This window comes from Pseudochaenichthys georgianus, chromosome 21 (assembly GCF_902827115.2).
Source record: "Pseudochaenichthys georgianus chromosome 21, fPseGeo1.2, whole genome shotgun sequence".
NCBI lineage: Eukaryota > Metazoa > Chordata > Actinopteri > Perciformes > Channichthyidae > Pseudochaenichthys > Pseudochaenichthys georgianus.
In genome coordinates this window covers 23,512,440-23,584,528 of record NC_047523.1, presented here as the reverse complement: position 1 = coordinate 23,584,528, position 72,089 = coordinate 23,512,440, and the positions used below count along the sequence as shown (strand labels likewise).

Below are 72,089 nucleotides of genomic sequence, written 5' to 3'. Positions count from 1 at the left end.
CGACATTATACGATTTAAAATAAAAACAAATAAATAAAAGATAAAACACTGGCATGTAATTTACGTTAGAATAAATAGAATGGTTTTGAATAATAGTTTTGGGGAAACCAGCGCTGTCATTTGAACGGCGATCAAGCCTGAAGTCACAGAGCTCTTCTGTTACTGTCCTTTCTTCTTAGAGGAAGTACAGAAACACGTAACTCTGGATTTGTTTTAATGTTTGAGGTGCAATAAACGACACAGCAGCTTTTTGGCATGTTAAAACTATTATGTTCTGCCTCGCACATGAGAGTAACAGCTGGCGAAATTACAGCCTCGCCTACTGATTTTAATTTAACCATATATCGAGCCCGATTGTCGATTTCAAAGGTGTGCTCTAAAATGATATTTATAAATAACTAATTATCATTATTATAAGCAAGACAATAAATGGCAAAGATATGTAGAAAATAAACGTATTTAAGTTACATTCATAACTAACGTAACGTGGAAGAAAATATGCTTCTAGAAGATATGTAGAAAATAAACGTATTTGAGATACGTTCATAACTAACGTAACGTGGGAGAAAATACGTTTCTAGCTAAACGTAATTGAGAATGCAGTTTAGTTCTGTGGGAACGTAATTTTTAGGAGACAGGGTTGATCTCTTGGGTAAGTTCCTGTGCAACACACATGAATGACAGACTGGTGACATAAATGAGATGATACGCCAGCCTTTACCTAAGATGCATGTTTTGTTGTTGCTCTATGCTGTTGACCGTGCATGCTATTGCTAACACTATCGTAAAGGTACTGCGATAACGCATTACCGTGAGAGCATGCGCAATGGCATGATTTTAGCTTGTGACCTCAACGCCCCCTGCTGGCCGTATTCAAGTTGTCACTGAACTGACACGTTTACTGTAGTGTATTGTGCAGGTAAAACTAGTGCAGTTGAGTATATTGGCCATCAAAGAGTAGTAATATGAAGAGTTTTACCTTTGCCCTTAGAAAGACATTTACACAACCCTACATCTACTGTGTGCGAACAAGCAAGAAGGCCGACAGCCAGTTCTAGAGTTTGGCCTGCTAACGGAAATAGTGTTATAATAATAATAATAATAATAATACATAATATTTGTATAGCGTGCAAAGATGCTTTACTGCACATCAAATCCGAACAGAACCACAAAAACAAAAGTTCATGATTTAGAGATTGAAAGCTGGGATTTAGAGATTGAAAGCTGGGTTCCAGAGGGAGGGGGAGGCTGCAACGAAGGAATTGATGAACAAAATCTACTGACCTCACTATGTTGACCTTCTGGAGACCCACACTGAATTTGAATTCACACTGAGTACAGTAAGGATGGGACGTTGTTGACTTCAACTGATGGAGTGTTAGGGCGTTGGAAGGAACACTTTGAGGAACTCCTGAACCCGACAACTCCGCCCTCTATGTTAGAGGCAGAGCTGGAGTATGACGGAGGATCAACACCAATCTCTCGGGGGGAGGTCACTGAGGTCGTCAAACAACTCCACAGTGGCAAAGCCCCGGGGGTGGATGAGATCTGCCCAGAAATGCTGAAGGCTCTGGGTGTTGAGGGACTGTCATGGTTGACACGTCTCATCAACATTGCGTGGAAGTCGGAAACAGTACCGAAGGAGTGACGGACCGGGGTGGTGGTTCCCCTTTTTAAAAAAGGGGATCAGAGGGTGTGTGCCAATTACAGAGGTATCACACTACTCAGCCTCCCCGGGAAAGTTTACTCTAAGGTACTCGAAAGGAGGGTCAGGCCGATTGTCGAACCTCAGATTGAGGAGGAACAATGCGGATTCCGTCCTGGTCGTGGAACGACGGCTCAGCTTTTTACTCTCGCAAGGATCCTGGAGGGGGCCTGGGAGTACGCTTATCTGGTCTACATGTGTTTTGTAGACTTGGAGAAGGCGTATGACCGAGTTCCCAGGGAGTTAGTGTGGGAGGTGCTGCGGGAGTATGGGGTGAGGGGGTCTCTACTCAGGGCCATCCAATCTCTGTACTCCCAAAGCGAGAGCTGTGTCCGGGTCCTCGGCAGTAAGTCGGACCCATTTCCGGTGAGGGTTGGCCTCCGCCAGGGCTGTGCTTTGTCACCAATCCTGTTTGTAATATACATGGATCGGATTTTGAGGCGTAGTCGTGGGGGAGGGGGTCTGCAGTTCGGTGGACTAAGGATTGCACCACTGCTTTTTGAAGATGATGTGGTTCTGATGGCTTCATCGGTCTGCGACCTTCAGCACTCACTGGATCGGTTCGCAACCGAGTGTGAAGCGGCTGGGATGAGGATCAGCACCTCCAAAGGCCATGATTCTCAGCAGGAAACCGATGGACTGTCCACTGCAAGTAGGGAATGAGTCCTTACCCAAAGTGAAGGAGTTCAAGTATCTCGGGGTCTTGTTCTCGAGTGAGGGAACAATGGAGCGTGATATGGGCCGGAGAATCGGAGCAGCGGGAGAGGTACTGCAGTTGCTTTACCGCACCGTTGTGACGAAAAGGGAGCTGAGCCAGAAGGCAAAGCTCTCTGTCTACCGGGCCATTTTCGTTCCTACCCTCACCTATGGTCATGAAGGATGGGTCATGACCGAAAGAACGAGATCACGGATACATGCGTCCAAAATGGGTTTTCTCCGCAGGGTGGCTGGTGTCTCCCTTAGGGATAAGGTGAGAAGTTCGGTCATCCGGGAGGGACTCGGAGTTGAGCCGCTCGGAGTTGAGCCGCTCCTCCTTCGCGTCGAAAGGAGCCAGTTGAGGTGGTTCGGGCACCTAGTTAGGATGCCACCTGGGCGCCTCCCTAGGGAGGTGTTCCAGGCACGTCCAGCTGGGAAGAGACCAAGGGGTAGACCTAGGACCAGGTGGAGGGATTATATCTCTTCGCTGGCCTGGGAGCGCCTTGGGATCGTCCAGTCAGAGCTGGTTGATGTCGCCAGGGAAAAGAACGTTTGGGGGTCTCTGCTGGAACTGCTACCCCCGCGACCCGACCACGGATAAGCGGGAGAAGATGGATGGATGGACTGAGTAGTGTGGTTAAACTAGGGGTAAACAAGGTCATAATAAGCTGACTTTAAAGCACTCCTCTTGTAAACATGTTGGGCAAATGTGGTTTGGAAATACTTAAGATTTATTTGTATACAAGCCTATTATATATATTATACATTTGATCTGAATTAATTTGTACAGAACCACTGTGTAGCAAAAAACACATTAATAGATAAAACATTATGGTTGTGTAATTTTCATCGTGATGCTATTTTTTTTTAAATGTTATTTATTAACCCTTTTATTTGTGGGGAAAAAGAGGTACAGTTGCCATGCAATGAGTTATGTTTGAATGTGTGTTATAAACATACTTAATTTCCTACCAAATAGAACACTGAGAACAATAGTAAAACATAAAATTCCTACATTATTGCAACTGATGGGCAATAAATAAATGCCTCATAACAAATGAATGTCATGGTTTATGGACAGTTTATCTACTGACATTAAATTAGATGTTTATACTTTTCTCCTTTTTTCTTTAAGCCATTTCTCTGTCATACAGTATGTTGGTTATTAGGAGTTGATGTCGTTTTTTGAGAAGAGATTGAATAAATCTTCTTTTACCATTATTAATTGTCATCGGCATGTTTTATTAACAGACAATGTTGGGAAGTCATGACGCATCTACCAAAAAAACAAACTTTGATATAAACTGCAATGACATCTGATATGCCAACCTTTATGTGCTATTATAACAAATTATCTTTATAGAAAATAAAGAACACAAACAAGACTACAATCATACACATTTTATTTAAAAGAATAAGCTCAAATAATTTGAGTACAGCTGTGTATATATTGTATGTTTATACTGGCATGTGCATGTCAGACTAACAGAAGAGGGCAGTGTTGACCAAGAAATAACTCCAACAGGAAGACGGAGGAGAAAACCAGCCAACCTGTTTTATTTGTTTTATTGTTGAAATGCTTGGTTGTATATTATAGGAATTGGAAAATGTCCAAACCCGAAATAAACAATTTGTTTCAAATGTGAGATCCCTTACTGTGATGCATTTTCATATAACCTACAAACTACAGCATGACATTTGCACCAGGCTTCAAAAGTTATGCATGGAAGAGGATACAGATCATGATGCATGCAAACAATCTTTTAACTGTAACTCTTATATCAAGCTTACGGTTATATTACTGGATAACTTCAGACTGAAGCTCATTGAGTGACCTGACTGGAGACACCAAACCTGTGGCGCAGTGTGTGTTGGATTACCACACTGGGAATTAACAGAGGAAGGTTATAAGCCTGTCTAGGCTTGCCAGAGGCAGGGTGAGAACTACAGAGAGAGCCAGAGACAAATCCTGACAAAAGATGTGTCGACTAAGACAGTAGAGATGGATAGAAAGACACAGACAAATAGACAAATAGACAAATAGATAGATAGATAGATAGATAGATGAACTGCATGTAATTAAATAGGATTAAAACTTGTGAACAATCGTGTCGATTTCATGTAAATCCCTCCTAGTTGGGTGTATTCTTAGTGAGTAAGTACACTTTGAAGTTGCTTCTCCAATGAAGAAAGGTGGCCAGTGTTAAAAGTCATTCTTAAGTGTGGCACTGATGATGGAAAGTTGTACTTGTGAGGGGGGAAATGGTCCCATACCTATGTAACATTCATATCATTTGAATTATGAATCAGAGTAAGAAGAACTCTATGTTCTCAGCTAATGAATATTTAAAGGATTGAGTGTACAGATCATCATATTGACAAAGAGAGAATACTAATGTCCTCTTCTCTGAGTCTGATTCGAGGTTAAGCAGAATACAAACTGCATAATTTATTTTCATTCTTGCAATTTTTGTACCTTTTGATTTGGCCCCTTCTTTTTAGGTTTGATAACTTTTTTGTGAAGACTTTTTTAACTGAAATCCGGTAAGGTACAGAATGCAAATAGGGGGTAATTGGTGTCCTTTGTTTTTAGAATGTCAAAGAAAGTTAAAAGTATTTCTACTTTTATGGTGCAAATGTTTTATGTGCAAAAATACCTCCTTTGTAATGATAAGTACAATATGAGCCTTACATTTTTAAGGCCCATGCTCCAGTAGTTGACATACACAGAGTGCCCACTGTCCCCACTGACACAGACATTGTCCCCAATCTATTAAATTGAATGTTGTATTTAAGTGGTTTGGAGACAGGGCAAAGTTACATGCTTTTGTATCGTTCTAACTCCTCTCTCTGGTGGAATGTACTTATTTCAGGGAGAGAGAAGCAGAGAGAGAAAAAGTGGAAGTGAGAGCCCATGCAGGTGAGAGTGGCTAACAGTGAGGAAATCAATATGATGTAAATTATTAAGAGCTCAGGAATGCGTCTGACCCCTACTGTCTTGCAGCAGGCTGGGCTCTGAAGGCTGGCAGGTGGACGCGAGCTTGGACTCTCCCTCTAACACTCATTAGTGGCTGGGAGCCGGGGCTCCTTGTGAGTGGGAAGGCAGGGATCACAGCGGGGAAGTGATGGCCCAGGCCTCTCACATCCCGGCTCAGCCTTCGCTCCGGCTCTGCCAGCCTCTCCCTGGAAGCTCATTAGTAAGTGCACTGATGCATAAGAGCTAGTCATTAGCTGGGCTTTTTTTCCGTCTTCATCTCTCTTTCCCCCGACACCATGTCTGATCCTGAAGACCGGTGGCAGTGCTGGTTTAAAAGAAGAGAAAAGTCCACATTACCGCAGGTATTCCAGACATATGGATATGAGACAGTGGTAGCCATCAGATTTCCTTCCTTTTTCTTTTTTTGTAAAGGGGGTGCAGGGTGTGGGTGTCAATTTGGAGCTCTTCAAATGGAGTCCATCCATAGCACTTCGAACCAAAGAGTAAACATTAATGCTTGACCAAGACTTTGGCTGAGCGCCCCTTTCTTCCTCCATGGTTGGTTTTGATCTGGGGTATTTGCTTTTGCTGCTGGCCAGATCCCCTCAGCACCTGATGGTTGCCTAGGCTCTGAGTAAATAAGATCTGGGGCCCAGGCCTCTTTGGGGCTGCTGGGTAAATAAGGTCTCTGGTGTGTGTAGCGTGCCTGGCAGCAGGGTGAGCACTGGTGTGGGGGCCTCCAGAGACACACCATCCCCCTTTTCTGTATCTCACTGTTTAATTCTGCTATTCTCTCTCTCTTTAACTAACTCAATTCTCCCTCCCGATCCACCGACGCACACACAAACTCACACACAAACTCACACACAAACTCACACATGCACAGACCTCCCTCTCAGCAGGCGTACGGATTAATGTTAGCCAATTGTACTTATGAACATTTATGGCTTCTTAAGCACTTGCTACCGGACCCATGTGAGTCCAATTTCATGGGATTAACTTGATCACTTGTTCAGGCAGATTGCCTAAATAAAAAGGAAACAAAACATTTCCCATTTACAGCGTTTGAACTCTTTTGTAAAGACCATACCAAGGTTATTCACATGCTTCGTCGTAAGCTTCCCTTTGCGATTGAGTTTGCAGATGGACTCTATTAGAATTTAAAGATCCTGTAATTAAAAATGTTTGAACAGCACATATGATCAAGCTCCCGGTCTCTGAGGAATAGTCTGGCATTTAGTGAGTCTTTAAATGTCAGAAAGATAAATGATGATGATGGCACCTGTTATAATGTAATTACTTTCTCAATGATAATCTTCCAAGCCCACAAACAAATGGATTTCATATAGCACTGAAAGATTAAACAATTTAACACCTGATGTCTCCATGGTTTATTAAAACAAAAAGTAGACATAGGGGACCGGCAAAATATTAAAGTCATTATATAGCTCAGCCTATACTTTACCTTTAGTCTCAAGCTAATGGTGCCCTTTTGTAAAAGACACAACTGTCTTCCAAGTTTTCCCTGTAAATGCATATTGTGCAGCAGCTCATACAGTATGACACTGTATTTGAATTTATTTTCACAAGTGGATTTACAGAAAAAAGCTATGTTTAATGCTGTAGTGCCATTCAGCCTGTGTAACGAGGGCTTTGCCTTTGTGAAAGTTTACTGAGTCAAATCTCATCAGCTTAATGTGATCTGGCGCTAGCCATGCTGGATCCCCTTGTGCCAATTAATCCAGGTTGTAACTCACAGACTCCTGCTGACCAATTTACATCCACTGTTGATAGTTTTTGGCTGCAGGAGCCTCAAAACCTCCTTGTTAGAGCCAAAAACCACAAGAAACCCACCACCTCTTCTAGCCCCATCATATTGTCTGTTGATTGCCAGCAATTAGTAAAGCCAGGCAGGCTGAGAAATGACAAGATGGGGCATGGCTATTGCAATGCATGGGCGTTGTTGGCTCACACGCCAGCTGAAAGCCTCGACAATGTTTGTTAACCCGAGGGGTCACGACTGATTCACTAGCGCAGACGGAAAACAAGATTTATGTTGCACAAATCAATACGCAGTCAGACTTTTACAATTGCGGAGAGCCAATCCAGCCACTTCTCTCTATCAGTCTAACATGACACTAATGTGTTTTATTCCTGTTTAACCCAGCCAGTGATGAATCCGTTGGCAGGCCAAGACGGACACAGTTAGAAGCGGGTTGCCCTTGATTAGTTGGGGAGCACATGGCAACATGCAGAGGCTGATGCAACAGCCTATATATCAGTCTTCAGGTTTCCTGCTGGGGGTTGTTTATCCACAGTTTATGTATTGTGAGAGAAATCAGCACTTTACAACACAGTGCCTGACAATGTATCAAATGGACTAATGACAGTGTCCATTGGGTGTTGATCCCACTCAGTGCTGTCTTAGGTAAATTAGAATTAATGCAGACTCCAGTTCTCCTCGTGAGAGTGTTCACTGACAAACCTAACGGGTCCTCTTTATTCTCCCTGCCATCATCTCTGATTTCATTAACATTGCCTGTCAACCGGACACAAAAGGACACACACCTGGCAGAACACTTGCTGCAAACAACTCCAGAGTAAATTATGGTACAGTAGGAGTCCTCGTCTTACAAGCTGGCAGGCCAATAATGTAAAATGTGTTTAATGTCCTCTCTGCTTACCCTCTTGAAGGGGGGAATTGGGAAGTGACATGGGTGACGGGCGGTATTCTCTGAGCATTGACCAGCACGCACAAAAGAGAAGTGGAGTCTGGTGCCAAGTTCTATTTCAGGGGCTGCATTCCAATTGATTAGGAAGCTTGTGAAACAAACGCTGGTGACAGAAAGAAGAGTACGGCCCTGGCAACTGTTGGGCACCGTGCCAAGTGTACAGTCTTCCCTTGCAAAAATCTCCCTCTCTCTCTCCCTTTCTCCCCCTGCCTCACACACACATTAGTGACACATTAACGACATCCACAATGTGACCACTGGGATAACTTAGCAGCATTATCTCTGCATGTGATTATGTATTGGACCAGTGTTTGCTTATTCCAGTGAATTCCAGTGATACAATGGTTGTGAGCCAAGACTCTTCAAATGTATAACCTTTATTTTAAAGCAATTTTTATAGGATAGCCGGTATACAAAAAATATTCCTACATTTGCATTAAACTTGGTCCTTGACAATGAGTCCTGAATGGTGCTTCAGTCAAGTATAGTTTTGAAGTACTTTGAGTACTTTTAGCCTGATCTTCAAACTATATTAATCTATGTGTGTGTGAGTGTGTGGCATGGTGATAATAACCCTGAATGTGTGCATGTGTGTGTGTGTGTGTGTGTGTGTGTGTGTGTGTGTGTGTGTGTGTGTGTGTGTGTGTGTGTGTGTGTGTGTGTGTGTGTGTGTGTGTGTGTGTGTGTGTGTGTGTGTGTTTAAGGGCAAGTGGGTGCATGTGTCGGTGCATACGCCTGGTCTTAGCAGCACATTGTAAACCCTAGCTTGTCTTTATAGTGTAGTTAAAGATTGGATAAACACTCTGAGTCTGGATTATTGCACTGGAAAGTGAAAGCATATGCACAATTTGCATTTTAATGAGCAAGCGAGCATTATAGCGCACATTGTCCAGGTAACAGCATCTCTTACAATGAAGCTGTGGCTTAATTCAGTCCAATATCTTATAAACATATTAGTATATGTGTTATCATTAATATTCCCCTGTAAAAAATAATTTGAGAATATACAATGGTTTTCTTGTTTTGTTTTATCTTTAATGTATATTCAATATACACAAAGCCATGTGTGCTTGTGCTTTCCAAATCTGCTTTGATTGTGACACATATGAGGAAGCCATGCATATAATTTATGCATGGCTGACGCAAAGTTCAGTAGGCCTGTGCCAAACAAAACGCTGTTCAATTAAAAGGGAAGTAATGGCATCCCATAATAAAGGATATCTGTGCATACATCAACTGACAGAAAAGCATGATGGCTCATTCACGTCATGCTATGTAATTTAGTTAATGCATTTCTCCTTGCTCTTTAAAACACTTACACATTCAAATTTGCCATCATAATCTCTATGACAGAGGACATTAATTATGTTCGTTGGCTGATCGCTGTTTCTTCACAACATCTCTGATTACAATTTCACACATTGTAATGATGTGCTTCAGAGCTAGAAGCTGTGAAATGTACTAAGCAGTCAGCAGGCTTGAATTCCTTATTCTTCTGAGGTTTGTCCAGCACAAAAAAAAACACATCATCCAAATCAAAACTGTTAAGTGCTTGAAGAAAAGCTTTATTTACATGCAAATGGAGATATATCTTAGCAAGTGGTTCATTACAATAGTGGGCAAATGAGGGAAAAACAAAGCAGTAACTTGTCTCCAGATATGTGGGTTCAAATTTCATATTTGGGAAGTTTAATTAAGCAATAGATTATATTTTGAAAGGAATGTTCACTTTAATGAATCCCCAGAGACTGCAGATACACACTGCAATGGTATCAAAGCATTCATCTCTTAAATGGATGTGAAAATTAGGGATGTAAATGGATTTGAGCATTTATTTTCATTGCTCGTGGGAATATTTACTGCATAAAGACGACACTTATGTAACCTACATTATACATTAACCATTTACATTATACATATACTTTCATTTTTGGAAACCACATGAATATTGCTCGACAATTTTCAAGGACAAACACTAAACACTTATTTAAAGCAGGCTTTTATCTTCAAAAGAAAGGAAGCAAATAGCCTTTACTGTTTTATTTAACCTAATTCCATGTAGCATGTAGCATTGCACAACCACTAAATGATCTGATTCTCACTCTTCTGTTTGAGGGAGCTCTTGTTACACCGAGGAGCATGTATTGGGAGAACTGTCGTCGTTTTAGCTTTTTCAATAAGATGTTTGCCTGAGTGTGGCTCTATAGTCTGCAATCCTGAAACAGTGCAGAGTCAGTGAACCCTGGTACATTGTGTGATGGAAGAGTGCTACGTGCCCAACATTCACCTCTGTGAGGCCGGCTGTTGTTTTTCCCTGTAATGTCCATTTTATTGGGAATCTCAGCGAGCCTTCACACTACCTGCTGTGCTCAGCAGTGTGGAGAAGCCAGGGCCAGTAGAGTTGTGGTCAGTGCCTGTCAATCACAATCACAGGGATCAGTTAGCAGCCATCAGTCTGAGAAGCCGTATCCAGATGTTGCCTGTCTTCCATCTCCTCATGTTCTGCCTCCATACATAGGCTGTCCTTTTTCCATTACTCGTTGTCAAACTTTCCATCTTTTCACATCATAGACTTATATTGTTGAATACTTTTGATTATTCTATTCTGTGTTTGTTTTGTATAATTTATTATTAAGCAATATATAGAGAAATGTATATAAAAAATTGTTATTTTCAACGTCAGGGGAGGCTATTTGCTTTTGTTTGTGTTGAAGTCTATAAAGGGGAGGGAAGAGAGCAGTCAGAGGTGACAAGAAGGGAAAACCACAATATACTCTAGCTGCTGGAAAACAAACACAAAACATTGATTATATCATCTTTACAGACACCCAACGCTCACTGTGGTTGCTGTTTACCTGACACGGAGTAAACAGCACGTTGGACTGTAGACTTCTGCTCTGCATTTCATTTTGCTGCCTTGCCCCCGGTATACGTACGTCTCTGACCTGTTCCCGCCCCTAATTTCCCCCATCACATTCAGAGCAGACCTTCCAGCAGTCAGCTTCATTACACCCAATATCTTAAATCATCTCTCATGTATTTCCTACCAGTTTGCAGCTTGGTCTCCTCTGAATCGCAGTCATTTAAATGTTCCTGTGCTGATTGCGGGTGCAGGTGGTAATACATTAAGGGACTGAGACAGCCAGTGGCAGAGTGCTGAAAGACCTTTATCCATTTGCACTAAGTTTCCCTTCACATTCGGAGGCATGTCGGTCTAATTAGGCCAATGGGTTTGACTGTGGCCATATTCATATGGGACAGCTCACTTTAAGTTGTACAACAAGGTGATTCTACATCGTATATACTCCACCAGGCCAATAGATTATGCCATGGTCTAGGGAATTTTTACAAGAAATTGTACATTAATGAAAGCAGAGAATGGCTGCGGAGGAGAATTGCGACAGGGTTATTGCTCTTTTCCTACAGTATCCATCTTTAAAGTATAGCCTCATATCTCATGAGAGCTTATGCTGTATGGGGTGTTAAATACTTCTGATGATTTTCTTTCCGTAGCAGTGCAAGTGAAATGTGTTTTAAATTACTTACACAGTAGGTCTATTTACAGGTTTGTGTATGACATTTATTGTAAGTACCTTAATTTGAAGAAACGGGTGTTTTTCAGTGCCGCATGTCAAATCAAAGGCTTTGGTTCCATTTTATAAAAATAACTTGTATCTCTGTTTGAACCTTGGTGAGTTCCCAGTGCGTCTCTGTCTCTCAATGATGAGCTCGTCTAGCGGGTAAAAGCCTCAGAAAGCCCTCGGTCCATTTCCATTCTAGCTTCCAGCAGTGTGAGTGGTGTGACAGCCTCTTGGGGGCAAAGGGATTATTGAGATCAGGCCTCCCCCAGCTCTATGCCTCTGGCCCAGCCAGCCAAGCCAGCCAAGCCAGCCCAGTCAGTTCCTCAAGCCCCCCGGTGCCTTGCTGAGCAGCCCACCAGGCGCACAGAGAGCAAAGAGGCACCAGGGACCCCTCTAATTGTCCATGCTTTGGGCGGCTCTCTGGCAAGCCAGCATAAAGGAGGCCCCCAGTCCCAAGGCTGTCCCACTGCTCCCCACTCAGCCCTCACTCAGAGATTCTGAGGACGATATATATCTGCTTTGAGGCTTTATGTTTCTGAGGCCTTCATATAGTAAAGCTTTAAATTGTAAATGTCTCTGAAAGTCTGCTTTCAACATGGTCAGCGCTAGTGGTACAGCAGGGTCATATACTTAACTGCTCAAATGATTCAAATGATTTATGGCTTACAGATGTTCGGAATTTAATTCAGAGTTTCTCTAGTGGCTTTTGATGCTCATTTTTTACTCAAATTGTAAAATGTAAAGTGTGGATAATTCAGATTGGTAAAGATACAATTATCATGAGAGAGACATTTGAGTGCATGTGTGCATGTGTGCATGTGTTATTGCCAACATTTATTTCATAAATCATTACAAAAATACTTTTATTTGTGTGTGTGTGTTAGTGTACAGTGCTGATAGAAATATATAATCCCTGGCCCCTTTCGTACACAACAAAATGCAATCCATTTCATCAGATTAAAAACACCTCTCAACATAATGCAGTAAATCTCCCATCTCTGACAGTCTCAATCAAATATAAAAAGAATGAATGGCTGAGCTGTTGCGTTGTATTGCATTAGATTTTACATAATCGACCACTAAGTGCATGGTATGGCATCTATACTATATACAATTAAATATTTTGTTTAGAAATCTGTACAAGTTTTCTGCTTGTCTGGTTAGGGTTTTTGCAAAAAACATTAGTTATCAGTCTTTGAATGCTGCAGTGAAGTAATATAACTGTTGTAATTTGAACAAATTCACTAGATCATGTAAATAAAAAGGCTATACACAATAACACATATTTAGTTGTTTGATATTTTTATGTTTGTGTCTTGAAAATAATATTTCAAGAGGATCTGATGTTAACCGAGGGCTTGAGGTTTTGGGGAGACAGTGGCTGCTGGGAACTGGATGAGGACTGACAAGGCCACCCATACAAAGGAAGGGGCAGCCTCTAGTCATCAGGGGGGGGGGGGGCAATGAACAAGCCGAAATAATAAACACACACTTACTTTGACACTTGCTGCTTGTCTCTTTCCTGTTTGTATGTTTTGTGGTCATTTATTACATTTTAATATAATCTATTTCCATTTCATGTAACATTGTCTGAACAGAAAATATCTTATTTGATCATCAGAACATTTTAAAAGGAACTTAAAATGAAAACGTTGAATCAGGAGATTGTTGAGTGTCCTGACAAGGCTGCAGTCAAAATATGGTTTAAAATCTGTAACTGCTAATGTGTTGCTCTCTCACTCCATGACCAACCAAATGGAACTAAAAGCAATTATGAGCCACAATAACATTTAGGTAAGCATGCCATTTATGAGATTGCCAAAACATCACAATTATTGTGTATGTATTAGCAACTCATTAGCAACATACATATTTACACCATTTAATTAACCGTGATTTTGACACTTATAATCAGAGACACTTTTTTTAATACATAAGCAGAAAAACACTTTTCACATTACACACCTAAAACAGTTACTGCATATATCAATACTATGATGGTACATTTTTATATATATAATATTCATTACCTCGTAAAAATCTCTGGCTTGCCAAAACACTTTTTACAAAATGATTGTATTTGAGCCAAGCTTTGGCTGCTATTTCTGACTCGTTCTTCCTGACTTCCTCTTTAAAATATCTGGCACGAAGGTGCACGTGTTTTACATATTGTGCAACTATTGAAAAAGTTATGAGCTCAGTAAATAGGTAGTTAGGCATGCAGGTCATGCCAGTAGCAGCTATGCAAAGGATAGCCAGACAATAGCCCCTAACTGGACTGTGACAAGGTAATTACTGTGCGCACATAATAAAATTCTCTTTACATAGGTCACCCGGAAAGTGTAATTAAAAAAGCGTTATAGATTATTTTTATTGAAGCAATTAAACCAAAAAGCTAAAAGTAATTACGTGTGGAGGTAATAATAGTGTTGGTCAACAGCATTTGTTTTGAGAGAGGGATTTGCCAGCCTCACCCCTCGAATGCAGCCCAGACATCATTTAATTTACACTCTGCGATTTTATTATGTTAAACTGTTTTTGACTGTGTAACAATTATGTTTATAATGCCAAAACCTGAGCAGGATTTAATGAAATCATTATCATGTGTGATAATTGTGAGTAAATGCTACATTTGAATTATCATCTTCCTCTGTGCACTGAATTAATGAATCGTTACTATTCATACTACTGGTTTATAATGATGTTAAATTGGCCGTCTTATCAGCAGTCAAAGACTTGGGATTATCAGCGTCTTGACTATGTGGACTGTGCCAAATTCCTTGTGGATATGCGCCTGTTCCCTGCACAAAGAAAAAAGGAGAGATAATATTGCGAGGTTAAACTCCACAATTTTCTCTTAAAAGATGTAAGGACAGCTATTGCACAAATGTGCTCTTGCTTTATGAGGGAAATCAGACAGACGGGTCTGTGGGGCATTAACATCCACTTGACTTTGAGTGCAGCCGATTTTACAAGCCAACACATACATGTAGCTGACACATCAACTGTGTTGATCTCTGCAATTGTGTCAGGTAACTGAATTCTGATGATATGTTAATGTGAAGGGGAAATATGTTGCCCTAGTTAGCATATGGGCCACTTGCATTTCAGAAACGTATTATCATTCAGCCCGCACATTTCTGAAAATCACAGCAATAATCTAATTGTCAGGTACGAAGAAAAAATTGCATCGCTTCATACATTGGGGTTAAAGATAATTTAGTAAGAAAAAAATGAGGGAGAATACATTTATTTCTAAATCAAATACATGTGATTGAGGTAATTATGGTCGTTTTCTTCTGTGTGCATGCCAATGATTGACATTTTTAAACAGATTACAAAGGAACTTGTGAATAGAATGAATACATATAATTAAAAATGAATTAAAATTAAAACTTCTGCAGCTTCTTTGCTGGAACGTTTGGAAAACCAGTATCGAGCATCTCCCTGTAGACATCTGTCTGTGTCAAACATGAAGCAAGGATCTGAATGAAATGACACACAAAGCTTTATCCATAGGTACCTAATCAACTATATATACTACTGTCTTCAACTCAATGCACCCCCGCCTATCACCATTATCACTTTCATCTGCATCCTTCGTATGACTCATGTGTTAGAAAAAGCAGTGATAATAACCCTTAACATATGTCCTTTGATTGCTCTATAAATACCCTCATAATAAAATCACATCCTGGAAGAACATGTGCCATGAAAAAAAAACCACACATATACCAGCAAGGATTTTTAAAGGAGAGGGTTGTGAATGAAAGCGCAGGGTTGTGTTACTAATTTCACACGTTGACTTTGAGCACAGTATTTAACGGTACATCTTGGTGTATTTCTTTTGTTACATCTCCTGTCATTGGGAATGCGAACAGCAGAGGGCAGCTTGAATACATAAATACAAACTAGAAGGATGCATCTCTCTGTCATCAAAGGCATGCACTCGTTTACATCCCAGCTCTGCTCCTGTCTCACAGCCGGCTGGACCAAAGAGCGCCGGGGCCTGTGATCAGCATCAACTCTATCACAATACCACACAGGGGACACCCTGAAGGAAGTGGGGAATAAAAGAATGGTGGAGTGACATGTAATTGACCAACATTGGCCAAGTAGCAGGTTATGTTTTGAAAGCCCTTTGTCAATTTGTAAGTCACATAAAATCTTGAGCTGTCTTTTGTTGTCTCTCTGCCTCACTCTTACCTGCGGGTTGCAAAGAGAGTACAGCGCCGTGCTGCTGCAGAACAAACCTCAAAGACAACTCTATGCAGTTTTTATTGTTAAACCTGTGTTCTGCCATTGTCTGCCCTACCCCCATGAGCCCCTCTCTCTCTCTCTCTCTCTCTCTCTCTCTCTCTCTCTCTCTCTCTCTCTCTCTCTCTCTCTCTCTCTGTGGCTCAAGATGAATCTGCCAGCATGTGCCCATGCTCTTCATCACTGTCAGGCACCCCATGGTGGTCCTCCTCCTCCCTCTCAAACTGGGCACCAACCGCTGGCTGGAATTATTCCTCACCTCCAAAACTCTCCCCACTGTTTCTAAATAAATGTGGCTGTAGTAACCGAGGAGTGTTGCTCATCCATCTTTACCGAGCGCTGTGTGCGGAGTGTGCAGTGTTTACGGAACTAGACAGAGAGCCTAATAAGCCGCACAGTCGGTGTAAAGACACAAAGGGTATAATGTAGAAAGTGTATGACATTTCTGGCATTGCATTGTATTTCCCCTCTATTTAGTGTCAATTAGAGTTTTCATTCAATACATGAAATCATCCATATATGATTTTGTAACTCCATGTTGTAGCAGCTCATTAGTACTAACTTAAGACTGGTTATAAGGAAACTGTTTTTATTGAACTCGACACAAGAATTACTGCTGTATTTAATTTGTATTTAAAGAACAAAAGGAAGCTTCAATATCTGTTGACAGATTGGTGTCTGTCAGATTGGTGTCTGTGTTGTTTTGGGGTTAACAATGAAAATGTGTTAAATATATAACACTATCTTAACGCTCAAGCACACCTACACATGTTGTATCATGCTGCATACTCCCGCCGTGGAACAAGGTGTGCAGCGTTTCCACTCCTATGCGTTGGTTATCAGCAGACAATTACAGAGGTTGCACTCCTTTGTTTTTGTTTGAGGTAATTAAGCTCTTCCGTACGAGTGATGTTGTCCTTATTGTCCCCTGCTCCATGCAGATGTGATTATCTTTAAATCCTTTGTTGTGTTTACTAAAACACCACATCAGGAGGATACACACAACACAAAGTTAAATAGTTTTATTTTGGATAACACGTGAAGAGCAGGTTGTAAGTGTCACTTAAATAAAGAAAAGCACCTGCAATACAGCTTGATTAGCAGTTAAATCAAATGACCTGCAATGCCGGACCCCTGCCTGATCTCTTGTGCAAAATGTCAGCCAGGATTCTTTCCCTTTTCAGAGGGAATCTCATTCCTCAACACAAATATCCACTTATTAAGTTCCCCAAGTTCAATTTTAAATGGTTTTGCAATTAACAAGTAAGCCAAGCTTTAAAATGTCACATTTATTGTATTTTCATATCTCTGAATTTCAGTCCTGAAGCAGAATGATGTGTGTTTTATAGCAGTTACGATAAGAGGCTTACACAGTCAAAATCTCAATATAGATCATTTGACAAACGTCTTTGGTGGCCACTCGTTAAATTGGTTTCACCCGCATATTTGGGCCTTATTTAAAAGATATCTTTGAATAATGGTAAGCAGTTTAGCTCCTCTGAAAAGAGGAGGCCGATGCAAATGAACTCCATTTCACTCTACTTTGTTTAATCTATAACATTGTAGGTTTTCTGCAGTCTTTTCTAAGAGAGTTTAGTTTCTATATTCTTGCATAGATTAATACAGTTTAGGCATACCTATCTTGAATTTAAGTCACTCTAATGCTCCTCATTGCATATCAAGGACACAAGAACATATTATCTGATCATTCCTTGCATTCATTACATTAATGAATCGAATATAAATAAGTGTCCCTCTTCAAAAAGAGTTCATTACCATAAACATTAATATTAATGTCATTAGCTGGTGATGCAGAGCTGCAATACCTAATGATGTGTTTCATTATAATAGTGTTTGCAAAAGCAAAGCCTGTTCCGCTTATCATCATTTAAATGCTTATAATTTGCAGTCTGCCACTTTGGAGTTTCAGGCAGGTACTGTAAGATGTATAAGGAATGCTCCTCTCTATGTCTTTGCTTCTCTCAGACACATCTGTTTGGAATAACAATGACATCTGCTGAACATCACTGGATTTAAAACAGATCATTTTGCTCTGTAAACGGGAGGTTTTTTTTTGGCAAACAAGATAACACTATTTATTATCAACAATTACATTTCCTGGAATTAGATGTAAAAACAGCATTACATAGAGTCACGTTGAACATCTACTATTACAAATCATGCTGCATGCAAGAAACGCATAGGGCATATACTCATAGTAAAAAAAACACATACAGTAATGGCACACGTCCCAACTATGTGCCCTGAATATTCTGAAAAGCTGTTGCAGTTGGTCACTTTTGGTACCAAATTCATCAACAAGCTGGTTGTATTTTACCCCCACTGAAACGTTGGCTGTCAACAGAGCTCCCATCAAAAAGCAGCAGTACCATCCAGCGCCTAGAGCGCCTGGCTCTGTCCTCTTTTTCAGCCGGACTGGTCTCTGGCAGCTGCACGCATGCACACTGGCCGAGGTCAAAGCTGTCACTTCAGAGGGCACTGTCAAATCTCAGCCAGCGCTGGATGATGTGGGAGTGCTCCCTACAATCACCCAGATGTTTCCAATCAGCTGGGCTTCTCCTATCCTACTCACCCATTTGCACCACCGGTTGCATTTGGAGTGCTACTGTACCATCAACCACATGAAACATTTTATAAAAGTGAATGATAAAATCTGATTAAGTGAAATCAGTGCTGACATTTCCAATGATAATTTGCCATTTACTTATTTTTTGTCGACCTTTACATTCCTATTTTGATATAAAATATTGATAAACAAAATACAGTGCAGATAACTAATTATCTTGATTAATCCCTTATGTAATTGTACTGGTAGTACGATTTATTTATTGGTTACGTTTTTTTAATTTATTTTTTGCAGCTTTTAGATTGTGGGCAGTGTTGCAATACTATGGATTGCTTTTGCCTGTGTGTAAAACATGGCAGTAATACTGGACTGTCAAACCACAACAGTACAAATCATTTATTAAATGAGCAAATAGTGGGAATAATGTTGTTAGATTGTACGCTTTTTATTAAACCACAATTCAGTTGGTGCATACAAATACTTTCAGTAATAAATAACATCTTCACCTACAATACCCTTCTACTTATATCACTTGCCTTAAGTAAAAACGCATATTCTAATACCTGTAATGAGTAGGCAAATATTGCAGGGAAAATCTAAAAAATGTGCCCTTAACTTTTCTAATAAGTTGTCGGTCACTGTTTTGGTAACAAATGCATCAACACGCTGGCAGTATTTTACCCCACCTCAGGAATGGGCAATCAACAAAAGTGCAGTGCTTAAAGCGCATGGCTGTATCCTTATTTGGATCTACTTATTCCAAACCTAAAGTGTTAATATTAAAGATAACACAACTGATTACAAGAAAGCCTGGTATTATTCCAGCAGAGTAGCAGTAGATATTTCTGGGTGTAATGAAGCTGCCATGTTGCTATTTAACTGTATTTTATTACGGTGTAAAATATTTTGTGTTTTATATTAGATTTCTTGTTTTTTATATTTGATGTATGCACCATGACATCAAGTCAAATTCCTAGTATGTGCGAACCTACCTGGCAATAAACCTGTTTCTGATTCTGATGTATGCAGGAAGCAACAGAGAACAAACACCATGCACAGAGGGCGGCAGGTAGGAGGGTCAAGAGTGGTCAACAGGTTAATCCAGACATGCAGGGCAGGCATCAATATTACTCCAAAGAAGGGCAACATTTTCTGCTACAATTGATGGTGAATTGCTCTGTAACTTAAAACAAATCCTAATGATGTTCTCTCTTAAGTCATTCTCGGCATTACTGCCCCGCTCAAAGCACGTGCATTAAATGTGACGGAGGGTATTATTAAATTCTGGATACTTGTACCTCAAGGAGCAAAAATGAATCATCCTTGACTGTACAGCGGCACAACAGTGCGAGACAAGGCGTGCCTCAACCATCGAATGCAAATTACCACAATTTAGAGTCTTGTATTCAGCGGGAGACCATCGCTAAATGGTCAGACAAGCTAGTCACAGATATTAAAATAAATTATGTCTAATTTGAATTTTAGTCACGCTACATTAACTAATAGAAAGTTATTAACATTTCAAAAGACAGGGGAAAAAAAGCTTTTGCCTGCAAAATTAACAGTGGCTGGGCTGACCTGTAAGCCATGCAGTCTGATCACTGTAATGACAGCATAATGGCATATTTACATTAAAATCTGGGCAGCTAATATGTGATTCAGAATGGGAGGCTCAGTCAAGGATTATTTGGTCTGGCCTGCTGGCCTCTTGCTGAATGTTTCTTTCTTAACTTCAATACAAAGCAGAAGTTCTCATTTCATGACTATTTATGTGGCTGCTCTCTGTGGCTTGCTTTCCCTCTCACCACCCTAATGTTCTCTTTAGTTCCAACCTTTTATCTTTCATCTCCTCTCTCTTTTCCCTCCTTGGTCTTTAAAGGCAATTATCATTTCACTTCAGAAATGTCAGAATCCTACACTTCACTTGTATCTTGAGGAGCCTTGTTGGGATGAATGGAATTCTTCACCGACAAAGATGAGTGGCTCTCTCCCACAAACCCCGAACCCTCTGATATTGCTAGTCTTTGAAACAAGAGAAGAATTTCTTTGCATTTTAAAGTATTCCTAATTCATTTCTCCATACTTTGATATTCTGCAAGAAACTGCCGTGTTATTTCAAGATATAGGATGTGAGTAAGGAAGTGATAGGATCACACTGGTGGAGAAGTTTTAGGCTTCAGGTTTAATTGGTGTGAAAGCACAGATGGAATTAAATTGTCATAATATAGAATACATTTTGCCTCTGTATTATCGGATTGTGAGGACATGGCTTTACAATGAAGTTATGTCTGCAACAGTGATTCATGTCTGGACTATTTAACAATCAATCATTTAGTCCAAAAAACTCAGATCATAAGTTCAAACAACCTGAGGTGACTTCTGAAAAAGCTTTTCTGTTATTATGTAAAAGGAAATGCAAACAGCCTTAACTTAACCTTAACCTTAACATCTTTTATTAAAAATCACTAAAATGATAAAAGTAGAAAACGCCAACTGTCTGAAAGTGGAATTTGCAAATGTTTAGAGTTTTATCTTAATAAATGACAACAAATTTCACAATTCACACTTCGAGTGATAGAATTACTAACAAAGAACTGCTAACTGAGCACTTATATACTAATAAAGGACTGGCTTATCTAAAGCCAGTTGAGTAGCACTTGAAATGTTTGGCTCTATGAAACCTCATGTCCTTATATGATTCTATTTTCTTCAAGGTTGTGTCTTCCTGGTCGAATGTACTTATTGTAAGTCGCTTTGGATAAAAGCGTCAGCTAAATGCAATGCAATGTAATGTAATGTAATGTAATGTAACAATGTGTCCTATATCAAATTCAGTCAGTCAACAGAGTTGTAGGACTTGATGGATAAATATCAAATACATATATCTAATTCTAATCTAATCTTATCAATACACCAATCACTTTGGCCTTTTATTTTATTGTTTGGTTATTTCATCAAAATTACATGAAGATATTACGTTTTTTAATGTATAAAGCTAAACTGATTTTTGTACAGCAGTGTTTATGTTAACTTGGTAATTTGTTTTTATTTGGATTCACCCTACTGTATGTAGTAAAACCAATTAAAAACATGTCACATTCAAATGTAGTTTAGAGCAGATATAAGGGCAGTTTCAGTGTTTATCGATTATATCTAAACTTATTTATCTAAACTCTTAGTGTCAAATAAATGTTTGATAAGAAGGTATAGTGGTAATAAAATATCCTAAGCTTGGAAATACATTATAGTTATAACAAACCATTCATTAAACATTATTTTTATAATTTTATACTGAATAAGGGGGGGGGGGGAGTTAAGTCTTTAAAGGTGTTAAAAATCATCATTAGGTAAAGTTGGAGCAGAGTCACTGCTCCAACTTTACCTAATGATGATTTTTTTTGCAAGTGTCTTTTAGAAACACATATAATATTGCCACATGCACTCCCCATGACTGCTGGCTGTGAATATTGGACTCTGACATCCTGCAGGTGGGATGAGGTGATGTGTATTTAAAAATGCAAAATGACATCTAATGTTTAGCGTTGCTGCTTGTTTCCCAGACCCGGAGTGGACCTGACCATCTGCTCCCCTGGTCAGATGGAGCTACACTTTTGGCAGAGCTCAGAGCTGTTCCTTTGGCCTCTATCTCAAAGGACACCCAGTATTATCAGATTTCTCTTTGCTAGAAAACTGAGACGGTGGCGCTATAAGAATAACAATATGCTTAGAGAATGAAGCGGGTGGGGGATAAAACGGGTGGAATGGAGGGAGTGGGACAACAATAACAACAAGTTGTCTTGCTAGCAGCCAGATACTGTCACATTATGGATGGAATCACTTCAGAAACGTGGAGAATTAATATCCTAATGAAGCTTCGAGTGGCCATTAGGTGTGTGTAATGTGGCTCCAGGGGGCTCGGATAGATGTCCAGCAGCTTTAGGCCCTTATTTGTGCACAGTTACCTCAGCGGTAGCTTTTATTAGGGAAACATTAGAGGAGGAGGGAAGAAGCCACAGAAAGATAGCGTTTTATTACTCTGGCTCCCAGGGCGCCATGCTCTACCTGTCACAGGCACACAAAGCATGCTGTTTTAGTTTTAGTTTTAGTTTAGTTTTTACAGCTAAATATCTCTTTTACAAATGCCCCTGTCTGCGGAGCAACATTTGGGCTATTATCACCAAAGTGTTTCAGCATTGTCTGGAGATGAGTTATTTGGTATAATGTTTCAAACTGTGTGAAACGATTTCTGTGCAGACAGCCCTGAATATAAATGTCGTTCACATTAATATACTCCATTTCTCTCTTTTATCCACACCTCTCTCTCTCTCTCTCTTTTTCTATTTTGACAGGACTATTGCTTGCCTCTGCTTTTTATCTCCTTACATTTTCAGGGGAATGAATTGCTCTCCACTGTCACATGGTTTCTGGCCAATAATTCATTTTTGGTGGGTCAAATGTTTCAGAATGTCATCTTTGACAGGAACCAACCAGCAGGATGAATACAAGGAAAGACACGGCCTGCTGATTTTTTTGTTTTGTTCGATCACTGCATACACTTAAAGCATGGTAACCATGCAGTACACAACGCACAGGCACATGTCTATGTAGAAATCAATACTGAATTAAAACTCACTCCCCACTCATGAATAAAAAACAAAAATGAAAAATGGTAAGGGTGCTGTCGGAGCTGCAGGACTCTACAGTCAGCTAATGAAGGTTATGTTGCATGGCAGAATTCAGTAATTGCACCGCACAAGTGAGGTATTAGACAGGATGTAGCTAATGGAAAACAATCACATTTAACATGGCTCCTTGGTTCTAGCTGTTCAATAAGTGAGCAGCAGGCTGGCTCACAGCAAACAGGAGGCAAGGGGGGTTCGCGCAGCACGGGGTTTTAATGTGATCGGACTATAACAGACAATCTATTTACAGGGTGCTCTGGGGAGCTAATAAACAAATGTTGAGTAATTTCAGCCAGCAGTAATTACCCTTGCAGCTGACAAGGAGAGTGTGATACTCTCTCCTTCACCTCCGGCTCGGTCCAGGAGGTGTGGGCTCTTCGTAGCGGTCCTCCTCTGCTCTTATAGTTGTGGCTGCTGGCCAGCAGTCAACCGCACAGGATCATTTACAGTACGCTGCCTCTCTCTGAGCACCAGGGTGTCAGATTCTACACCATTGTTCTGTTTTGCCTTGGCAATAGCCAGACACAAATGAGTATGATGAAACCGGAGCATGTACTGCAACAATTTGGTGAGTTTCAAAACTTGGTAGAAATGGTGTTTGGATGTGTTGGGATAGTTTCCACATAATCATCTTAAAAAGAAACTCTAGCAGCAGGTTACCAACTTGAGTGGTAATTACCATTTGTACATGATTTCAGTGACACTCCTCACTTTCTTTAGCCACATGATATTGCCCTCTAACCCACCAGTAGAGGAAGAGAACAAATATTAAATTTAGGAAGCAAACAAATTACTTTGCAGGTTAGACAGGCGAGAAGGCCAAAGTCATCTTTATCCAGGGAGCTCAGGCTTGATCCCTCAGTTACAGGGAAATAGATTTTTATGCAAATACTGTATGTCTCTATTGATCGCTCTGCCTTTCTCTGATGGAACTGGATGTAGAAAACCGCATGTAATTAGATAGAGATAATCATTACTGAATAATCATGAACTGAACATGTTTACATCAGCATAGCAAACAATCTCATTTAAAAGTTTCTAATACTCAATGTGTCCGTAGATTATCAAATAAACTGTCACAAATGAAATATAAGAAGATTTTCCAGTGACAATGTTCTAATAAGGGTTTTTTGTTGTAAGCAGCTTGTGCCAACCGGCGATATTTTCTGTTGCTGATCATGCCTATAGTGCATTGGCCTCAGTCCCCTCTCTCTTTCTGACCAGTATGGCACAAACAATGCCTCATATCAGATCCCTGTGTTCTCTCCCGAATAACAAGGAGGGAGTGGAGCGGTGACGTGAGGGGTCCAGTCTGAGGGGCTGACAGACGGATAGTGAGCCAGCCTGTCCCTTATCCTCAGACAGGCAGATGTCCCCTCTCCCTGCGTGGCCGGCTGCTGACCAGGGGAGAGCCAGGCGGCTGCTGAAATGAGGAAACTTGAGAGCTCCTCAGGGGGTGAGCTGGTCATTTGATGTCCAGCACAAGGGCAGGGCGTGATGCTGAATGAGCTGAGGGAGAGAGGCAGCCTCTGCAGTCTGTTACAAAGGCCCGGCCTGACGGGTTGGGAAGGAGGAAAAATACTGAGCACGGACAGACCATTGCTTTATTTCATCTATTTTGCCATACAGAAAATGGTCGTGAAGCACATGGAGGATTTTGGTGTGGGGAAAATCTGAGGACCTTTCTGTAAAACACACATTGATAAAATCACATCCAATAAAGTCAGAATCAGAATTATTGCTGTTAAATATATGCCCTGTTTACTTTATCTACAAACTGTAATCAGCTTTGTGATGACCAAGAGCTGTCCATGATACTACACTGTACAATCCCATTGAAATATGTGAAGTACAGTCACAATGGAGCCATGGCATCTTTCTTACCTGGCCTAGGTTCAGTCTTGCAGGCAGTGGAGAGCCCTTTGAAGGCTACAGAGAGGCTGAGATGAGAGGAAGCCCTGCCTGCAGAGGGATCAACCATGTCCAAGTGCCAGCACCACAGTGCTGTAATTAATCGCCAGCGATGGCAGCCTCAGTCCTGCACTTCTCCCTCACGACAAAACCTGCAGTCAGGAGACGTTAGGCAACATTAACTGCTCGTACCATTTTCATTTTCTGAAAGGGGGTGGTGTGTGTGTGAGGGTGGAATCGTCCCGGGGTGGGTCTGTAGATATAGGACTACCGAGGGGGCTCAGGCGCAGAGAGCGACGGTGCATAAGCCATGGCTATGTACCTTTCATCTTGGAGGAGATTTGGAGAGGTTTCAGACCACAGAGACTTCTTAATTCTCACTAATTCATTTGCGTTCCAGATTCACTGGGCCTGGGATAACCTGAGAATGATAATGAACTCACAAGGGGAGTGCTTGGTCCCTTGCCTTTGAATGTGCTCAGAATAGATTCAGATAATCTTTCCTTGTGAATCTTTCTGGAGGAGAAGAATCCCATTAAGAGTGATTGCTTGTCGTGAGATGTCCTCCAAATTGGGGTGGTTTTAACTTGTGGACACACATATCCCGCTGCTGTCTGTGGACCAAACGCCAACATCGTGGTTCTTTTAAAAACACAAACATGCAATATGGATGCATCCACACAAAAAAGGAATATATTTTTGCAAGTTTTCGATTTCAAAATCATACTTTATAATGAATATTTATTTGCAAGCTTCATGAATCTTCAATCAATATATTCTACCCACCAGCTTATATAAAAACTAGGTTTTTTTTCTCCTTGGAAATCAAGCTTCATCCAAACAATATATTATCATCACAAATGAGGGAGCCAGCTATTTACATTTATGGATTGAAATGCCACATTTTCAATACACAAGCAAGAAGACCATGTTTACTGTATATCTGACAGGCAAGCAATGTTTTCAGTTTAAAACTTGGTACCTTTATTTTTTTGGCAACATCACCATTGGGATATGTCCACAGTACGCTTTCATTACTATAAACAAACCTTTTTTTTAAATACAATTTTTTGCAATTGCAGTCTTGACATTCATAACCAAACCGTGTTTACTGTCACATCAGGACTGAAATTTAGACTGAAAGAATGTTCCATGTGCTTCTTTATAGCTGGCTGACAATGACTTGAGAGATTTTGAAGAGATTTATAGGTCTGCGGAGTTCTAAGGGATAGATTGCAAACTCCGGTGAGAAAAAGGGAGGGAAAGCTGCCTTACTTCAGGGCCCGGTCTCATCTTTGGTCAAACAGAAGTGAGCTTAATTTGTGGGTCTGCCTGGGGAATTTCAAAGGAAAAAAGCTTTGAGTGACGCCAAGCTTGAGCTCCCTGATGTTAGTGAGATGAATGAAAGCAGGGTCTATAGGCTACAGGCCTTCTCACACTCCCACATTAACAGAGGTCTTTCAAGTTCTCATCAGGATAATTGTATGGGATGCAGTAAAATGCAAGACAGTGCTTTAGAGGAGCCATGCAGCACTTGTCATCAGTCTGATTAAGACGCATGCATTTGTTTGATGATATGACCACACTTTTAGGTGATTATAAAAGTAATAACACATTCCTGGTGCAGAGTACCTTGTTTTTATCAAGAGATGAAAACAAAGTCTCCAGTTGTAACATTACTTCATAATTGTTATGTTTATTTATGGATTAAAAACACTATAATGTAGTTAGCAGAAATATGGATACAATGTCTATAAAGTTATAGTTAATATAAAGTATTGGTCACTTATAACCTCCTCTCTGAAGACATATCTTATTTCATTTTATTGTAATTTACTGTCTTTGAAATACAATTTGTTTAACGTATGGTACCAACAATAGGAGTTTGGCAATTAATAAATGTATATCTGAGTACACCTACATTTTAGTTTACATCACTGTTTTTATCAGATGCTTTTATATTGCTGGTGAATGGTTAATAGTGAGACTTAAAGTGACAAGTTGCACCCAAAATCACAGTCATACTAATGTTAAAAAAGATGATTCTTGCCCACTTTATTTTGAGAAATTATTTGGGTAGAAATCTGACAGAAATGGCTATTTACTGACAGTACTATAAGCGATAATATCGCATTTACAGAGTACAGATAGCAGGTTGCTGTGGCAGAAATGTTTTCCAACAGAAGACTTACTGTGCTATTGTATGGAACAGGCTGGCCTTGATAGAATGACCTAAACATTTTGACAGGACAAAATATAAAGCTGCTCTTATTCTGTGGACAGTTCACCAGTGGCAGGCCGCCGTGCTGCTGCAGAACAAACCTCAAAGACAACTCTATGCAGTTTTTTATTGTTAAACCTGTGTTCTGCCATTGTCTGCCCTACCCCCATGAGCCCCTCTCTCTCTCTCTCTCCTCTCTCTCTCTCTCTCTCTCTCTCTCTCTCTCTCTCTCTCTCTCTCTGTGGCTCAAGATGAATCTGCCAGCATGTGCCCATGCTCTTCATCACGTCAGGCACCCATGGTGGTCCTCCTCCTCCCTCTCAAACTGGGCACCAACCGCTGGCTGGAATTATTCCTCACCTCCAAAACTCTCCCACTGTTTCTAAATAAATGTGGCTAGTAACCGAGGAGTGTTGCTCATCCATCTTTACCGAGCGCTGTGTGCGGAGTGTGCAGTGTTTACGGAACTAGACAGAGAGCCTAATAAGCCGACACAGTCGGTGTAAAGACACAAAGGGTATAATGTAGAAAGTGTATGACATTTCTGGCATTGCATTGTATTTCCCCTCTATTTAGTGTCAATTAGAGTTTTCATTCAATACATGAAATCATCCATATGATTTTGTAACTCCATGTTGTAGCAGCTCATTAGTACTAACTTAAGACTGGTTATAAGGAAACTGTTTTTATTGAACTCGACACAAGAATTACTGCTGTATTTAATTTGTATTTAAAGAACAAAAGGAAGCTTCAATATCTGTTGACAGATTGGTGTCTGTCAGATTGGTGTCTGTGTTGTTTTGGGGTTAACAATGAAAATGTGTTAAATATATAACACTATCTTAACGCTCAAGCACACCTACACATGTTGTATCATGCTGCATACTCCCGCCGTGGAACAAGGTGTGCAGCGTTTCCACTCCTATGCGTTGGTTATCAGCAGACAATTAAAGAGGTTGCACTCCTTTGTTTTTGTTTGAGGTAATTAAGCTCTTCCGTACGAGTGATGTTGTCCTTATTGTCCCCTGCTCCATGCAGATGTGATTATCTTTAAATCCTTTGTTGTGTTTACTAAAACACCACATCAGGAGGATACACACAACACAAGTTTAAATAGTTTTATTTTGGATAACACGTGAAGAGAGGCAGGTTGTTAAGTGTCACTTAAATAAAGAAAAGCACCTGCATACAGCTTGATTAGCAGTTAAATCAAATGACCTGCAATGCCGGACCCCTGCCTGATCTCTTGTGCAAAATGTCAGCCAGGATTCTTTCCCTTTTCAGAGGGAATCTCATTCCTCAACACAAATATCCACTTATTAAGTTCCCCAAGTTCAATTTTTAAATGGTTTTTGCATATTAACAAGTAAGCCAAGCTTTAAAATGTCACATTTATTGTATTTTCATATCTCTGAATTTCAGTCCTGAAGCAGAATGATGTGTGTTTTTATAGCAGTTACGATAAGAGGCTTACACAGTCAAAATCTCAATATAGATCATTTGACAAACGTCTTTGGTGGCCACTCGTTAAATTGGTTTCACCCGCATATTTGGGCCTTATTAAAAGATATCTTTGAATAATGGTAAGCAGTTTTAGCTCCTCTGAAAAGAGGAGGCCGATGCAAATGAACTCCATTTCACTCTACTTTGTTTAATCTATAACATTGTAGGTTTTCTGCAGTCTTTCTAAGAGAGTTTAGTTTCTATATTCTTGCATAGATTAATACAGTTTAGGCATACCTATCTTGAATTTAAGTCACTCTAATGACTCCTCATTGCATATCAAGGACACAAGAACATATTATCTGATCATTCCTTGCATTCATTACATTAATGAATCGAATATAAATAAGTGTCCCCTCTTCAAAAAGAGTTCATTACCATAAACATTAATATTAATGTCATTAGCTGGTGATGCAGAGCTGCAATACCTAATGATGTGTTTCATTATAATAGTGTTTGCAAAAGCAAAGCCTGTTCCGCTTATCATCATTTAAATGCTTATAATTTGCAGTCTGCCACTTTGGAGTTTCAGGCAGGTACTGTAAGATGTATAAGGAATGCTCCTCTCTATGTCTTTGCTTCTCTCAGACACATCTGTTTGGAATAACAATGACATCTGCTGAACATCACTGGATTTAAAACAGATCATTTTGCTCTGTAAACGGAGGTTTTTTTTTGGCAACACAAGGATAACACTATTTATTATCAACAATTACATTTCCTGGAATTAGATGTAAAAACAGCATTACATAGAGTCACGTTGAACATCTACTATTACAAATCATGCTGCATGCAAGAAACGCATAGGGCCTATACTCATAGTAAAAAAAAACACATACAGTAATGGCACACGTCCCAACTATTGCCCTGAATATTCTGAAAAGCTGTTGCAGTTGGTCACTTTTGGTACCAAATTCATCAACAAGCTGGTTGTATTTTACCCCCACTGAAACGTTGGCTGTCAACAGAGCTCCCATCAAAAAGCAGCAGTACCATCCAGCGCCTAGAGCGCCTGGCTCTGTCCTCTTTTTCAGCCGGACTGGTCTCTGGCAGCTGCACGCATGCACACTGGCCGAGGTCAAAGCTGTCACTTCAGAGGGCACTGTCAAATCTCAGCCAGCGCTGGATGATGTGGGAGTGCTCCCTACAATCACCCAGATGTTTCCAATCAGCTGGGCTTTCTCCTATCCTACTCACCCATTTGCACCACCGGTTGCATTTGGAGTGCTACTGTACCATCAACCACATGAAACATTTTATAAACAGTGAATGATAAAATCTGATTAGTGAAATCAGTGCTGACATTTCCAATGATAATTTGCCATTTACCTTATTTTTTGTCGACCCTTTACATTCCTATTTTGATATAAAATATTGATAACAAAATACAGTGCAGATAACTAATTATCTTGATTAATCCCTTATGTAATTGTACTGGTAGTACGATTTATTATTGGTTACGTTTTTTATTTATTTTTTTTTGCAGCTTTTAGATTGTGGGCAGTGTTGCAATACTATGGATTGCTTTTGCCTGTGTGTAAACATGGCCTAGTAATACTGGACTGTCAAACCACACAGTACAAATCATTTATTAAATGAGCCAAATAGTGGGAATAATGTTGTTAGATTGTACGCTTTTTATTAAACCACAATTCAGTTGGTGCATACAAATACTTTCAGTAATAAATAACATCTTCACCTACAATACCCTTCTACTTATATCACCTTGCCTTAAGTAAAAACGCATATTCTAATACCTGTAATGAGTAGGCAAATATTGCAGGGAAAATATAAAAAATGTGCCCTTACTTTTCTAATACGTTGGTCGGTCACTGTTTTTGGTAACAAATGCATCAACACGCTGGCAGATTATTTTACCCACCTCAGGAATGGGCAATCACAAAAGTGCAGTGCTTAAAGCGCATGGCTGTATCCTTATTTGGATCTACTTATTCCAAACCTAAAGTGTTAATATTAAGATAACACAACTGATTACAAGAAAGCCTGGTATTATTCCAGCAGAGTAGCAGTAGATATTTCTGGGTGTAATGAAGCTGCCATGTTGCTATTTAACTGTATTTTATTACGGTGTTAAAATATTTTGTGTTTTATATTAGATTCTTGTTTTTTATATTTGATGTATGCACCATGACATCAAGTCAAATTCCTAGTATGTGCGAACCTACCTGGCAATAAACCTGTTTCTGATTCTGATGTATGCAGGAAGCAACAGAGAACAACACCATGCACAGAGGGCGGCAGGTAGGAGGGTCAAGAGTGGTCAAAAGGTTAATCCAGACATGCAGGGCACAGGCAATCAATATTTACTCCAAAGACGGGCAACATTTTCTGCTACAATTGATGGTGAATTGCTCTGTAACTTAAAACAAATCCTAATGTTGTCTCTCTTAAGTCCATTCTGCGGCATTACTGCCCCGCTCAAAGCACGTGCATTAAATGTGACGGAGGGTATTATTAAATTCTGGATACTTGTACCTCAAGGAGCAAAAATGAATCATCCTTGACTGTACAGCGGGCACAACAGTGCGAGACAAGGCTTGCCTCAAACCATCGAATGCAAATTACCACAATTTAGAGTCTTGTATTCAGCGGGAGACCATCGCTAAATGGTCAGACAAGCTAGTCACAGATATTAAAATAAATTATGTCTAATTTGAATTTTAGTCACGCTACATTAACTAATAGAAAGTTATTAACATTTCAAAAGACAGGGGAAAAAAAGCTTTTGCCTGCAAAATTAACAGTGGCTGGGCTGACCTGTAAGCCATGCAGTCTGATCACTGTAATGACAGCATAATGGCATATTTACATTAAAATCTGGGCAGCTAATATGTGATTCAGAATGGGAGGCTCAGTCAAGGATTATTTGGTCTGGCCTGCTGGCCTCTTGCTGAATGTTTCTTCTTAACTTCAATACAAAGCAGAAGTTCTCATTTCCATGACTATTTATGTGGCTGCTCTCTGTGGCTTGCTTTCCCTCTCACCCACCCTAATGTTCTCTTTAGTTCCAACCTTTTATCTTTCATCTCCTCTCTCTTTTCCCTCCTTGGTCTTAAAGGCAATTATCATTTCACTTCAGAAATGTCAGAATCCTACTACTTCACTTGTATCTTGAGGAGCCTTGTTGGGATGAATGGAATTCTTCACCGACAAAGATGAGTGGCTCTCTCCCCACAACCCCGAACCCTCTGATATTGCTAGTCTTTGAAACAAGAGAAGAATTTCTTTGCATTTTAAAGTATTCCTAATTCATTTCTCCATACTTTGATATTCTGCAAGAAACTGCCGTGTTATTTCAAGATATAGGATGTGAGTAAGGAAGTGATAGGATCACACTGGTGGAGAAGTTTAGGCTTCAGGTTTAATTGGTGTGAAAGCACAGATGGAATTAAATTGTCATAATATAGAATACATTTTGCCTCTGTATTATCGGATTGTGAGGACATGGCTTTACAATGAAGTTATGTCTGCAACAGTGATTCATGTCTGGACTATTTAACAATCAATCATTTAGTCCAAAAAACTCAGATCATAAGTTCAAACAACCTGAGGTGACTTCTGAAAAAGCTTTTCTGTTATTATGTAAAAGGAAATGCAAACAGCCTTAACTTAACCTTAACCTTAACATCTTTTATTAAAAATCACTAAAATGATAAAAGTAGAAAACGCCAACTGTCTGAAAGTGGAATTTGCAAATGTTTAGAGTTTTATCTTAATAAATGACAACAAATTTCACAATTCACACTTCGAGTGATAGAATTACTAACAAAGAACTGCTAACTGAGCACTTATATACTAATAAAGGACTGGCTTATCTAAAGCCAGTTGAGTAGCACTTGAAATGTTTGGCTCTATGAAACCTCATGTCCTTATATGATTCTATTTTCTTCAAGGTTGTGTCTTCCTGGTCGAATGTACTTATTGTAAGTCGCTTTGGATAAAAGCGTCAGCTAAATGCAATGCAATGTAATGTAATGTAATGTAATGTAACAATGTGTCCTATATCAAATTCAGTCAGTCAACAGAGTTGTAGGACTTGATGGATAAATATCAAATACATATATCTAATTCTAATCTAATCTTATCAATACACCAATCACTTTGGCCTTTTATTTATTGTTTGGTTATTTCATCAAAATTACATGAAGATATTACGTTTTTTAATGTATAAAGCTAAACCTGATTTTTGTACAGCAGTGTTTATGTTAACTTGGTAATTTGTTTTTATTTGGATTCACCCTACTGTATGTAGTAAAACCAATTAAAAACATGTCACATTCAAATGTAGTTTAGAGCAGATATAAGGGCAGTTTCAGTGTTTATCGATTATATCTAAACTTATTTATCTAAACTCTTAGTGTCAAATAAATGTTTGATAAGAAGGTATAGTGGTAATAAAATATCCTAAGCTTGGAAATACATTATAGTTATAACAAACCATTCATTAAACATTATTTTTATAATTTTATACTGAATAAGGGGGGGGGGGGAGTTAAGTCTTTAAAGGTGTTAAAAATCATCATTAGGTAAAGTTGGAGCAGAGTCACTGCTCCAACTTTACCTAATGATGATTTTTTTTGCAAGTGTCTTTTAGAAACACATATAATATTGCCACATGCACTCCCCATGACTGCTGGCTGTGAATATTGGACTCTGACATCCTGCAGGTGGGATGAGGTGATGTGTATTTAAAAATGCAAATGACATCTAATGTTTAGCGTTGCTGCTTGTTTCCCAGACCCGGAGTGGACCTGACCATCTGCTCCCCTGGTCAGATGGAGCTACACTTTTGGCAGAGCTCAGAGCTGTTCCTTTGGCCTCTATCTCAAAGGACACCCAGTATTATCAGATTTCTCTTTGCTAGAAAACTGAGACGGTGGCGCTATAAGAATAACAATATGCTTAGAGAATGAAGCGGGTGGGGGATAAAACGGGTGGAATGGAGGGAGTGGGACAACAATAACAACAAGTTGTCTTGCTAGCAGCCAGATACTGTCACATTATGGATGGAATCACTTCAGAAACGTGGAGAATTAATATCCTAATGAAGCTTCGAGTGGCCATTAGGTGTGTGTAATGTGGCTCCAGGGGGCTCGGATAGATGTCCAGCAGCTTTAGGCCCTTATTTGTGCACAGTTACCTCAGCGGTAGCTTTTATTAGGGAAAACATTAGAGGAGGAGGGAAGAAGCCACAGAAAGATAGCGTTTTATTACTCTGGCTCCCAGGGCGCCATGCTCTACCTGTCACAGGCACACAAAGCATGCTGTTTTAGTTTTAGTTTTAGTTTAGTTTTTACAGCTAAATATCTCTTTTACAAATGCCCCTGTCTGCGGAGCAACATTTGGGCTATTATCACCAAAGTGTTTCAGCATTGTCTGGAGATGAGTTATTTGGTATAATGTTTCAAACTGTGTGAAACGATTTCTGTGCAGACAGCCCTGAATATAAATGTCGTTCACATTAATATACTCCATTTCTCTCTTTTATCCACACCTCTCTCTCTCTCTCTCTCTTTTTCTATTTTGACAGGACTATTGCTTGCCTCTGCTTTTTATCTCCTTACATTTTCAGGGGAATGAATTGCTCTCCACTGTCACATGGTTTCTGGCCAATAATTCATTTTTGGTGGGTCAAATGTTTCAGAATGTCATCTTTGACAGGAACCAACCAGCAGGATGAATACAAGGAAAGACACGGCCTGCTGATTTTTTTGTTTTGTTCGATCACTGCATACACTTAAAGCATGGTAACCATGCAGTACACAACGCACAGGCACATGTCTATGTAGAAATCAATACTGAATTAAAACTCACTCCCCACTCATGAATAAAAACAAAAATGAAAAATGGTAAGGGTGCTGTCGGAGCTGCAGGACTCTACAGTCAGCTAATGAAGGTTATGTTGCATGGCAGAATTCAGTAATTGCACCGCACAAGTGAGGTATTAGACAGGATGTAGCTAATGGAAAACAATCACATTTAACATGGCTCCTTGGTTCTAGCTGTTCAATAAGTGAGCAGCAGGCTGGCTCACAGCAAACAGGAGGCAAGGGGGGTTCGCGCAGCACGGGGTTTTAATGTGATCGGACTATAACAGACAATCTATTTACAGGGTGCTCTGGGGAGCTAATAAACAAATGTTGAGTAATTTCAGCCAGCAGTAATTACCCTTGCAGCTGACAAGGAGAGTGTGATACTCTCTCCTTCACCTCCGGCTCGGTCCAGGAGGTGTGGGCTCTTCGTAGCGGTCCTCCTCTGCTCTTATAGTTGTGGCTGCTGGCCAGCAGTCAACCGCACAGGATCATTTACAGTACGCTGCCTCTCTCTGAGCACCAGGGTGTCAGATTCTACACCATTGTTCTGTTTTGCCTTGGCAATAGCCAGACACAAATGAGTATGATGAAACCGGAGCATGTACTGCAACAATTTGGTGAGTTTCAAAACTTGGTAGAAATGGTGTTTGGATGTGTTGGGATAGTTTCCACATAATCATCTTAAAAAGAAACTCTAGCAGCAGGTTACCAACTTGAGTGGTAATTACCATTTGTACATGATTTCAGTGACACTCCTCACTTTCTTTAGCCACATGATATTGCCCTCTAACCCACCAGTAGAGGAAGAGAACAAATATTAAATTTAGGAAGCAAACAAATTACTTTGCAGGTTAGACAGGCGAGAAGGCCAAAGTCATCTTTATCCAGGGAGCTCAGGCTTGATCCCTCAGTTACAGGGAAATAGATTTTTATGCAAATACTGTATGTCTCTATTGATCGCTCTGCCTTTCTCTGATGGAACTGGATGTAGAAAACCGCATGTAATTAGATAGAGATAATCATTACTGAATAATCATGAACTGAACATGTTTACATCAGCATAGCAAACAATCTCATTTAAAAGTTTCTAATACTCAATGTGTCCGTAGATTATCAAATAAACTGTCACAAATGAAATATAAGAAGATTTTCCAGTGACAATGTTCTAATAAGGGTTTTTTGTTGTAAGCAGCTTGTGCCAACCGGCGATATTTTCTGTTGCTGATCATGCCTATAGTGCATTGGCCTCAGTCCCCTCTCTCTTTCTGACCAGTATGGCACAAACAATGCCTCATATCAGATCCCTGTGTTCTCTCCCGAATAACAAGGAGGGAGTGGAGCGGTGACGTGAGGGGTCCAGTCTGAGGGGCTGACAGACGGATAGTGAGCCAGCCTGTCCCTTATCCTCAGACAGGCAGATGTCCCCTCTCCCTGCGTGGCCGGCTGCTGACCAGGGGAGAGCCAGGCGGCTGCTGAAATGAGGAAACTTGAGAGCTCCTCAGGGGGTGAGCTGGTCATTTGATGTCCAGCACAAGGGCAGGGCGTGATGCTGAATGAGCTGAGGGAGAGAGGCAGCCTCTGCAGTCTGTTACAAAGGCCCGGCCTGACGGGTTGGGAAGGAGGAAAAATACTGAGCACGGACAGACCATTGCTTTATTTCATCTATTTTGCCATACAGAAAATGGTCGTGAAGCACATGGAGGATTTTGGTGTGGGGAAAATCTGAGGACCTTTCTGTAAAACACACATTGATAAAATCACATCCAATAAAGTCAGAATCAGAATTATTGCTGTTAAATATATGCCCTGTTTACTTTATCTACAAACTGTAATCAGCTTTGTGATGACCAAGAGCTGTCCATGATACTACACTGTACAATCCCATTGAAATATGTGAAGTACAGTCACAATGGAGCCATGGCATCTTTCTTACCTGGCCTAGGTTCAGTCTTGCAGGCAGTGGAGAGCCCTTTGAAGGCTACAGAGAGGCTGAGATGAGAGGAAGCCCTGCCTGCAGAGGGATCAACCATGTCCAAGTGCCAGCACCACAGTGCTGTAATTAATCGCCAGCGATGGCAGCCTCAGTCCTGCACTTCTCCCTCACGACAAAACCTGCAGTCAGGAGACGTTAGGCAACATTAACTGCTCGTACCATTTTCATTTTCTGAAAGGGGGTGGTGTGTGTGTGAGGGTGGAATCGTCCCGGGGTGGGTCTGTAGATATAGGACTACCGAGGGGGCTCAGGCGCAGAGAGCGACGGTGCATAAGCCATGGCTATGTACCTTTCATCTTGGAGGAGATTTGGAGAGGTTTCAGACCACAGAGACTTCTTAATTCTCACTAATTCATTTGCGTTCCAGATTCACTGGGCCTGGGATAACCTGAGAATGATAATGAACTCACAAGGGGAGTGCTTGGTCCCTTGCCTTTGAATGTGCTCAGAATAGATTCAGATAATCTTTCCTTGTGAATCTTTCTGGAGGAGAAGAATCCCATTAAGAGTGATTGCTTGTCGTGAGATGTCCTCCAAATTGGGGTGGTTTTAACTTGTGGACACACATATCCCGCTGCTGTCTGTGGACCAAACGCCAACATCGTGGTTCTTTTAAAAACACAAACATGCAATATGGATGCATCCACACAAAAAAGGAATATATTTTTGCAAGTTTTCGATTTCAAAATCATACTTTATAATGAATATTTATTTGCAAGCTTCATGAATCTTCAATCAATATATTCTACCCACCAGCTTATATAAAAACTAGGTTTTTTTTCTCCTTGGAAATCAAGCTTCATCCAAACAATATATTATCATCACAAATGAGGGAGCCAGCTATTTACATTTATGGATTGAAATGCCACATTTTCAATACACAAGCAAGAAGACCATGTTTACTGTATATCTGACAGGCAAGCAATGTTTTCAGTTTAAAACTTGGTACCTTTATTTTTTGGCAACATCACCATTGGGATATGTCCACAGTACGCTTTCATTACTATAAACAAACCTTTTTTTTAAATACAATTTTTGCAATTGCAGTCTTGACATTCATAACCAAACCGTGTTTACTGTCACATCAGGACTGAAATTTAGACTGAAAGAATGTTCCATGTGCTTCTTTATAGCTGGCTGACAATGACTTGAGAGATTTTGAAGAGATTTATAGGTCTGCGGAGTTCTAAGGGATAGATTGCAAACTCCGGTGAGAAAAAGGGAGGGAAAGCTGCCTTACTTCAGGGCCCGGTCTCATCTTTGGTCAAACAGAAGTGAGCTTAATTTGTGGGTCTGCCTGGGGAATTTCAAAGGAAAAAAGCTTTGAGTGACGCCAAGCTTGAGCTCCCTGATGTTAGTGAGATGAATGAAAGCAGGGTCTATAGGCTACAGGCCTTCTCACACTCCCACATTAACAGAGGTCTTTCAAGTTCTCATCAGGATAATTGTATGGGATGCAGTAAAATGCAAGACAGTGCTTTAGAGGAGCCATGCAGCACTTGTCATCAGTCTGATTAAGACGCATGCATTTGTTTGATGATATGACCACACTTTTAGGTGATTATAAAAGTAATAACACATTCCTGGTGCAGAGTACCTTGTTTTTATCAAGAGATGAAAACAAAGTCTCCAGTTGTAACATTACTTCATAATTGTTATGTTTATTTATGGATTAAAACACTATAATGTAGTTAGCAGAAATATGGATACAATGTCTATAAAGTTATAGTTAATATAAAGTATTGGTCACTTATAACCTCCTCTCTGAAGACATATCTTATTTCATTTTATTGTAATTTACTGTCTTTGAAATACAATTTGTTTAACGTATGGTACCAACAATAGGAGTTTGGCATTAATAAATGTATATCTGAGTACACCTACATTTTAGTTTACATCACTGTTTTTATCAGATGCTTTTATATTGCTGGTGAATGGTTAATAGTGAGACTTAAAGTGACAAGTTGCACCCAAAATCACAGTCATACTAATGTTAAAAAAGATGATTCTTGCCCACTTTATTTTGAGAAATTATTTGGGTAGAAATCTGACAGAAATGGCTATTTACTGACAGTACTATAAGCGATAATATCGCATTTACAGAGTACAGGATAGCAGGTTGCTGTGGCAGAAATGTTTTCCAACAGAAGACTTACTGTGCTATTGTATGGAACAGGCTGGCCTTGATAGAATGACCTAAACATTTTGACAGGACAAAATATAAAGCTGCTCTTTATTCTGTGGACAGTTCACCAGTGGCAGGCATGGGAATGGCTTTAATCAATAGGCATGTGGGGTGTACTGTATGATTTATTCCAGGCTTTGCTTTATGTACAAAGAAATCTCGGACATTGCATAGAGTGCAAGCGATAACTGGACTCACTCAATTTCCCCCGAAGCTTGTCTTGTGATGGTTGTTGCTGCAAGTATTTACAAGTGTTATCTGATCAGCCTCAGAGGCTTCGCAACGAGACAGATGATGAGGTGCGGCAAACGAGCCTCATCAGCGCCCAAAATTGATGATTCAATGCTGGATGACAGACAACCCTATTTGTATTAAGATAAGGCGTTGACAGTTGTGTATCAATCAAAATTGAGTTATTATTGAGCATAAAGAAAGGCATTTGTAATATCATTAAATCCAGATATGCCTCTCTTCACATCTGGCAGGCAGCCATGCGTGTTAAGGGGGGGTTGAGGGACAGAAAGAGAGAAGCAAAGCAAGAAAAAAATAACACTCGGGCCAATCATTCCTGGCAGTGTGTTGGCAGCTGCAGTGTTTTTTTCTGTAATTTCAATATGTTTCTCTGTACCCCAAGCTTAGGTGCAATAACAGTTTACAGATTGCTTATGTCATCAAATTTTGACAAACTTCTCAATATGTTTTGACCTTCATCTATAGCCATCTGCTTTCTACTCTTTCCTCTCCTTATAGCCCCCTCAGTCTAAATAGTTTCACCATGCAGTCATTGAGTACCTTAAATAGGTTGTGCTTGAAAGCCATAATCTTATAATTCTAGACAACCGCGATAAAGTTTGCGTTATGAGTCATAAGGTTAGTTGTGTATATTCTAGTCAGTCAGTTGTGTTATTCATACACTGTATGGGAGGAAACTCCAACAGGCCAAAAGCTTAATACCTCTTAAATGGCGTTCTGACAACGTGGCATTAAGAAAGTATCTTGTTCCATGAGCCGGTGATCAGAGTAAACAACTCACAGCGTATAATATAGTCCATCCACAGTTTGACATTTCCCTTGGATTTTCATATCTTTGCTTGAAATGACTGTCTATGTAACATGTGGAGGCCTTAAAAATGTCATGGCTGATATGAAATCAATTTGCATTTCCCCGGTGCCTGGATAACATGGCCCTGTCAGAGGACCCTGCAGATCTGCTGGAGATAATGACGTTATAGAGGAAGGCTCACACAGTGGAAAGGATGAAATTGAAAGAATGACGTTCTGTGTTTCCCATGATTGCCTTGACTGGAGGATGTGTGTGGCTATTGGACATGTACTCCTCTGTTTTTGCTCCCCATTAGCTCCACTTGTTCCCAGACAGGGGTTAAGACGAACTAAAGAGATCCACCAATCCGATCACTCAAAGCCTCCATGTGTCAGCGATGGTATTTCAACAGTATCAACTTTTAAATAAAGAAATGACTGAACCGCAAATAGGCTCATTAATTCCACCCTATTGAAGGTTTTAAATATTTGGTGACCTGCAGAACATAAAAGCTCCAAATATTACAATTAATTAGGGATTTCATAACAGCAATTAAGATATTTTAGTTTTAGGTCACTTTTGACGTTATGCCTTCATTTATAAACATACTTAATATGTTGATTGAGTCTTCAACAGATGAGAAAAAAGAGAATTGACACCAATTCAAATTTGATATCATTTTTTATTGGATAAAATAGGAAAAATAATAACTTAAAAATCCCTCCGTACTGGCTGTTATCCCATTAACTTCACATTAACTTATATTCTTCAAAGAGGGCATTGCAGTAATAGTGACTACATGCCACTTTGAACACTTTGCAAAAATGTGAAAAGGAATTATCGGAATGGTGGAGATCACACACAGAAGTGTGCTGCATTGGTAAAGCCATATTACCGTGCACAACCCAGAATTTGTTGTAAACATGGGAAGTGGATGGTTGACAGCGCTGACCTGAGGACATTTAGACGTGATCAGCTGGTGCAGGGGACCAGCTTGTTATTGGGCTCAGTCTATGCTGAGGGAGAGGGACATCTTTCCCGCTGCGGCAACACTAATATACGCGGCTATAACTACAGGTGATTCCAGCAGAATATTTCCTCAGTTTGCCTATTTCTGTTGAATGTGAAAAAAGCTGACCTCTACACTCTGTGACGCCTAAAGTGGAAAGCGTCGTGACTCTGGTCTATTCATTTGTGGTGGGCAGTAATAAATAAACTGGAGACCAAAGTCATCAGATGCTTCTGATTTCTTCTCAATTTCAACTAAACACAACAAACGGACTATATCAACAGACACAACAGTGTCATAACTAAGAAAACACACCCAGGAGGGCTTTTTAAGCCCTATCAATCATGGGTGCAATTTAATGAAATACATTTACACTTTTTTGTACTTTTTAACTCCTTTTTCTACTACATTTATTTCACAGTTAGTAACTTAGGCAGAATATTTACATTAGGATAAATCAGTTTACAAAATGTTCAGCAATCCGCTGGTCCACCTTACACATTTCAAATGCTCCTTGTGTATTTATTTATTCATCAATAATAATGTTCCAACTTCCCACATGCATATTTTTTGTTACAAACCTTTAATTATTGGGTAGTTTTTTCCTGATTTTGTGTAGGTTTATTCAAGTAAACTTTTAAATTAAGGGGTTTCACTCGTGAGGGAGTATTTTTATACTCTCTATAACAATACCTCATACTCTTACTATGTCTTCCACTAAAATGGATCTGAGGTGTAACGAGTCATTAATATAGGATTGGTAGATACTGCTGTGAAAGTTAAATATTGTGTCAAACAGAATCACGATATAATATTTTTTAAATGAATGATAGCAACAACCTTGCCGTGTTAAAGTGATGCTAACTGTTCATATCCATATTATAAATATTTCTGTATTGCTCGTGAGAAATTAAAACGGTTCTCTGTAGTTACAGCTGGAGGTACATTCTAGAAGATGGTTGTAAAAGTAATATTTAGGTTGTTTAACATTTTTTGAGTAAAACAGAGGATATCGTGCTGAATACGTTGAGACACTAATTATTTTCTAGGGTCGTGGTTTGACTTGCGAATACATTTTTCTTTGTTTCCATACATCTCATTATTTTTTCAAATCAAGATAAAATTGCTTTGAATGCCTTGGGATTAACAAGGTCATATCATACATATCTAAATGTATATGGTAGGTTTAATGACGCAGGGGAATCAGTGAAGTACAAAATGTGCTGTTTTCCGTGTTATTACAATAAATAAACAATCTTATTACAGAAGTGCTCATGGGGTCTAATGTCCACACTTTTCAAGCTGTCCTTTAAAATGCACTGCAGTACACCAGGATGTCCCATGTATAATAAAGACATTACTTACAATACATGAAGGAGACAGGTTGATAAAGAGACATCATGGCTTTAATCAACCTTATACAAGTCTGAAGAGGGTCAGAAATGTCTCTGCCGCACCAATAACTATTTTTAATTGATAAAAACATAATTGTGTCCAGTCCCCTGGGCCTAGGATGGAGATTCAGTATAACTTGAGGGCCTTCCCTCACATGGCGTGAACAAACCTTTATGCTCTGCTGCTGTGTAATTGTGTGTGTGTGTTTTTCCAAATTGTACTCACAGAAACACACAGACACAGCAAGGAATTATACTTGTCTGTACGGTTTGTTAGCACTCAAGAGATAAAACTTTACATGTTGCTCCCAATTAGCACAGCAGTGACCGCACACTGTCTCCTGTGCTCAGCTTCCCCTCTGAAGAGGGGCTATTTATGTGGAGACTCATGAGAATGTGAGAATTGAGGCGAGATATGGACTGTGTGAGATAGAGTGTGTGTGTTATAAGGAAGAGAGGGTGAGAGAGAGGGAGTGAACGAAAGAGATAGAGAAAAAGGGAGAATTTAAATGGCTTAAGCATCCATTTTGAGAAGAGAGACAGGTCCTATTAGCATTTAACAGCATTTGTGCAACTTGGTGCCGAGGTTATGATGCAAATGAGGAGGAATTAAAACTGGCCAGAGGTTTGTCATTGATGGATTGCAGTCTGGCAGTGCTCACACTTCCCAGTGTCCATCAGAAGCGATTACTGTGTAATTAAACCTTATTTCTGGATTCTCTAGTGCATAATTACTTTGTGAATATAACCATCATCTAAAAGCTACAAAATGCTTTACCATTTAGTGTAGCAGTCAGTTCCATGGGCTTGTGTCAGATATAGCCATCAGACAGAGCAAAAGAACTGTCACTTTTCATAAGAGGCAAAAAATTAAATGAAACAGAATGCTTATTACAGAAAAAACAGGCTTTCAAGAGTCCTTTCTGTTATTTGCATAATTTATCCCACAACCCCCTACATACACACACACACACACACACACACACACACACACACACACACACACACACACACACACACACACACACACACTCACCGCAAGCTTTAGGCAATTTCCCTCACATTTAAATAGATTGCACATTTAAGGCTACTTAAGGAAAATTATCACTTTGCATATTTTAATTGTTATGAAGGAAGTGATTTGAGAGAGGTCTGTGGCTCATCCTCTTGAGCCATGCGGTTGCGAAGCTGTCTGATTCGGCTGCTCGGCGCTGCAGCTCCACAGATAACCTCCGAGTTCACACACATCCACTCCAGTTTCATCAGAATGCAAATGAAGCACCGAACGCTGGGACAAGTGGATCTTTGATATTTACAAAATAGCCACTAATAACTTGAGTGTAATTTGTTTGACTCAACTTTATTTTTTTCTCTTATCAGTCCTGATTTCCCCCCCCCACTGGTCAAATGGCTCTTGTTTAAAAATGCAGTGCAAGGAAACAAAGGGCGTGTTTGCTGCTAGAATTTCCGAGACAGCAGTATGTGGACTGTATCTATATCCATCCATTTAGATCTCTCTCAGAACAGACATGCTGCTGAGGCACAAGTCCAAGATAGACACTGTTAAACATGAAAACAAAGCATGTGCATACATATGCAGTTAGATGTTATGATCTCCAACAAACATCAGCCACAGTTAACACTGTGAAAGGCAACAACCTGCTAAAGGAGCAATATTATGGAGCAGTTCAACTGTAGAGACTGTTTAAGGTGTCGCTGCCAGTCTGTTTCAGTTGGCACACAGTATAATGGAAAATGGGTTCATCTTCATCACAAACATCAGTTGCGTAGACACTTACCTCCTGGTGCACTGAATGTGTAGCTTGCTAAGTTATATTCAATTTAGAACAACATGTTTAAACAGGCTTTATTTATCATACTTTCATTAAAAACATTATGGATGTGGCTCACCTTGAACAATGTATTTATTTGTATCAGAAATGTTACAAAGTTGTACTTCAGAGATGAAATGTATAGAATACTAGAATTAACTGTTCCTGTTTTAAACACACACTTGATCAGGCAACGCTCTTCAGCATAATAGTCATGCTTGATAAGGCTAGTGAACAATTCCATTCTCCAAGGACAGATTTCCATGAGAGACTGCAATGTTTCAAGTGTTAGTGTTCTCACCTTGACAAGCTGCTCAATGCTTGTGAGAGGAGTATTCAGAAACTGACAATATGAAATTAACTTTTTTTTTAACCCAGGAGTGTTTGTAGTTCATTTTACTTATGTGCAACACAGGCTCTATGGAAAGGAAAACATGTTTGATTTATTCCAATGTATGAATATTTCCCCCAAATCAAATCTGTGTTTTTCACCCTGTGTTTAGAATCAATGGAGTGCAGAAATAGTTCGAGGATAAAGCTCACCCATTTGTGTAAATTGCGGCAGGAACTTCCCCCGCACAGAAAACCTATTAATGTTAACATGAAAGAGGAAGCTTAAGCATAGCTTCTCATTTCGTAATACAAAAACAGCAACTATGGGAATTGTATTATTGTGGATCATTACAGGTGTATTAAGTGAGTGGAGTGACATTTAAAAGTAAGCCTCAAAATTAGCCTATTTTAATTGCTGCAAACCAAATTACTTTACTTCATATTGTTTTTGAACACTAGTGAAATAAGAGAAATTATGATTGAAGTTGTCATGGCTCCAACATGGCTTACATCAATCACACCATTGCAAATGTAATGAAGGAAAAGGTACAGAATGCTTCCACTTGTCAGGAAAAAAAGAAAACATCTTTATTTAGTATTTCAAAAACCTTTTTGTACCATGAAATCAAAATACATTTAAATCGACTGTACTGTAAGTATGGCAATACATACACACATATAAACATGTATGTGGTGCATTTTTCATATGTATGCTGTACATCATTAGCAAATGTACAATACGTACAGCTATGTGCAAGTTTATTCTCTGTACATGAATATGAAAAGTAAAAACCCAGATTGTTCATATGTTAATGTTATTCCCTCATACTTGCATGTAGAGTTGCAAGTGCACATGCATACACGTTAACATGCGCACTACAACAATTCACAAAGGATTAAAGCAATTTGTTTCTTTTTAGGAAATGATTTGAACTTGCATTGGAGACCTTGTAGAAGACCTACACAGCCAACAGCAATTCAATGGATATGTGATATCGTAAATAAACAGTAGTATGAGGAGGTTGACCTTATCTTTGCCCTCAAGGTGTCATATTTTTTATGTGACTTGTAATTGACAGTGTAAAGACAGTCTTTGTGAGGTCGACTGCTTAACTTCAAGGGCAAGCTTTTTTTTTTTTTTCACTTTTTTTTTTTTTCTTCTTTTTTTTTTTATCCACAAATGCATGACATTCAAAATGACAGGACATAAGTACTACATGTACAATATGTAGCAATGAGGTAGAAATGGTTATAAAGAATACCAGACATAAGAATGGAATAAAGGTCTTAAGCAGTCCTCAACTAAATGTAATTACACAAATACTGACAGATTCTGAAACCAAAATACGATTCAAGTGGCATCACTGTAAGACTCAATGTGCTTATCATAGGTCATGTGTTGGTTGTGAGTGTTGGCCTTTTTTAATAAATCCCCCCCATTAACCAAAGCACTTTTTTAATGATAACATGTATAGCATGATAAAACATACAACCTCCATTGTTTCCTTACATCAGATCTTGTTGAAGGCTTTTTACTCTCTAGCTGTGATGTAAACTGAAACATCCAAATGTAATTATTCACCCTTTGCCTTGTGTCACACTGTGTTCTACCACATGGTTCTGGATACAACAAACAGAAATGTGACACGAGCTGTTTCTGTTGGAGTTATTACAAGCACAACTTCATTTGAGTGTAACATTCCCCCTTTTAACACAATAACTCTCTGTAAGTTTATGAACTGTCGCCTACTTAAACTTGTGAAATCTGCGCATGTTAATGGCACTTAGGGCTTCTTATCACATTCTTGTCAAATATCATTTTGAAATTCACAATCACAGACACACAATGATATTCCAGTGTAAAAACACACTGGTTGTTTGTGACACAGTCTGCTAATATCTATGTTGATTTTTGTTTTAAAAGATTAACAAATTGTTACTTTTTGTAATGTCGGCTTGAGGTAAATGACTCTTCATAAACACAGACAGAATACAACAGAGGGGTTTACAGTTTTTTGCCCTTTCAGTGTTTTAAAAATGCAAATATCAAAAGTGTGACATTAAGGTCACTAAAATTTACAACTTCTTCAACTTGTTTCACTTTGGATTTAATTTGGCAACCAATAAAACACCTCAAAGTATAGTATCAAATTAAACAATATTAGAGGGGCTTTACAAAGCATTTGTTTCCATTTATATTTGTTTAACTACACATCAAACCGGAGTTTGCTACACATGTGTGTAAAAGAAATGTGGCTGAGGACACATCAAGGTGTGCGGTGTGTTTACAGTTTGTGTAAAAAAGAAATTGCTATTTTACAGGATGAATGTAAACAATACATCTGTCTTTAGATTTGGTTTGTAAAGAATCTGTGTAAATGAAAATGTGAAACTACAGCAAGATATTATGTTGAGAAGCGTGCAAGCTTTCCCTGCTGCTACGTAGCTTTTGTGTGGATGCTATGTATAAATCCCAACATGTGCAATAGGCAACAAGATTTAAGGATCTCCTTTGAAAAACAAACACAAGGTCCTTTAGTGCCTCTGCAGAATGACACACCTCCAGTGATATCTACTTCAGTGGCATTTTTCAATGTGCGAGTGCTTTGCTTTCCCCACTGCTCAGAGGACGTAGTACATTCAATAACATTTCTTACTTGCCAATTCAGCTGTCAGTCTTGCTCTTTCATTGCCAAAAAAGTGTATGGAAATGTTATGGCAGCAAATAGTGATTAATAACACTATAAACACAACAGTTAAAATGAATAAAAATACAAAACAGAATTAAAAAAACAGTTTTTTGTACAGCGAGACTAGCCTTTAAAACATTTTCTTAAAAAGGAATGCCACTCAATTCATGATGGTCATAGTTATGGCCTAAGACAGACAAAACAACAATTAAAAAACTTGAAATTAAAATAATCGAACTGGTTTCAAGTCAGAGAATTCCTACGAAAGATCACTGTGATAACTTTTAAATTAAAATGTTTCCTTTGACATCACAGATTCAGGGGCCAAACAAGCAACAACATCCACTGGTGAATGTTAGCTAACACAGACCAATCTGTCCTAACGCAAAGGCGATGTGTATCCCAACCATAACATTCAGTGGTATTCCCCTTTAAGTGCATTATCTGGTTCATGGGAGTTATAAAAATGTAAAGCTAATAGATGTTACACACAACAGAATACCGTTTGGTGTTGTCTCAAAAGGTCTCCTCATCAAACAAGCAGAATAGGTGCTGTCTTTTGCTGTCTTCATGTATTTGTCTTTCAGAGATAGCTAACAAACTGAGGTAGAAAGGAACTTAGGCTATACATAATCCTTAGGTTTCATTATTGATAAAACAGCAGCCGGATGGAATTAAATAGCTCGGGGCCACTGTCTTCTTCAACCCCAAGATGTTTGTCTGCACCTTTCAAATTTCTCTCAGCTCTGCATCACCACAAGCTAAAGTAAAGAACTCCAAACAAATTACTTTTTTTTGTCTTGTAAATAAACCGAAATCACTCTCATACATTCAATGTAGGGACTTTCTAATTTCATGTGAAGCTTTTTGAGGTATTATATAGCCTTACATGGTTTGATGATGTTATATCAAATGTTACACAAGCCTATGAGGTACTGTACATATCATCACTTTCCTGAGTTTTTAAATAGAGAACATTAAAATATAAATGGTACAATTGTACATTTATGTGAAACACTGTGAATTACTACCAAAACAATACTTAACGGCAAATACATAGTAATGTCTTGTTGAGATTGAAGTCACATTGTATAATGATATTGTTTTTTTTTTGTAATTTCATTTTGTATAGGCTAGTACAGCAACTAAATTCACCTTATTCATCCAAGAGAAAACATTTGTGAGTGTTGTTGTAACGGCACACATAAAACCTTTGTAAGGTACTGAAGCCCAACTGAAATGATATCAATAAATGTAATTTAGCCCAAATAAACCACAACTGTTCACAGAGAGCACAAAACAGAAAACAGCTGTAGAACACTTATGGAAAGCAAGTTTCTTGTCTAATTTTAAAGCTTTTTTTCATATTAGCACATGTCACCAATGGAGATTGTGAAGCAAAAAGTAAGACAAAAATTAAACAGCACCACCTCAGGCACTTGATAGCAACTAAATCTCAAGATCAGCAGAATAGTATGTATATATATTTAGATATATATATATATATATATATGTATATACACAAGGGGGGGGGGGGGGGCATCTTCTTCCTTGTTGTTTGAGTTATAGAGAGCACAATGGCATCAGCCATATAAATAATTCAATTAGCATTTACCAATGTGTTGTGTCCAGGCTGTTAGCTTTTGTGTAACACCAAGGACATCCATTTGCCCTATACAGTATATTCATGTCACCACTGTTTGTTATTTTTGCTTGATCACTGAAGGCCAACTACTGAGAAATATATTCAATTAGTCTCTTTCATTGACTACAACCAAACATTTTATTCCACTCAGTGTACATGTCAAGTTCCTTTTGTGATATGCTGGGCTGGAATTTGCAAAACACACTGTCAAAGTCTTGGTAGGAGACTGGTCTCATCTGAGCTGGGTGAAGGGTTGACAAATCAGTACCAGGAATGCCGTGGAGAGGACCTACCACAGCCTCCTGACACAGCTGAGCCACATCCAGTCCGGAAAAGCCCTCTGTCCTCTGAACCAGTAGTGACATCTCTTTATCACTAAGACAGTAGTTGTGCTGTGAGAGCAGTTGGCTGATTATCTGGTGTCGTGCTGTCCCATCAGGCAAGGGGATGAGCAGTCGCTTGGCAAAGTACCTCCGTAGGGACTCGGGGATCTCTTCAGGCTTATTGGTGGAGCAAACCACGAGGACATGGTCCTCAGCAGAGGTCAGAATACTGTCAAGCTGCATGAGGAGCTCAGCCTTGAGGCGATTCACTGGGCTATCCTCACTGACCTGAGCTGATAGCAGCAGGTCCACCTCTCTGATGAACACCACCGATGGCTGGCGACACCGGGCCACGAGGAAAGAAGCTTGGATGATCTTTTCCCCTTCCCCGAGCCACTTGGTAACCAGAGCAGAACCGCTAAGTTGCAAGAAGGCCGCCCCCAGTTGTGTTGCCATGCAGTGGGCCATCAGCGTTCTACCAGTTCCCTGAGGTCCGAATAAAAGGAGGCTCCGAGGTAATGTGGCAAGTCCACTAAACATATCTGGCCGTAAAATGGGCCACAGTATCTCCTCTTTGATGGCTGCTTTGGCCATATCCAGACCCGCGATGTCGCTCCAGTCCACTGGAGGGCCCTGCTGAAGGATTTCTGTGGTCACCATCTCCACCAGGCTGGAGTCACTGTTCTTCAATTGTTCCTCTGCAGCATGGATGGACGAGGTAGCCGTACCAATGTCAGGCCCTGTTAGTGAGTGAGAGAGGTGCTGTCTGTGCTCTTCAGTTTGCTCGCTCATGATGGGGGATCCAAACTTGCTGTAGGGTTCACCAGTCCTCAGATCACCCACAGAGCTTTTGGTTGATCCATAGTTTGGAGGCGATAGTGCTCTGCCAGAGTGTAAAATAAATGTCCTTTGATGATCAGAAGACATTGGCTGTTTGGTGGGCTTAAAAGCTAAAGATGATGCCTCTCCATTTCTGTCAAAGCCATTGCCCCTGTTTGAGTCACTGTCTATTGTTCTATACATTGGACTATGTGAAGAGCGCTGTTGGTTGTAGTTGAAATTACCATAGCTAGAGTCCATATCTCCATGTCCACTCATGTAGAAAGCTTTTCTTTTTAATGAGCTTGATGTGCTGCCATTTAACGGTGTAGGTGCAATTGGTGTATGATTATGGGACTGGTAGGTGTAGCCGGGCAGTGTGGAGGGAGGAATTGGTGTCGGAGCTGCAATACCGGACGGCAGATACACAGAAGGGGGGGGTGCGCCCCCAGGGCTGTAACCAGGGCCAACTGCAGTCTGAGAAGGATACCCTGTTGGAGGATAATTGTAGTTGGGAGACCCGGCGTTGTAGCTCGGCACTAAGGCAGGGGGAGGCGGTGGGGGCGGTGGTTGTAAGAGCCCAACACTGTGCAAAGGAGAGGGGTGGGGGGAGGGCAGAGCCGGGGTACTCTGGCCGCTGTAGCTTGAATGCAGGTAAGAGCCGTTGTAGCTGGCAGTATATTCCTGAGAGGGGAGGCCCGAGTGGAGAGTAGTGGCTGTGTGGCTCCCACAGTTACTGCTGGAGTAGCTGGGCTCAGACAAGCTGCTGGCCACCCCTGGGGAGCTGCCTATGCTAGCCGACACATCTGTAGGGGGCAGGGCAGCTGTCATTCCAGCTTTGCTCACAGATATAACATCTGGAGCACAGTTCATTGGGTAAATCCCCTCCTGCCAGGAATCATTCTCTGACTTTCTTCCATTCATGAGTCCAGTGGTGCTATCAGAGTAGGAACACAGCAGGCCTCTCTCATTTGGGCTCTCTAGGATCCCAGAGTACTTCTCTGCATATTTCTTAAGCAGATTGGAAGCAGTCAGTGCAGAGATGTCATCGTTTGCCCACGCATACTGGTATGTTCGCTGTAAGTGCCCCCGGTAGGCCTCTACTTTGTGTGCTGGAGAGCGGGTAGTGGATGAGATGTCAAAGTGTTGTTCTGCCCATTGTGTGTGCTCTGGGGTCCACTGCATCTTTAGACCTAGATATTCAATATAAGGGAGACAAATATCAAAGTACGCATTAAATCATGGTAATAATCAATGTAATATTTTCATATTTTTTAAATGTCCGATAATAATCATCCATAATGCATTCATTTTTATAGATTGTTTAGGTGGTAAATGGTTGGAAATCAGGCAGTTATCTTTTCAATCAAATGTCCAAATGTCTCCCACATGACAAAAATACAACGTTAACAAAACACACATCTGGTCAGTATGAGGGTATAGGATCTAACACCTGGTTAGCGTGCTATAATCCACCCAACGCAGAGCAGAATGACACAGACATTGCGGGTCAGTCTATAATCCAACTCTCATCTGAGGCATTCTGAGACAGTTTCAAATCTACTTGGAGGAGAGCTGCAAAGCAATCTTTCTTGGCAGCGCTCTGTTGCTTTCATCACACAAACCCCTCAGCCCAGCATGAATTACATCCACATTCAGCCTGCCCACTGCTTCCTAGTCCACAGAGCGAGGGAGAGGAGAAAAAAACATGCTTCACTTGTCTTTTCCTCTGCAGCATCTCTCAGTAACTCTATATGGCCTTGAGGGTTTGAATGACATAAATAATCGAGTTAAATCCTAAAGTCAATATGCAAATTCAAGTTTTTAAACATGCTGTCGTCTTTTGCTCTGTTTAGGATTATCAGAGGATAGCCCCAAAGAATGTAGACTATTAAAGAGGTTACAACTCAAATAATACATCGACACTAATCCGACCATAACCTACAAGCAGATATGAAAGGAGACATATTGAACAAAACGTTCAATGCCCGTTGTAATGCTCCCTGCTTTTGCTAATCAGTTTGTACTTCAGTAGGTTAAGTCCATATCACAGGATGTAGGCAACAAACAGCCACTGTCCAGAGGCAGATTACAAACGCAGTGTTTGCGGATTCCCTTCTGACTCCCTCCAAGCTATTTGCCCACCGCCACACTAGACACCAGGAGCTAATTAGCAGGATGATGCTGCACTAATTGCGTTAATTTACAAGGTTTTAGTCAAAGAGATCCATGCTATGTCTCACATGGTTGTCAACCATCCAAGCTAATGATTAAGAAAAAAAAGCCAGAGGCAAAAAGCCCGAACAGACAAACGTGTATATTACCCATACTGTGCTGCAACAGAATGTGAAGTGAATTAGAAGATAGTCTTTTATCCCTATGTCCCTCTTATTATCACTGCATTTAACTACCCCCCAATTAACATGTTGAATTTGACATTTTTTGCCATGTTGTTGCAGAGAAAAGTGTTCCCCTCCCAACAATAAAAAACTGTATTTGGGCAGGAGCAAGTAGCGCTGAGTTGTCTGCCAACAAAATCTCATCCATTCACAGCATTTACTGACACCGCAGTGGAAGTATCAGGGTAATGGTTTTTGTAAAATCATTCAGTAGAGTACATTAACACTCAAGTCACAATTAATCAATAACAAAATTGCAAACAGCTTATTGAGTGTGATTCTTCTATTACTGCTAATCCCGATAATGTGCCACTTTGGACAATCAAAGGAGTGCTACTTGCAAAGTGTACTTGAGATCTTTTCAGGTATTTTACAAAATGGAAGACGATTATCTAAATACAGAGCACTGCTAAAGAAATAACTGGGAAAGATTTATATTCTACAGAAAGTAATGCAATCTTGACATTTGGATGTATGGAGAACATGTTTTTTTCTTTTCGACAGGCAAAAAGGTATGTTTTATTAATAAAACACTACACCTACAGACAAATAAAACATTAACAACAACACACTTTTCACTATGTTAATTACCAAAATAATTGTAGCACAACACAATATTAGCAACAACATCACCAACATTTGTGTCAATGAATCAACCAGGTTTCTCTTATGAGAAATATGGGACGCATGCTAACAAAAATCAGATTTCAAATGTTTTGATTTAGACAAAGGTTACGGAGTAGATAGTAAATGCATCCACTTCCAAGTAGGCACATAAACACTAACACATAAATCGACATAAATGTACCCATGTGCACTCACAAGCAGGCATTAGCATAATGATCTCGTACTTTGGCATTACGGTAAAACGGTTGTCCTTTATTCCACCTGCCTGAAAATTCAGATACAACATCCACAGGTTCCTTTGTCTTTCTTTGAAATGGTATAATTACAGAGCGCTCCATTAGTGGAATGTTTTCAGATAGCCTCGGGGGCTCCAGCTCGAATTCCACTGATCAGCCACCAAGAAATCCTGCCTTTGTTGGACCATTGTGTGTATCAATGTATAGATCTGAGTAATCCTCTAGGGACAATTACAATGATGGTAATATAAGAAAATAATGTTTCATCAGTTATCTGTTTCTATCTTCATGTTGACTCAACTAAATACTGCTGAATTTGAAAAAACAGACATTTGTTATTTAATCATAATTTATTTGATATTACAATTTATGTTATACACTTCTATAGATGATCTTATTGAATATAAAAAAGAGCAGGCTGAGCCAACATGCCATGTGATGCAATGGCGTTAAACTACGCCATGGTGTTTAATGTGTGGTTCAATGATCATCCCTGATGAAACAGAGATGCTGACCTTTTAGGGAACTATTCATCTGATAGCCCAGGCTGTTTTTAAGCAAACAAGAGTGGGCCTCCACTCTGTCCATCCAATTTCCCAGTGTGTAAATTGGACCACCGCTTGCACAATTCTCTATTCATTACTGTTCTGCTGAAAGGAAGCACAGAGGTGGCAGAGCGGTTTTCCTTTCCTCTTTCTCAGTGAGTGTGAGTGAACAGTATGTGAGACAGAGAGAGAGAGAGAGAGAGAGAGAGAGAGAGAGAATAAAGAGCTGGACTTTCCTTCCTTTTCTTAGATTGGGGGAGTGAAAGGTGGGAGGGTATAGGGAGAGAGGGGGGAGGGAAGTGAAAGCTGTCGTAATTGAAACGTGGCCTAATCAGACTCATTACCATTTTTACCAATTTGCACCACCAAAGATGCTTATTAGGTAACTGTGTTTAATAAGCCGCTCTTTAGAAAACTAACTGTAATGAGCTCTTTAAAGTCAGACTTGAGCGTGATTATGCACTGGAAGTGTTTTGCACAGCTAAAGCAGACTGGTACATTTAGTCATGTACAATGTCATAATTAAGCTGCACAAACTCTGCACTTCACACCACACAATAGTCCCAGCTGAGGCAGTAGACATGCCAAAAAGTATTTATAATGACTGATCATTACAACCCTGGGATTTTCATCGCTGGACGTAAACATAATTATGGGAGCTTTTGCTTTTATTCTGCACACACAAACCACTCTACTTGACAAGCGTGCAAATATTGCAGACAGATAGTAATTACGTTTATAAATAAAAACAAGCTCATATTCATATTCAAATTCACTGGAGATATTCTAAGTAGGGGTGGGGCAAAACACTCTAATACAATGTGAAGCAGTAATCGGTACAGCTACAGAGTCTCATTCATCTCACATATCAAGTTAAGACTGTTTAAACTCAATTTAGATCTCCATGTGGCAGTAATTCCAATCTTTAGACGGCAGGGTGCCATTTAACCCCTCATTTCGAAAAGATATGCTTTCTTCAGTCACTGTCTTTTCCAGGGCTACTGCACTACATTTCACAGCATGACCACCAATGGCAGCAAATTACTACATGTCCCCACACTATCAAAGTGCACCAATCTTAGTCTATTTCATATAATCCGAATACAAAAGGTGGAACATTACTGGTAACGTCTGCACTTACAGTTAATTGTAGTTGACCTGTCAGGCAGGCAGACAACTTTGTTTCCTCTCTTTGTAATCAGAATAAGAATAAGGATCGTACACATAGCAACGTGAGTTAGACAGACACACTTGTAATTATTATCTAAAAAATTATTCGGATTAAAACGTTTTTTTTAAAACAAATATGGTTAGATTTAGTATATCCACAGAGTGACTTCTGTGACTAATTAATCTGTTAATTAATGTAATTAATCATGTAGTGAATGAAGTGTCATGCAATACTCACAAATGTTAATAAGCTACTAGAGCATTAAACATGTGCCTACCTATGATGCCTAAACTGTACGCCATACTGCCAGTAGGGCAATGCAATGATATGTAGTTTCCCCTCTGAATTAAAGTATACATCCTAAATATAATACTTTGATCTGCAGCTAGAGTAAATGTAATTTGCATTTTAAGATGTTTTGTGTTTATAAAAAAAGTTTGAGAAAAACGGCCCCAACTTGCAGTCAGTTCCCAACAATGTATGACTCTACAGAGCGGCCAATTATTTTAACAGCAGCTGTAAGAGCTTGTACTAGAATAAAGCTGTTTGCCTGCGAAGGGAAGTTGATGATCTGAGAAATTCATCTGAAATGCAGTGAGAAGATGTAAATGCCACTCTGAAATCAATTCATAATTTCACTGTACAAATTCCCACTTTGGATTTTAAATGACTGTTAAAGTAGCCTTTTTAAATATGTTGCGTATATGAGTGTACTGTGTAAATGTTTTGTTATTAAAGAGATGTGTAAGAGTAAGGACAAAAGTCGGCAAGGAACAACCAGCACAATGTTGCATAATTTGCAACTGAAAAAAGTCCCCAACATTTTTTTTTTTAATCCTGTCAGAGGAATATAAGTTAAACATTTAAGTGCCTCGCTAAAAAAAAGAAGAAAAAAAGAAAGGACTTGCTGAGGATTGTGTGATGGACTAAAGCTATTGGTCTTTTCCTGGGAATTGTTGACAGTACGAAAGTATATCTGCAACTGCTTTTTCATATGCTCTGTATTCAAATGAAAGAAGACACAACAATTATACATACATTATAATTTATCTCTGTATGTTACATGTGAGCTTGTAACACAAACTGTAGTATCTCATCTTTCCAGTCGTCTATTGTCCTTGTCATAAAGATGCACACCCTATAAGCACACTTCACAGTGATTCTCAGTGAATATACACAGATGTTGTAATCTTCAATTTTGATATCATAATGCATTATTTTACACACCCTGGAATTTCTCACATCCCAGGGGCTTTTGGTCTGAGCTAATGATAAACTCTATTGGCTTGAGGGGAACATGTAATAGAGTACATCTTGAAGTTGAGAGATTCTCTGAGCTGTGATTTCTCTGTCTCAGTGATGCTAATTAAACCATGGCTCTTCAGGCCAAGAAGTACAACTTGTATACTGAATAAAACCAAGACAATTATAGGAGACAGGCTTTATAGTGTTCTGTAGTGCATAATACTGATGTATACTCAAATGGCTTGTTAAAAGAACGCAGTTGTTGAATTCAAGCACTTTCTGAAACTTGTGTAAGAGCGCATGTACAGTAGAGGCAGTGGTTTTTGTGAGCCTCTATGAATTTGGCTTTCCTGCCTCTCAAGGGATCACTTACACACTTCAAAAGAGAAGAGAGGCAAATTGTGACCTTGCTACATGAACACTCATTGACCAAAAACTACTCAGTACATCTTTATTTCCCAAAGTCCTGTTACCCTGAGGAAGACTCCAATCAAAGAGGCTCAGGCGGGTTTAGGGCAACAAATCTGGATTGTATCACATTTAGCACATCTTGACTTCCACTGTGAGGCAGCGGTTTGGTGGGACCAGAAGCCACTCATCTGATTTAAAAACCAACAGGCTGAGCCCCATTAGAAATGAACAGATTATCTTGTTCACTGGTCCAATTCACAACTGCGATTACACTTCCAACCATTAGACTTTACAGCCATCTTAACCTGGCTAACACAGGAAGGAAAATGCATTGTAAAAAAATCTCATTCTTCACGGTGTGATCTTGACATACAAATCAGAAAGTAAAAGTCATTTTTTTTGAAAATTCACAGCCACTGGCAATACTGCAACGTTTCACAGACGCACTGCTTCTCTGTTTAACAATCGCAGCTAACTAAGAACTAACGTATAGAGGTATCAGTCTGTGTTTCTAAATTGGGGTTTTCTATTTTCAATTTTGTTGTGTTTTAAAATGTTTTTACATCATGTATGAGGGTTTTCAGTCTGTGGCTAGAAGGATGGTTTTATTGTCTCGTGCTTTTATAATAGTTTATTTTTGTCCTATCGGTTTTGTCTAAATGTATGTATGCTGCTTTTTTATATATTTATTGATGTACAGCACTTTGGTCAATATGTCCATCTAAGAAATAAATACCAGAAAATGTCTAATTTGTTCTAATGAGGATAAAATGATTCCACGCCGCTATACAGAAATGAATGCAAATGCACTTGTTGAGGTAAGCCGGGGCCATCTGTCGTTCTACATATTGTTTCCCACACATTAAAATGATTAAAAGTTCAAATGGAACTATAATTGAAAATGCCCAAGTGAACAGAAAAAGGATGTTTGCCTGTAACCACTGCCAGCTTTTCGTCCAAGCATCCAGAAGCATTCTGTGGTATCGACTGCAAGTCTCAAAGAAGGTCACTTCTCCAACACAGGCCAGACAAAAGGTGAAATGAGACAACTGAAGCAATCTTAGGTCAATATGAAATAGAAATCTCTCAGCTATACTGTAATAAAGTTACTGAAGTGCAGTAGTGAAGCCATAAAGGGGAACTTTTACAAGGAGAGAGCGGTCTAGGAGATTGGTTCGCCCACTGGCAAACAATGGCTTCTGAGAGCTGAGGTGGCATGGTCAGTGCAGCACCATGGAGCCGAATAACAGCATTCACTTTTAAAAGTAAGTTAGGTTTAACTAGGACATTTGTATTTCTGCACTTTATGTGTGTGACAAAATGTATTTTTATTATTGTAGTTTTAAAATGGTGACGCTTACGTTTACAGTGTCTAAGCTAAATATTAGAATTCATATTTTGATTATGAACAAAATCTGTTGAAGAGAATTACTTTAAAACCAAAATCTTTGCAACAGAAATAATACATGCACCTGAATCAAAGCATGAATTATGCCGATTGAGGCATCTATTAATACAAAGTACGGGGTACAATCAAGCCGGCATTCAGCATTTATTTAGTATTATATGCAGAGAGAGAAATCAACTGTTGACTGATAACCAGACATACTGAGTGGACCTGAAGTGTTTCCTATTAATGTGGTACGTTTCTCTCATTGTTGTAATTGTGAGTGATTACTACAAGTTGCAGCATAGACTCTATATACTTTGAGATCATATATCTCTCCTCTGGTTGAATATGTTTCCATATAAAACAGTAAAATAAATGTTGGGTTGGGGATTTTATTTAAAAAGTAAAGCCAAGACAAACACCCATTTGCAGCCTAAAATATGAATTTTCCGTAGCCAGACTTCCATGTGTTATACAATTGGTTGGCGTGGCTCATATTCACACTTCATTATGACATTTTCATATCCAATTGACATGACTTTAGGCGTGTGTATACGTTATAACAAATATGTGAAACGGCAATGTAAATTGCATACAGCAAATTGACAATAATAATAATTTCTTTTTCGACAATAGCAAGCTATGGAGGCCAAGGAATTCATTGAAAGATGCTTTTAAAAAACCTGCAATGCAGTCTATATTTTTCTTCCCCCAACCACAAAGACACAAAATAAAACATGTTTGCAAAGTGTCATGGCAGAGGTTCTGAATGACAGCTTTCATTGAAAACAAGTGTAAAGCACTGTGAGGCTGCTGCGAGTGGCAGCCTTCAAAGACTTCAGGGCTTTGATAGAGATGTGGAAAGAAAGCAAGAAGGGCCATGCAAATGCTAATTAATCTAGAGTATTCCTAAATAGACTATGAAATAAAGAAAAGAAAAAACAGATCATGTGGCACAAAGCAATCGCTGAGAACAAATTAGATAATTAATAGAAATTGAGAGGTGGGAATTTGTAATATCTTCACTAACACCTTTCTGACTGGTGTTTGAAATCCCTTCCTCAGGTAAAATACGAAGAAATAAATCTTCAACGCAAAACTGAAATTATAATAAAGGGGCACAACAAATCAATTTCCCACAATTCATTAAGCAGACCTCAATTCGCAGTTTAAAGCAATGATTGTTCTACATTGTGCAGCATTTGCATGTAACCGGCTCAACCAATTAAACACTAATTAATTAGACACAATTCTATTAAGAAACAAATCCCACTCATCAATATACACAACCCAGGGTCACCCACTGCTCAAATGTGAATTGGCTCTTTGCATCACATGGACTGGACTAGAGAATAGCACAATAGCACTATTGGAGCTCACAATAAACAGTTTGGCTCAGATATATTTGATGGAGCACGAACTCATCAGCGCTGATAGATTTTACCTCCCTGGATAGGAAGCAGCACCCGGAGGTGTCGCTTGGACATGCAGCTTTCTCTCAAATGATCACTATAGGGCGAGGTGTTCAATATCACAACTCACAAATGCTCGTATGTTAGCATAATAGTCAACACTGCAATCATACTTCCACCGTCATTATCAAAAACGGATACAATATTTAGTAAGGATGAACTGATTCCACTTTATTCAGTGCGATACAGATATCAGTGTTCAATTAATAAGCTGCACGCCTCACTGTGTGGAAGTGGCTGAGATAATTATTTTAGGCAACATCAGGCTTGGCTTAAACATAGATTTGTGTTTCTTTCTATAATTCATTGCTAAAAAATCTACTAAGATATAAATATAGGGAATTTGTTAATTAGTATTATAATAGTAACTCATATATCAGCAACTTAATTTGATGTATTGCCATTAAAGTGTACATTCAAACCAAAACCAGCCACTAAAATACTATTTACATCCTTTTCAGATTTCACAATATCCAAAACCCAAATGCTATATACCCTGCAAAATCAATGTAGACTTGTTTTCTTAAAATAAATGTATTATATATATATATTGTCTTAAATGAGATATATGCCTAACAGCAGAAGTGATCCATGCACTTCTATTGCAAGGCTTGGATGCAGTCTTCAAAAGAACTTGCGTGATTCCTAACACTGGTCGAATGCTCTATGTGCCAGTTTTCCATCTATCACAATAAATGCTTAGGCAATAGGCAAACGGCCTGCTGGCTGAAATGTGTAATTAAAAACAACTACTCCACAGTTTATTTGTTATGTGTTGCCTCTTTTTCAGGTTATGTGCATACTGTTAAAAAATAAATCTGCCTCTGGCTAGCGCGAGTTCCCTTGATGAACTGTGAACAGTCGACAGTGAAGAGTCTACTGGTCCACTTTGTACAAGGCAATTCGTACAGCCTTGCTCATTTGAGTATGCATGAAATAACAACGTCCTATTGGGAGCGTTCTTATTTGGGGTCAAATACACGAGCAGATTCCACATGTGCAGCCCCTGGCCACTGAGGTCTGGAATCTACCTCCCTCCTGGCTGGGTGACGCTGCATGTTCTATTTCCAGACCGAGGGTTGAAGTGAGGCTGCAGGGAGTGTAACACTGACCCACATGGCCTGTGACCCAGAAGAGTTGCCTGAAGCTCTGCACACTAAAAACTTGCAGCAGCCTTTCAAAGGCAAACAAAGCCTTTGCACATAGCATGTGTCTTTTCATGCCAAATGATTTGCATCCTCTTTATTCACATCTTTGACTTGTTGTCAATGTATTCCTTGCTGTTGTGGAGCCTCATGCTCACTCTCTGAAGTCTCAAGTGGGAAGAGAGAAAGGAAGTTGAAGAGGCAAAACTTCTTTCCTTTCAGACCCAGTGTCTACAGGCCACATGTCTGCAGTCATCTGTCACTAGTTTACACATACGATGACACTTCCTCTCTCTGTGGGAACCCCGTTGTCACCACTTGGCTGCCAGCAGAGGCTGACTGGGTGCTAGATGGGTCTCCCCCAGGTACCTCTAGGGAGCCACATTAGGCCTAACTGACAGACTGACAGGAACTCGCAGACACACACAGGCAGGCGCACACACACACACACACACACACACACACACACACACACACACACACACACACACACACACACACACACACACACACACACACACACACACACACACACACACACACACACACACACACACACACACACACACACACACACACACACACACACACACACACACACACACACATACAGTCCGTCCCTCGCCCAAGCTTTCACTCCTCCTACAGTACGGCAGCTCACATGCTCCCCAGGCATGGCACACTTTGCATAAAGCAGTGACTTTGCTCGACATCAATTTTTTCATACACAAAACTATTTTTCACCCCTCTAGCCTTTCCTTGCTACATGGAAGTTTTGAAATGAATAATGGAAACACAGAGCTGAGGACTCATGGGATCCATTTAAAGATGTGGGAGAGACGATGCAGTCAGGGTTGGACTGCAGAAACATCACGCTCCAAGTGAATGAATCTACTATTGTTCTTTCCAGTATATAAATGCTGATATAAACCTCGTGCACACCAATTAATGCCAACAATGAAATAGTGTTTATGGATTTTTTAAATATGGGTGAAAATACAACATTAAAATATACTTTAGTTTTTTTACCGTATAGGAAAGAAACAATCGGTGGCCAACTTGAGCTGGCAGAAAACAGCTAAGAACTTAAGGTCATTCTTCCCGCCCCTTATTTCTGCAGTAATACATTGCACTCTGGAATATCTTTAACAGAAACCCAGCCTTTGTTTGGTACCAACAATATCCTAGAAAGCATAACTGGAAACATGGCTTGATTTACTTTGCTAAAGTGGGAGTTTACACTATGTTTAGTTTTTCTCTGTAAACCTTGGGTATTTCCACCTCGCCTCCCCAGATACTTCAAGTGGAATTGAGCGAGCTCGGGGCGATCCACTGTAACAGCTATTTTAGACAATGCAAAGTCAACACGACTCCCTGAGGTGATTTCCTGATAATGAACACAAAAGAAGTGTCAGCCCTCATAAAGCTCTGTGAGTATGCTCAAGTCTTCAGTGCTCCTTTTTTTCACTATTATCTTTCTGATTTAAATTAATCTAATTCCATGTGGACCCTAGGAGGGACTGTCAAATAGGCCACATGCCAAGACTTCGAGTGACTATTCACTTACAACGTAATAGTGAAACTCAAGTTGTTATGTGAAAATAAATATTTATTAATTTAAATTATGCATTACATACAATACAAGTAATCAAAAGACAAAAACAATCATAAATGTGTCATATTTAATGATGTCTACATCCAGATTAAGAACCTACTAAATCAAAGGTTTATCTCCATCTCATAAAAGCTACCTTGAAGAAAAAGAAATGATTCATGCAGTCAACTAACACAGCACCATAGGTAATAACTTAAGCACTATAAACACAACATCTGGCTCAGATATCCAGTCGCTCGGACGCTGCTGTGGTCACCTCTCAGTGACACTGCAGACCCCCGCTGCATTGCCGCATGCCTGACACCTTAAACCTTTATGGCAGCGTATACTCAACCTTCTCTCCCCTCTTCCCTTCACTCGGCTCATCCCCCTCCTCTCCACGCCATCAGGCAGACCTCAACCCATCCTCTGCCGTCCCCGGCACTCAAGGCCCCCTCTGCCAGCACTTGGCAAAATGCCAACCTGTCAGCCCCCCCCCCCATCTCCACAGAGGTATAATGAATTGCTGGGACCTTAGCAAAAAAACACAGATAGCCCCCATCTCGTCTGATCATCGCTTTAGCTAATTGCCTCAAATATCAATTTGAGACAATTAGCATGGGATGTAATGAATGGGACAATGAACACCAGTCAAAAGATTACAGTTTATATTCAAAGCAAATCCTTGCATGATCTTGAATATAAATATCAAAGTTAAGTAAAGCATCTATTTCAATACATGAATTATAATGCTATAGTAATGAAGAAATCAAATAAATAATTAAATATTAAAATTCTAATTTCAGTGTTACATAATTGATCTCTAATTGTATTTAGAGTGAGCCAAATGTTTTTAATTAAATCAGATCAGCTCCACTTGGTGTTATCATAATTAAGGGGTAATGTTGATTAAGACAGTTCAGCATCAAGACACATTTGAGAGTTTGAGGTCAAAAGAAAACTACATTTCAAACCCTCAGTTCATGAATCTGACAAATGTGATGTGGTGTAAAGTACTTATAGGTTCTCTTGCTGCATGGGTTTTCATTCCAGCTCGAATAGCGACCTCGATTGCCAGATTAGTCAGACACTGTTTTGTGAGAACACAAGAGGAATTTCAATACCGCAACATATTGAGTTTTCTCTTATCCTCTTGTGAAAGGCTTGCTGCTCTCTCACAATACGAAACTCCCCAACAGCATGCAATAAAAGAAAAAACACCTTGGAAGAAGGACAGGCAAAAACACCTCTTCACCAAGGTTATTCAATGATAAGCAATAGTACTCAGGCACACAATGGCAGCTCAAAGTGCCAGCGATTTAAAGAAGTCATGGAATTGTAGATTCTGTTATTAATCAAAGTCCTTGGGGGTTGGATATTCACTGCGAGTAACAATACATCATTTATCTAAAGACATAATTAGCAATTATGAAAGCAGATTCAGTCATAATGTCTTAAGATGTCAATGGATCAATTACATGGTAAGACCATCGTCCTAGAGCTGTCTATTGCCAATGCATTTAGACTGTGTTCACAAAACCACAAATGACACTCTCAGTGAATAAACATTATAAATCATTTTAAGGGGATGTTAAGAAGACTGCATTCAAAAGACAGGCACTGTGGAAAATCATTTTTTTTGGGAGATGCACACAATGCTTCAAGACTTACAGGCATGCAACACTCTAGGCTTGGACTATCTTTGCTGAATTTAAGAAAGGAGAACCTCCAATCCTTTTGTCCACTAATAGAAAATCAAGAATTTACCATGTCTAATTAAAATGTAAACAGTGTAATGAGGACATCAGTGATTTAGGCAAACGTCTCTCTGGCTGCCACTGGGGGTATGATAATTACAGAGGCAAATCTATGAATGCATGAATCTCCTACAAGTCCAGATTAAAAGCCTTAGTGCTAAACTTAGTTTAGTACACCTGGGGAGTGGCTAGAATAGACAATCCCCCACAGACGCAGAGCTGCCTCGTCTCCTTACGAGTGCACAGACACCTCATGTGCAGGAGATGAAACAAAGCCTCTGTTTCGATGTGTTGGAAATGAGGAGAACAAGGAATTTAAATCAACACATGCCATAATCCATGTTAATAATGTCTGGCATAAAAGGCCTGACTAAACGAGAGTTGCTACATGACTTATGAACTTGTTTCTCTTATAATCAGTCATTCAGTTAGCTCTATAGGCACATTGTGCATATGGTGTAGATCATAAAACCATGAATTATTCTATAACAATTAGTTTATTTGAAAAATAAATAAGAGTGAGGCACTTTGTCCCCCCTTATACTGGTTATTTAAACAAAAAAAAGCATGCACAAAGAGAAACAGACAGACATACAGTGCATGCATACACACAATCACATACAAAGATGCACATATAAACATCTAAATAATACATACATGCTACAACACACCCAGAGAAATGTATGGAGGGATTTGAATTGCGGGCAGCAGTGAAACAGTAAGACTAAATATCCACACTATGTTCCATAAATGCAGCCAGTGTTTTATAATCTAGTAGAATAGGTCACATAAGAAGGGTAAGTACAAGCAGCCAATGGTAGGTGCATGTATTTTAGAAAATGTCTATGCCATATGCTGTCACTCAGAGGGAGAAAAAACAAGTCTGAGCAGACAGTCGCTGTGTCTAAATGAGATGGTAGGAGGAGGAGGACGAGGAGGAGGAGGAGGAGAAAGGGAAGATGTCAAGGATTCGTGGTCCTTCATCTTTGCAGTAGAGCAAACACGTCCCTCAGTCTAGCAACAGACAGCTGCCTTCACTTTCTAATGCAGTCCAACTTAGATCACTGCGAGAATTGTCAGCGTAGAGAGAAACACACAGAGATAACATGCACGCTGCCACGGAGGAAACGACAGAGATGTGGATACAAGAGAGGGAGACGAGAGAGAAAGAAAGGAGAGGAAGGGAGGGAGGAATACTTGAATAGTCCCTACTGCGAGCGTCTTTATCCATTGGGGACTCCCTGGCTTTTTATATGAAAAACGGGAAAGAAACCACTTAACATATTTGCTTAAACATGACAATCCTGCACTGATCTCATAAAATATGGTCAAGAGGCTGAGTGGGATTTCTTGTAGTAAATGACAAATAGATCCATCTGAAAAGATTAATATTTCATCCATTTACAGACATCCCAGGGTGTTTACATAGAGGCAGCCCAAGGTATTCAGGACCTGGCTTTAACATTACTGAATACATATACCATACATTAAGTGTCTTTAATAGCGACTTATACCGCTTCCCTCTTTTAATGGTTAAAATAATGCTGTCAATTTGAGCCATCACTAATAGTGCTACTATCTTCAAATTACAGACAGGACATTTAGATCGGTGAAAAAGCTTCACACAGACACATGACAACATTAAAGTACAGATAGTTATAAGAGGCTAAAGATTGGTTTGTGTTTGCATTGTTAGGCGCAACTGTGATTTCAAATACACTGCATGTTAAAACGGTCAGAAAATCACAAGAAAAACACTGACAATTCTGGAAACCTGATTTGATAAATGTGATGAATTAAGTATAAGAACAATTCATATGAACTTTTAAAGCAGTATTTTTTACATAGGTTTGACATTTCTGAATTGTGTACATTACTATGGCTGCACTCAATTCCACCGTCTTTATGAGACAACTAAATATAAGTCTATTTCTATGTCTATGTCCCTGGGAAATCAGTGTGTGTTATCATTTAGCGCAGTTTATGCCACACAACTTCTTGACATGACAGTCACTTTTAAAAGTGTAAACATGTGTGACAATCAGGCAAAAGGGTGATAAAAACAGGAGGGTCAGCATCTGTCGTCCGAATCGGCTCAGAGATTCACGTCAAGCAGCAGCTCAGAATTCTATCGTAAGTGCTATCCTATCAGAATAAACAGAGCTGTCAGCTTTTTGCCATGCACACCGGAGGTGGCTGGGGTTAAATAAGGACCTGCGAGAATCACCTAACACGCTGCAGGAGCTCAGACATGGAACCCTTCCAGGGTTTGAACTCTGATAAAGATCCTCAGGTTGTTCTTAATAATTAAGATATTTAGAATGAAGGATCCAAGGGAGTGGTTCAATAAATACAGAACAGTTTCTTTTTCTGAGATAAACCCACTCTTACAATTTATTGTAAGACACATATTACATTTAAAAAGACTGCACAGGGTATTGAGAATGTAAGTAAATGCAATTTGTGGATATGCATTTAATTATTAATAATTGCTCCAAACTATTTGCCACCAAGCTTAGTATCTATATCTGAGCAATACAACCATAGTTCATTTGTAATAAAAAAATACCCTCCACAGATTCATAGGAGGCGGTCTAAATATGAAAAAAAACCTTACCAACACATTTAATACCCACTTTAGAAAAACACATTACAACCAAACACTTAGAGATAATGAACGTGGTAGTAATGTACATTTTTTTTCCCACTGAGTGACGGATGCTGTTATTTTGAAGAGGAATGAAAACATACTTCAGCTCACTGGTGATGATGTTAATTTCCTCTCAAAGGAAAACATGCAAATGAAATGTGTGAACACAATTAAGTAAATTGTTCTATGGAGGTGGAAAAGGTTCGCTTAGGACAAAGTGTTTGCCAAAGAGAGACAGCACACAACTTGTTACTCATCTGACTTTATGTCCATGCTCAGATCCATTTACTGGCATGTCACACACCATTTCCACTGGAACATAAGAGCTATTTCTGACTCTGCCTTTGAATTACCTTGCGAGCAATTTTGATGTAGTTTTATAAGTGAATTGTCATATTGTGTGACAAATAAATAAAAAACGACATGTCAGCTTCTTAAATTGAACTTTAAACAAAGTGATTCTTCCTGTAAGACAAGGGTTGGACAAATTACCTATAACATAATATTGTCAACATAACCAGTTTTGCATTATAGGTGTCTCTTCTTTGTCCATCAACCTTCATATTTATAATAGTATAGATATTTTAATATGTAGTGTATTTGTGATGCAACGTGCACCAAATAATAAATATAAAGCCAATTGTGTTGTTATAAAATGTTAATTTGAACAACAGTGATTTCAATAGCTGTAATACTTACTATTAAAAAATACATTTAGAATTGCATGGCATGCTACAGCAATTACAAATATTTTAAGTGCAAGTATTTATTTAATGCCTACATTTTGACATAAAGCAGAAATAATGTCTTGCAAAAATTACTTGATGTTAATTTGAAACAGATAAGTTGAATACATTGTCTTTAATGCAAAATGTTAATGTAAAGTTATGCATGCAAACATATTAAAGCATAGCAATGAAAACAAAAGTGTAGACGAGGAATGTCAGTAACACAAACCACATTAAAATGTATTACAATTAGTTAACCTTTACAAGATACTCTGAGCCTATAATTGATAATGACACTTGTATGAAATTAATCATATAAAGTGCCCTTATCTCTGGAATATGCCCGTGTATTATTATAAACTGAATGAAGTAAACTTTTGAAGATGCATCAAACATGCACAAAGAAAAATTGAATACTGCAATAACAGCCTCTTTTGAACAAATACACATATAACAACAATAATGTGGATAATTTCAAAATGAACGTACCATAAATACTGGTGCTAGTGATCATGTCTTCAAGCCTAAAACAAAGGGAGAGGGGAAAACAGCAGAAACGGAATTTTCACGAGGAGGAATTCCAAAGGTTGCTTCTCATTACAGCCACTTTCTCCTCAGCTATCGGATTTCACAAGTTTAAAAAAACGCACGGTGCCTTGTTCTCTCCTCCGGTAGGTATTCATTTAGGTATTTAATTAAGACGAGCAAGAGTATATGCGAGCAACATATTAAAACAAATCAAAACAGCGCTGGATGGAGAGTCGCAGAGAGCCACACAGGCACGGCAGGAGCCTGTCACTTCGTGCGCGAGTTGAACGAGAGAATAGGAAGCATGAGAGAGACTGTGGTCATGACATAAAACACACATTCTTCATGCCGCCTATTAGAGGAAGAGGCTAAACCAGCGTGATGCCCCCCTCCCTTTACTTTTAAAATAGATTACTTGCCAGCAGTTGTCCCAGTAAGAGCGCAATGACAACCCATTAAGCTCCCGCCTGCGGTTATCGCGGCAAGTTTTATTCAGGCTGACATGCAAAAACTTCTCCTTGCAGTAAAGTTATTTAAGAGCCTGGATCCAGACGTGTGTTTAACAATCTACTTTAACTAAGAGAGGAAAACAATAATAGAAAACTCGGTCTGATCTGTATACTTCATAGCGCTCATTTCGTCTTTTTTAAAGCGATGACAAGTCACTTGGCTCGTGCAGAATGACTGCGCTCGCTGCAGATCTGTGATGCGCGACACAGTGTCTCGCAGCGAGCGTCTGCGCGTGCAGGGCTGCTCCGTTTCTCTTTTTAATTGTCAACATCGCTGATAGACAGGACGAGAGAGACTTACCTGTGTTAGGTGCCAGGGCAGCGTCAGGGTTTATAGTACCATCGATCCGGGCAGTGCGCAGATGAATGGCTCGCTGAGGTTAAGCGTGGCTGCTCGCGATTTGAAACCATTCCAAGTTAGTGAGGGGAAGACTGACCACAGCCTCTGCCATGTTGGAATTCCAAACCCTGGACAGCTGCTTCGCTGACTGAAGGCAGCACGCTGCACACTGCGCATGATCTGTGAGCAGGAGCCACATTCAAAGGGAATCAGCCCAAATAAGCAGCACTTCACAACTAGCATCATGGCAACATTTTGATTTAGGCAATTTGACGTATTAACAGTTTAATTGTAGCCCACTGTCTACTACCACTACTACTGCCAAACACTACATGGGGACTCTCCTCTGTCTATATTGTGTAGCTGATAGCATATACTGTTGGCAGCAACTTGGCACTAACTGAGGTGCATATTTGGTTGTATAAGGGCCAATACATTTATGAAACATTTCTATCTATAAACATACTTTATTTCAATGTGTTTGACAGCCTTATCGGAAATTGCTTCTGTTTGAGATCTTTCAAAAATGTATTTACTACATTATTGTTAAACCAGTTATATAGCCTATATGCTACGGTATTGTCTCTGTTGATGCAGTGAACTGCATTTACCATAGGGGTCATAAGAGATGCATATTTCTCCATGGTAACAAAAGAAAGTGCAACAACAGTTTAAGACTAGAACATACTTGTATTTATTCTCTTGCCAAGAGTTAAAGAACGATACCTTATATCTTCCTACTATCTATAAAGCCACAGTTATTTGGCTTGCTTAAAAACAGAAACAAAAGACTATGCCGGTTGCCTGGCAACCTCACATTGAGACTTCAGAAAGTCAGCCCCTGGTTAAGAAACGGTCCTCCACCTAGTCTTTCGGAAATCACAATTTTATAGCTTACAAAATATTTGTATTTTCTGATTATATAAACGAGATGTACCAATTTTTTTTATTTGCTAGAGGTACTGGCATGCGATTTTGTTGACTTTAGATACAACTATGCTTACCGTTTAGTCTATATGCTAAGCTAACAGCTATAGCTGTAGCTTCAAACACACATAAAATGCAAAAGTGGTATCTATCTTCTGAATTTCTCTTAGCAAGAAATCAAATAATACAAACAAGTAAGCTCACCACTTTGAAAAGAACTACGTTTATATACAAAAATATAGTATAGGCTATTTCATTTAAAGATTGACGTACACTTTTCCAGGTTATTTCCAACCTTTCTGTGTTATCCCTAGACCCTCATGGCCTTGAAAGGGAAGGGGAGGTTGAGATCTTCTCCTTTGGGAAAGCATTGCACAAAGACACTGGTTAGACACATGATATGAGGATCAGCGCCAAAAGTCCTATTATGCCCTCTCATATCCATAACCAAGGCCCTAGGAGTGATGCATTGATTCAGCCTTCACTGCTCCCTTGACTGCACCATGCTAATTCCAACTGCATGAGGTCTTTGGAGAAATCCTACCCAAAAGGCAGGACACGGAGTGGCCATCGAGCTGCTGGACAATGACAGTTTAAGCTTACACTCCAGTATCATCATTGCTACTGTCCCTGTTAGCAGAGTTTCTTTAAAAAACTATTAGGAGACAAAAGCAATTACAGATTATGTTGAAGCTCTCAAAGATTTAAACAAAAAAAAGAGAAGATGATCCTGATAACATTTTATTTGCCCGGCAGCTAATTACATAAACGATCCTTGTGCTCATCATGTCCTGTTAATACGCAGCTGACTAAACCAGAAGTGAGTGTCCATGCTAGGAACAGCCTGTGAAAACCTCTCTGTGCTGTGGAGGTCGTGGTGAAAACAACAGCAGTGCATTTCCAGGTGTAGCCACGTCCATTGTCTCCTTGCTCATATGGGCATGTTCAGTCTGTGCCTTTGTCCTTGTGTCAGCAGGCAGGACATTCTAAATTATTTTGCTCAGCTGCCTCCCTGAACTCTTGCTACAGCACGTCAATACACACATCATGCAGACACCCACACATACAGCTACAGGGATCACAGTGCATGTCCATCACACTTGAATCCTCCTTGACACAGATAAAACCTCAAGGAAATAAAAACTTAGCCAGTTGCTATGATTTGGGGTAAGACCATTTTTTTTATCAGAATTCTTAGATAAAATATTGTTTTTTTAATGTCAAAATATGAAATACTCTAATAAAAAATGTATATGACTCTTCATTTTGTCAAACATCAGGGTATGTTTAAAAGTATTACGTAACAGAATCAAACCATATACATGAATGTAGAACACACGCACACACACACTGAATTGTTCATTTCCCCAGGAATGAGGTTTACATGGCACGTGACCGCCTGTTTTTTAACCTTCTGCCTACAGACTCTTGTGTCATGTGTGATCACTTCAGCGATGTTGCTGGGCGTTTATTGTTTCTGCCATGAAACACTGACTTTGGAGAAAGCAGCTGCATCAAGCTTTTCCTCACAGGAGCATGCATCTTGATGTAAAAAAAAGGAGATTTTATTCCCCCGATCAGTGGTTTGTAAAATGATTGACTCATCTTCACAGTGATTGTTGTAAATAATAACAGCATGGTGCATCAATATTTAACAGAGATAACAAAAATATTGAGTGCTTCCACTGGTGCTGAAATGTAATGCTTTCCTTTCCTTAAACGGTCTTCATATTTTCCATCATCACCCAAGTTAACCAAATTCGATTTTGAGGTTATTCATGAAATAATGCCGTAAATAACATAATGTGTCAAGTTGCTGCTCTGTATCTCTGAGCGATCAGAGGCAGAGATTCTCTCCAGGAGTAGAGATCTTAGAATATAAATAATACACCGACTGAGGCTTACGACACGGCAGTCTAGTCACAGCCACAAAACCATTTTACTACAAAAGAGCACAAGCTATTATAGAGAGAAAGATGAGCAAATAATGGAAAATCACAGGCTTGATTTCCCACATTATTTCTAGATGTGTATCCAAGTCCCTGTATAGACTCAGGCTGAAATCCTAATAGGGACAAGCTTGGAGTGAATAGAGCCCACAGAGGATAAGCTACTAAATCTTGCAATAAAAGCAATGTGATTTACAGTAAATTCCACAAGGCTGACAGTGCCCCAGCTGAGGGCATAAACAGTCCTTTCAATGCTGCGCCTCAGCTCTGTCTGCTGTGAACTACAATCACACAGGCATGCTGCTCAGCAACAGTGACTTTGATAAATCACCAGGAAGTCCCACTGTTGGCTTAAAACTACAACTTGTTCAGTTGCAATTCTACATTTGTCCCTCTTTAATGTGTATGGAAGTGGCTTTAGCAGTAATCTGTCAGTGATTGATTAGGTGTGGCCAAATCCCCTCTTCGTTCTCCTCTACTGCTCACTGTTCAGCCACAGATGTGTATTTACAGAG

At 39.6% G+C, this 72,089-nt stretch overlaps 1 protein-coding gene across 1 annotated transcript; it reads right to left on the bottom strand.

Moving 5' to 3' along the window:
• Positions 1-48,870: 48,870 nt before the first annotated feature.
• Positions 48,871-68,742, bottom strand: fign (fidgetin). The gene is made up of 3 exons (XM_034109300.1): positions 68,660-68,742; positions 67,811-67,845; positions 48,871-51,144 (listed from the first exon to the last, which is right to left on the bottom strand). Exons 2-3 carry the CDS (start codon positions 67,833-67,835, stop codon positions 48,926-48,928), a joined length of 2,244 nt encoding a protein of 747 aa, XP_033965191.1. The 5' UTR covers positions 67,836-67,845; positions 68,660-68,742; the 3' UTR covers positions 48,871-48,925.
• Positions 68,743-72,089: the final 3,347 nt, after the last annotated feature.

Bases quoted from the DNA above. Each gene is read 5' to 3' on its own strand.
- fign (XM_034109300.1), bottom strand. From the start codon at position 67,835: ATGATCACTAGCACCAGTATTTATG. The intron at 51,145-67,810 runs GTACGTTCATTT...TTGAATATCTAG, and splicing joins CACTAGCACCAGTATTTATG to GTCTAAAGATGCAGTGGACC.